The sequence below is a fragment of the Buteo buteo genome, chromosome Z (assembly GCF_964188355.1).
Source record: "Buteo buteo chromosome Z, bButBut1.hap1.1, whole genome shotgun sequence".
In the NCBI taxonomy this organism is placed as follows: Eukaryota; Metazoa; Chordata; class Aves; order Accipitriformes; family Accipitridae; genus Buteo; species Buteo buteo.
Genome location: NC_134204.1, coordinates 42,045,667 through 42,117,755, shown reverse-complemented (window position 1 = coordinate 42,117,755; position 72,089 = coordinate 42,045,667). Strand labels below are relative to the sequence as shown.

Below are 72,089 nucleotides of genomic sequence, written 5' to 3'. Positions count from 1 at the left end.
GGAGGAAGAGCTGGGACATATGTGAATTTGGGGGACTTAGTGTAGGAAGGTATTCACATGGAGATGTTGTACTAGCCAGCCACAGAATACTATTACCCAGCATCTAAGAGGTCAAACTTCCTGAGGAAGGAAGGGAAGTAAAATAAAATTTGGGAACAAGTTGTGTAAAATAGCTATGCTTGATGCTATCATCTAACCATTTCCCTCCAACAGGGCAGCTCTGATATGTGTCAAGTGGAACTTTTATACCTGCAGAAAACTAAGACCTTGGTTATGCTTGGCACAGAATTTATTCAACAAGTTACTCAGCTTCTAAATGTCAAGGAAATTTGTACATTTTACCTCACACACAGGAAGGCTGCCAGGAAGGTTGTGGATCTCGGCAATCAATTCTATATTTTGTTCCAAGCAGTCATAGCAACAGGAAAATAGATGTCTGATGAAAGAGCAATTACGAGACAGTAGGCTATTCATTTTGCTGAAAATAAAAAAATAGAATAAAACCAGAGTTGGGTGCAAATTGAGCTTGGCATTTCAGTTAGCATATCCAGCGGTTTCAAATAAATATGATTTTTATAAGCTGGTGGGTTGGCTGACAGTATCCATTAACTCCATGCAGCAAATCATTACACTTTGTTGTTATTGCAAAGTAGTTTAAAATGTTGATTTTTCAAATGAAAGACAGGAAAAGAAATGTTTTAAATAAAAGGAGGAGGGAGAACTGTAGACGTGCTGAGCCTCTTCCCACTAGAAGAAATGGTGGACATTTTATTAAGAAGCCATGCACTGAGTAGAAAAGTGGGTATGTGCGTGACATGGCACAGGGACAGAAGGAAGAAGAAGAATAAAAATTGTTGTTGTTGTTGCTGTTATTATTATTATTATCATTAATAACTGCAAATCTAAATGAGCTAGCTGTGCCACAGCTATCTCAGTGATGGATGCTAGGTCCATATGGCTAGGAGACAGTCTGTAACAATGTGAGTCACTTCCACATCTGACCCTACCTGCAGCTCAGAATGTCCTAAAAGTTCTGTGCTAAAATCAAAATAAAAATCAAAATCTTTCTGTTTTGTGTAAGAACCGCTGACAATGATCCAGGGTCAGCACAGTTGATTAAAACCTGGCAGTCTAACAGTAGGGCACTGGGCAACAACATGGTTAGTCATTTTTTACCAGGCCTAATTGTGAACATTTGTTGCAGATGGTATTGAAAGCCTCTAGTGTTGCAATGCATGTTGGCAAGTGGCAAAAGATTAATCAGGAGCAGATGTAGTAGGAGATAAGGAGAGTTTTCCCCGTTATCACCATTCTGGCTACAGCACATCTGCCCTGAACAGGAGTCCCAGAACGTTTGCAGGGTCCAGGTACAGGCCACAGGGTCCTTCATATAATGCACGTAACAGAAAAAAGCTGCATGCTGTCAGGGTGAATGTGGGACATGAAAGCCCAGGCTGAAGCACTAAGCCTCTGTGGACGCCAGCACATGTGCAAAGCATTAGCTGCTGCGGCCTGTACTGCACAGCCCAACAGGTAATTGAGGGTCTGAAAGGAGGAACGATCAGTGGCAAACAAGTTTCAGAGGGGTAAAGCTCTCTTTGTCTGTAAGCTATACGAAACATTCAATATTTTTATTTGATATGCTTCATTCTACTTTTGGTCTTTGTTTAAAGAAATAAAATGAGGCAGACATTCATTGTTGAAAAGACTTTTTATAGCCTGAACCAATTATGTCCGTAGGACCATTGTCCTCCCTCAGCTGATTACCCAGCTTTTTATTTTCTCACCAACTCCACTTTCTCCTGCCACCCACAGCTAATTGTGGTGCTGGTGTGAGCTATAAGGCCAAGCAGACCGGGTGTTTGCCTCTCCTAGTGAGGTCAGAGGCGGGAGAAGAACGGGTTGGAACAGTTACAGCTTGAAGTCACTTTCAGTGAGCAGCAGAGCACCCAGGAGCTAGCCTGGCACTGCCGTGGGGTCACCCAATAGTGGACTCACCTCCAAGAAGTACTGGAGCAAAAAGATCTGTAAGATGGTAGCTCAAGGGGGGAGGTGTGATGGGGAGGAGGGAAAGGCAGTGAGTCAGGTCCCTGAGATTGGAAACAGTCATCTGAGCCATTGGATCCAGGTGCTGCTTATTTGCCTGGCCATTGGTGAGGAGGTCTGGTTGAAGAGCTAGTGGCAGGTTGCCCTGAGACGTGGAAATCGGGATCTCTGGAAAGGGCTAGGGATAGGGATAGGGCAAGTGTCCAGCATGAAGAAGCCCTATGTCCCCCCCACCCCCTTAATTTAGCCCGAGGGAATTTCGAATTAAACACGACTCCCTGGTCTGTCCAGTCTGGGTCGTGACAGGGGGACTGCCCCCCGTCCCCTCCCCTCTGGGGGCGGCAGGGAGAGCCCCAGCCCTCCATGTCGGGCAGGGGGAAAGGGGCAGGGGGCAGGACCTGGTGCCAGCCTCAGGGCTGGGGCTCTTTGCTATGGGGTTCGTGCTGCTGAGGAGGCAGGTGTCAGATCCATTGAGCATTTAGGGTGAAAGGAGATTTCTTGACTTGACTAGACTCTCTACTTTGCATTATCTATGTATTATTTATATATTGAGGTAAAGATTAGTGGTAGCATAGTTCAAGGAGTGAAGAACTAGAATTGCAAAGACTTTTTAAAATGTCTTTTTTATTTTCCTGCAAGTTTCATCTTCTTGGGGAGAATGAACATTTTGTTCTGCTTTCCTTAGCCCTTTTCAGTGAAGGGATGCGGATATCTTGCAAAGCTTTCTGCAGTGGCAAGGTCCTATGAGTTTAGATCCTTTCTTTCTCTCACTGACACATCATCTATACTGGCTTTTTTCCCTGCTCAAAATCCATTTTCTACAGGTTGGGTTACAATACTCCAAGCAGCCTAGTCTGTCTAAATGTCCCTGGGGTTAGGGGGCAGTCCAAGGCTCTCTCAAGCCTCTAGATGTACCTAACCATACTAGCACACAAGCATTTTTAGCCTGCTTATACAAGTAACCCTCAAAGTAATATGCTGGTGAACTTTGCTCACTCTTGTGAGATGCAGAAGTTCATTGTCACAAGATTTTGAGAGACTATTCCCTTGCTTCATATCTTTCATGACTCTATTATCGAACAAATCCTTACAGAGTATCCTTCTTGGTGTCATCTGTAAGAATATAAGAAATACTCTGGGAAAGCTAGATGTTTGGTCTTAATTTTACTGAATTGAGCAGTTTTCAAGTTTTACATTCTCCAATCCCAACTGCCCTGTAAATCCTAAGGTTTTTCCCCTTTTAGAAACTAGTCATTTGGCACACTCTGAAAAAGTGTTGAATAATTGATGGTATATTGGACAGCCATATAGTTTAATCAATGTTTTTCACTTCACCTCTAAAACCTTGGCTGGAGTAAACACCCCCCTGCTTCTGATGTCTACCTGCAGTTGGACACCCTCCGTTCTGTTGTCAGTTGCTTCTAAAAGCTTCAGAAACTGTCAAGGCTGAATTCTGATTTTCCCATTGAAACTGTCTATGGACTATATATGCAATATATACAAATTCTAATTTCTCTTCTTTGCATCCAGCTACCTTACCCTGGCTAATGTTTTGTTTCATTTCTGGGTAGTTTTAAGTGCTGTAATTTAAGACCAGTTATACGTGTCAAGAAAGAAAACAAAAATATTACTGAAGTATGTGTTGAAAGGGACCTTGATCCTGATGAGAGAATTGTTGTAATATAAAAAATAAACAGCAATAAGATAAGGTTAAACTGAAAAGAGGTTAACTACTGCTGAAGAATACAGTTTCAAAAACATTTAAAGCCTTGCAAGTAAAAATAAAGATCTTTTTTAAAGTTAAATACTTCCCCCATCTCCATTTAAACTTTGCTCCTTCAGCAGCATTTGTTGCTTTCTCTAGCATTTGCCAGTCACCCCCAGAGGGGAATGTACACAAGCAATTGTGCTTCTGGTATTTGACATGAGTGACAGCCTTTACCTTTACAGTCAGATATTAATGCTTAAATGTCCCAACATGAGTACTCCTATTGCCTGCAGAAGGTGTGGAATTAGACTTTATTTAAAAGAAAAATCAACTTCTTTTGCATGTCAAAAAGTTCCCAGAATGGACAGGTGTGCTGCTAAAGATTTTCCTACAGAAACCTGTGAAGGGTATTTCTCGTAAAGTAACCAGAGAACAACAGCCTTGTGAAGTTGCCAGGAAAATCGCTCACAAAAAGGCAAAATGTTTATCCTTGGCCTTTGAACCAATGCTAAATGAAAACAGCAAATGACTGAGGTTAACCATGGAAGGATCTTCCACTTGTCAGTTAAAACTTTACTCAGGATAGCATGACAAGTTACGTTGCGTAATGCTGCAGGAGAAGTAATTAATTAATGACAAAGTTGCCTGCCTTCATGGGAAGATTGCCAGCCTGGAGGCCTCATCCCTCTGTTCTGGCCTATCATTGTTCCTTGTATCAGATCAAGTCTCAAATAAGGACAAGTAAGTTCATGGCTTGTTGTTGAACTGCTTTGTTGTATTTCTTTCTGCCCCTATGTCTACCATGCTGTACTTGAGGATTCAGTCTGTAGCTCTTCTGGTTGCAAATGAAACATGTAAATATAAAAGTCACATGTGTATGATGTTGTGTGATTCTGAAACAATTACGAAACTATGGATCAGAGAAAAGTGTAAACTAACCATGTTCTAAAAATGGGGCATTGACTCTGGAAAAAACCAATCTATTTTATTATTACCCTGTTCTGGATTTTTAAAGGCAAAAATGTATGACCTTTTCAGATCTATGGATCTGTTTTTATTATTATGTGTATGTTCTTTCTTGGTTCTGGTTGTTGGGTTTTTTTCCCAAATTAAAACACCTTCTACTTAAAACTCCTATTCAGGCCAGGCTCTGACTCAACGTCATATTGATTCTCGCTTCTTTATCAGAATGAGTAACAACTTTGACATATATCCAGTTTGGTCTCCCCTATTCCTTTCTAGAAATTGAGAAACTGATCACGCCATGCCATTTCTTGAGCTAGGGTGTACAGCAGCTCTGAAGCTGCTGTAGTGCTCTGCCCATTCAGTCTCTTCCAGCATTAAAAAAATTGAAAGTCCTTGGAAACCTTAGGTACAAAAATTGAAAGGATTTGTTATGGGGTGTCCTGGTTTCAGACAGGTGGAGACAGCAGCACCCTTCCAAAAGGTCACAGAGATCTCATTACTGCAAGGCATAGATGGTTTGTCCTGATGGCACTGTAACTGAATTTTTTTACACCTTCTTTTGCAGATATGTCTGTGTAAAACACACAAAGTAGGTGACAAGGAAACACAGATAATCTAATTTAATGCAATTCTGAACTGGAAAAATTAAGTTCCCTGTTCAAAATCCTGCCCAGACTTCTTTTGCTAATCTCATTTTGGATGTAACATAACTTAAATCAGTACCGTTTCCTCAACTATGAATTTTTCTGCACTCTGCTGGGGTATAGCATGGTCTGACCACAGATATTTGCATTTTAAATTGTAGGATTTTTTGGGATTTTTTTTTTCTATGCAGTAAAATGTCTTACAGGACCTGATTCCAATTTCATACCAGTGTGAATGTCAGCTGGTTACAATGCGATCAGTGAGTTATATGCATGCGTGGCACAGGAATGGTGGCATGATTCATATTCCCTACTATTACAGTATTTTCCTTCTTCACAGCAGATAGCACATTTGGCACCATGCAAACTGTTGTAAAAAGGGGAAAAAAATGCAGTGTTTGAGCTCTGAGTGAGTAACAGCAACAGAGGACAACAAGGTCATTCACAAACTAGCGGTCCTCCTTTAATAAAAGAACAACTCAAATATTAGAGTTCACCAGCTGCTTTAGGTGGTCATATTTTACAAATTTAGAGATGGTAATCACTTCAAGTGGGAATGAAATGCAGTTTTGGCCACAGTGAAACAGCAGCTGTTTATGAACTCATAGCAAATATTATCAAGTAGTAGTGGACAGAAAAAAATTAATGATGCCAAAGCGTATTGAAAAAGATTAGGTATATAAAGCACAATTGCCCATGAGGAATTTGGCACAGGGTCAGCACCACTGCATCCAGAAAAATGCAAAGGGACTTGTTAACAAGATCTCACTCTTCTCTTGAAAGACCAGCAGCACCCCTTGATACCATGCTACAGCACAGGCTGGGAATAGATTCACAGTGAAGGAAATCACCACCTCTTTCTGCAATAGCAGTTTCCTTTGAAGCCTCCCATCTGAATGCCAGTTCTTCGTGGCTGGGGAGATTTGTCAAGATTACAGCCGGACGTATTCTGCCTGCAGGCACTTTTGAGAGAGCCGGCATAAAAGAGTGAGTAGCAGGGAGAAAAGGAATAGCATAGTCACGTTTCTGTGTTTCTCTCTAAGTAAACATTTATGCTTTCATGTTATCGGGTGCCTACAGCAGGATTTTTTTAAGCGAGGACTGCCATGTTTGGCATCTGTGGAACCTCAGCTCTCACCCTGTTTAGCAGATTGTCTTAAAATGCTCTTCTGCTCCAGGGAGTACTGCATAGAGTGGGTATTAATCTTGTTTCGCAGACTGAACCCACTAAAACTCACACGTGCTCAGCACCACTGTAAATTTTTAAGAGTGGATACAGTCTCAGTTTGGAAAAACATAGCTTAAATCAGTAATTCAACAAATGTAGCATTATGTGCTTGCTTATTGTTTTTCCTCAGCTATGTATCTCAAAGTGCTTTACAAGGCAGATGATAGCATTATCATGCTTTTACAGATGGGAAAACTAATAATTTGCACAAGTTTAATTAATGGGCCAGTGACTGGATCAGAACTGGAATCCAGGTCTCCCAAGTCCCACCCAGGGCTCTGCCAGTTGCTAACTCTGCCCAGACAATGCAGCAAGTGTTGAACTGGTGAATATGAAATGCATGTTCTGTGAGGCTCTGTTTATTTGCCACACTCACACAGATGTTATTCTTTTGAAACATTATTAGAAATTGTCTCATCTTACTCATATGGCCCAAGAAAACATGAAATTTCAGTTCTTTTTATCTTTTTTCTTTCAGCTTCTCCTTCTGTCCTCATGCAGAATAGACTTGTCACCCTTTTCCAATGGTGCTGCAAGCTACCATTTGTGTTGACAGGGAAGTACATAAACAGAACTTTGACATAAACTCGGTCTGTGAGAAATAAAAATGTCAGCACAGCATTTTTTAGAGACTGTGACCTATAACGTCAGAAAGCTGTAATCTCAGGTTTTCTGATATGTTTCATTATTGTAGGAACTTCTAAACTGTGACTTTACTAATCTGATTTTACAGAAACATAGAAGGACCCACTGAGTTTGCTAAGGTTTTCCAAAATCTTGATATGGACTGCAAATTTAAAGGGAAGCACTGCTACTGTTTCACGGAGAGTTAAAATAGACTAATGTTCCTTCCTTTCCATTGCATCATACCTCCTCTTTAAAGGGTCACTTGTAAAAAATAAATATATTTGTAGTAAGAAGTGTGCAGGCACTTGAAAAAAATCTAAATGCAACATAAATACAGAAAAATAAAAATTCCTTTACAAAATGTAAAGGAATCTAGCTATCAATGTCTGGGAATCAAACATGTAGCTGTTACCAACTGAAAATGAAAGTCCACTCTGACAGAAAGTAGAAGTTAATTGTTATAACATCCATGGAACACCTGTATTCTGAAAGAAGAAACCCTACAGATATCAAATACCGAGCTTGTATTTTTTGTGGTGTAAAGCCAGCATTCAGTCCTTTACAAATTTTATAAGATTTTTTTACCTTTTCTGCTAGGATCAGAGGGTTATTCTTTCACTCATAAAGGAGTTTGAAATATGTACTGCTGCTTTGTGGGTTTTACCCATCAGTTTCAAGAATGAATGTTGTTCCCCCTACCAACAAGAAACATCCACTCTTGTTTAGATTATGTGCACAATATGTTGTCATAGAATTGAGCCTTAGATAGGTGAGGTAAGTAAATGACTGGATATATGAAGAGACACAACAGAGGTAAGAAAATAGTTCCTGACTACTGCAGGAGTGAACCAGAAGGATTAATAGAATTCACTAGTTGCACTTCTAAAATAAACTTGACTGCCATACTGTAGGTCAAAAAACTGTAGGAGCCAGCTTTCTATATGACTGTGGCTTTTATTTTCCTGGAAACAAAAGGTCTTCTAAAAATCCATTGTTAGCCAAAATGGCACACATTCTTACAAGAAAATACAGCCAAAACAGTAATGGCACATAGGAAATGAGGGCCACTCACAGCTAAATAGGTATCTGACATTCTTTGTTGTGTCCCCATATACACCCATGTTCTTAAGCCTCTTCAGATATTGTGTATATACATACACATGCACATGTATGTAAAAGCAGAGACACAGCCTATCTGGCCACCTACTGCATTAAGCAGAACACAATTCAGATAAAGAGGACCAGAACTAAAGAACTAAAGCTCTCATTCTAGTTAATTCCATTGATTTCCATAGCCATTATATGAGACTGTTCTCTGATTTGGATTTTTAGAATAGAAAAAACATCTAAGAAGCATAAAATCAGCTCTTCCATTTTGTCATAATTTTGAAATGAGAGGGTTTAGTTTTGTTCAAAACCATAGAAACTCAGTTGAGTTTGGCCTATATACATTCTGGAACAGGAAGGAGGCAGGATCACTGGGCACCTCTACATGCACACACTAGAATTTGTAGCATGCTTTGCCTTTCTCCAAATCATAGTGAAAATAATACTAGTTCCTTTGAGAGAGGCCCATTTATGTTCAACAGGTGATTCACACATAGCCTTCATTCCAATCAAAAAGAGGAAGAAAAAGTTTTCTGCACTATGAAAAACCTCTCCACATTTGGTGTCAGAAATATTAATGGGACAAAATAGACTTGAAAGTAAGTGGACCAAGAAGAACTGAAACAACATTCTTCTAGAATGGTCAACTACATGCATATGCCCTGTCACGCTACCTTTCTTATTTTAAACATATAGCTTTTAAGCACTTCACTTAGCATTTTAGCTAATGTTTCTTTATGTGTGTCATTTCACGTAGTAGAAACAATAGAAGTACTTACTATATTTTGTGAGGGTCATTCAGATAGTTTTAATGATGTCCAATACCCTACACATCTGGACATTCTTAAGCATTCTTAAAAATCCCCTATTGTTAAGCTCACAAAGATATATCTTTATGGCTTCAAATACCTTATTTTAAGTAAACATCTAAGTCTTAAAATTCAGAACTGATTTTAGCAAATCAGTAAGTACATCCTGACAGCTTTGTGAGTTTATTCAGCTACCTGAAGTGTAACGTACCTTGTAGTTTACCGACTCATGAATTAATAATTAAAAAGTAATGTTATGGCAGTCCAAAACACATTTCATAGCAGAACTCTTATAATTCATTTTTAGATGTCAGAAAGTAGTTATTAACTAGATTTGTCACTTCCAATGCAATACTGTTCGTTTCTGACATGCCGTTCAATCAGGTATCAGGAGAGTAAGTGTTACTTTTGCCTTAGCAATAAGTAATTTCCAACACTTACTAGTATCCAGCTCTCTAACAAATATGTTTTAATCTATGTTTAGTATTCATACATAAACAGTGGTACTTTTGTCTGTATATAGTAGATCTCTTTCAAAATGGCTCTCAAGGCTGAAATTTTCAGTAAGCACAAGAGCAATTTTATATTCCTCTCCTACAACCAGGAAATAGAGGTACCCACTCCTGTGAGTCTCATATGAAAGTCCTTCCTTTGATCTCCATTTGTTTTGAAGTGTTCATACCAAAAGCAGTGGATGAAACTGAACTGTGTAGTGGGAATTAAAAGCAGCAGAATGTCTGTAGCCCCCAAAATTATTCTTCTTAAGAGCTCAGTTTGTAAGTGGACAAACGTGAGGTCTGCACACTTTGCCCACACTCACAGGAGCACAACGTAACCTACCAGGGTAGTGAAGCAAGGATGTTTTTGTTTCTGTATAATGGGATTTTCTAGTTACATAAACACTGATAAAAGCCACTGTTTTCCTTGTGGGTGGGATAAACAGTACAAAGCAAAGAAAAACAACATGGAGATAAATCCTTTGGCCCTGTATCACTGTAAGAGTCACTGGCACTGTGAACACCGTAGAATAACCCTGGGCTGCTCTAATTAGAACTCCTGTCTCATAAAACCAGATCTGGCACCCAAGAAAACAGCTGCCTGTATATGGATTTATTGTAACTTCTTTCAAACATGCCACATAGAGTTTAATACATTTTTTTTTGTCTTTTACCTTGAAGACTGCACCTATTAAAGATTTTAGTTTGTTTAAAGCACTGACTCTTGGTAACCTGTCAGACGGTGCAGGAGTCTGAACAATGGACACCTGCTGTGATCTAGCTCAGGAAATATATAAGAGAATTCACATGCTGCTCAGGACTGGAGTCCTTGGGAGAGGAGGACACCCACCAAACTCAGACCAAAGGAAAACACTGTATGTTGGTTTGGAGCAGTTACCACTCAGGCATCTCCCCCGCATTCACACACAGACAGAATCCTACTGACAGGGACTCGCAGGGACTCAGGAAACCCATGGAGGTTCCTGGCCAAGAAGCAACTGCAGAGCCCAGGCCCCCAGCAGGGCTGCTGATCCCAGGGTGAAGGTGTACCCATAGACCGAGTAAAGGTTAACGCAAACCCCAGGCCCCTCTCTCCTCCTTGGGTGACTGTCTGAGGTGGCCACAGCCCAGCTGCTCAGGACCTCACCAGCAGCCCAGGACACTCCCCATTTCTTCCTTATTCTTGTCTTGTCTTCCTTGCCACCTGTCTTGCTACCTGGGACGCCTGTGTAAAAGGATGGCAGCCCAGCCAGCCCAATGTTGGGCCTTGTCACCATGGATTTTTGGCTGGCAACAAGTGGGACAGAGGACGGTGCAGAGGTGGGAAATCTTTGCCCTGTGGTGGACAGAGCAGCACTCCCATGGGCTGCCCTGAGCTCTTGGCTCCTGCCGGGAGGGCTCAGCTGGCTCAGAGCCCCCAGTCACTGGCCAGTCCCAGCTGCTCCACCGGTGCAGCACTGACCTGTCCCCCTCCCCAGTCGGCCACACTCTTCTCCCATTTTCAGCTGTTTCTCTAATGAAGCAGGTGTCTTGCTATGCTTGATGCTGCTGAGGCCAGCAAGGCAGCTGAGGACAGCTGGGCTCCTGTGGTATATGCTTTGGGGCATCTGGGAAAGGTTGGATGGCTTTTTTGGTGTTGTTGCATTTACCTCTTGTCTGATTTCTATATGCCTCATAGAGCTGGAACAGAAAATTGTTGAGAAAGTGGCAAGAGACAAAAAAGCACTGATGAGCCTCACTGTCCCTGCCCAACACCCCAGGGCTTACCCCTTGCCCCTGCTGCTGCAGGATCCCATTTCTGCCTCCGAGGCCATCAATCTCTGCCCCAGTGATGCTGCAGCAGGGCTGGTCTCCAGCTCTCCACAGCCCCACAGGGCAAAAGTTTATAAAGGTGAGATATGATAAGCCATACTGGGATATCGAATGGGTAGAGGAAAGCTATATTAACCTTATGGCAATCTGGTCTAGTGTGAGAGGTGGAAAGATGAGGTCAAGATTACACTGGTTACTCAGAAGTTGCCTGTGGACAGCAGTAGACAGGTTAAGAGACAAGCAAGGTAAAATCTCCAGCTGAGGAAGAAAACTTACCCAAGGCAATGTAACCTATAATACCAGAAATAGTCAACTGCAAGCACAAAGTAAGTACTTAGAATGTAAATTACAACCCTGTAACATTGCCAAAGCTCTGCAGGGATGGCAACAACTGTATCAAACTGACAAAATAGGCCCAGTCAAGTTTATGACTGCTATGTCTGGAATTTTTTCAGATAAATACATGGTGTGATCCAGACCTCAGCCCCCCAGCCTCTGAACAACCTGTGATACCCGAGCACCCATCCCCTGAGCACCCCGTGATACACTCCTTGACTCAGAGGGTGACAAGGTTCAGGGAGTAGCGCCAAATAAATACAACAGAAGAGCCTGATGCACTGCCAGGACAGCACCTACCCCCGCTACCATTACTGCATGTGGTTTCACTTCTCAGGAATTAACCGATTTATGGAGTCGATTTCCCATGAAATCTGGGGAAACCTATGTCCGTGAGAAAAGTCTATTGAACAGTGCAGCAGGACGGGCTCGTACCTCACCCACTAGTGACAGAGGAGGTAAAGATGGGTGGCTCTGGGAGAAGGCTAGCAAATTAGAGAAGGCAACGCTAAAGCGTGCCTTAGAAGAAGAATAATACAGGAAGAAGAAGAGGAATACAGGTCAGCGGTGGGCGAACGGCCCCGAACGGCAGCCCCAGACCCCCGTCCCCGAACAACAGCCCCGCAGCCCAGGCCCGTCCCCGCCGGCCGCGCTGCCCTGGCAGGACGGTCCGAAAGCGCCACCTAAAGCCCGAGCACCACCCACCCGGGAGGGGTCCGACACCGGGCCCAGCCCGCAGCCCCCGCAGGAAAGCCGTGGGACGGCCAGGAAGAGCAAACACCTCCTGAGCGCCGTCAGCCGGGCGGGGAGCCGGGAAAGGCTGAGAGAAAAGCGTCAAAGCGGCCGCAGCTGCGGAGTCTTTCCACAGCTACCCTTAAACAGTTAGCAGGAGAAAACGTGCCGGTGCCAAAAAACAGGCGGGGGCCCCAACCCGCAGCTGCCTCAGCCCTGCTCCCCCAGGGCCCCACCCCAGGGCTGGCGGCCGTCCCGGCGGCCCACCGCTGTCCGGGCCTGGAGATGCTGGTCAGTGACAAGCTCTCCGCCGCCTTCCTAGTAGGTGCTGGAGCTCAAACCTCCGCGATTCTTAAGGACAGCTAAGGAGGGAGAGCCCGCCCTTAAACGAAGCGAAGACTCGGTAGCAGGCGCAAACGGCAAAACAGTCACACAGCCTCCAGTGAGGACTAAGTTATTTCTGCCAAATGTCAGAGCGGTGAAACCTCAGGTCCTGATAGGTGCCACGATCATCCTCAGGACGGACATCCTCAGGGGTCAGACACGGACAGACAGCTAGGGAAAATCAGAAACTGGGTCACCACCTGAGCATCTTAATAGGAACCGAAAGGAAGCTCACACCTGTTCGCTCTAACTTGTCCCACCTCTGTTTGAAAGTACGTATCCCGCAATACAGGTTACCAGTAGTACTTGTCTTGTGTCTGAACTGATCCGACAACTAGAACGATGGGGAATAACAGAAAAGAGATATTCACCATACGATAGGCTGGTGTGTGACCAGTCAAGAAACCTGATGGTACTTGGCAATTGCCTACTGATTGCTGAGCAAGACCTTAACCATTAACAATTAGTACAACAGGGCACAGATGTAATTATCAAACACCTCTCAACTCTAGAGACAGAAGTCCCAGACAAAAAAAGGACACGGTTCTAGTCAAGAAGTAGTGTTTCTAAGAGCTAGGCATGTAGGAGAAAGAAAAATGTAATTCCTTGACCAGTTTTGAATGAGATTCAGGACCTGGCTCCACCTAACAGTAAAACAGAATTAGGAGCAGCTGTAGGTACTCTGGGTTTCTGATGCTTTCATATTCCAGGATTTAGTATATTAGCCAGATCCTCACATGTCTTTTAAAGGAAAATACCTTTTGACAGTGGCTTCCAAAACATCAGGAAGCCCTAAACATGTAAAATGATCAGTCTCTAGGACCTATACACCCTCCCCCCTCATGCCGTTCTACTTGGGTGTTCAGAGCAAAGCTGCGCTGTGTTTCTCTAAGTGTTTGTTTAATTGTTTCTTTATTTCTCAATACCAGAATCTGTAATTAAAAGTTTCTTAATTGGCCATAAATTAAATTAAGTAAAATTCCCTGACTCAGAACTGCAGCACCAATCATTTCACGAAAATTAATACAGTCCAAAAAGCTTGTGAGGAGTGGTTAGGAAGGTGGCCACACAAATGGTTAGGACTTAAGGCATGTTCAAATCTGGTTTAACACACAGGCAAAAAGTCATGGCCTATAACACATATGCTAGCTATACAAATAGTAAGTATACTCTTGCCAATTTTGCTAAACTGTGGCTTGATGCATAGCCCATGGCCAAAATATCCTAACCTGAGGAAAGGGAAAGTATTGCACAAACTTGGCAAATAGATTACACAAGCCCTTTGCGGAGAACTACCAAGGGATGGTAGCACATCCTGATGGGTAATTAGTGGCTTGGAACATATACATCCAGCCCCAGGTGCTACAGCACCACCCCCAGTAATAGGATTAAATTAGCAGTTTGCTACACTTCCATTGCCTCAAGAAATACAACCTGATAATGGATTCCATTTAAAAAATAAAAAAATACATGAGTAGTATTTATCAAGATGTGTATGATAGACTCTCCATCTACTATATCAAGCACAGAATAAAGTTTTGTAGAAAGACAGAATGACCTGTTAATTAAGTAAAACAAATCACAATTGAAATCTCCCAAGTGGGGAGAATTCTTGTGGACAATTTCATGGCATTTGAACAATCACCAAACACCCTTAACTGAGCTTTTGAATTGTCAATAAGCTACCCAACCCCGTGACAACAATGCCAATCTACCTGGAGGTCAGGAGGTGAAATAGTAGATGTCCAACCTGCACTAGGAACCCACTGGGTTACCTTATTCTGCAACCAGGGAGAGGGAGCATGGGAAGCTTGGAATGAATGTAAGGGGAAAGGATTAATAAGAGCTGAGGCTTGGATAGACTCCAAGACTGAGATTTGTTTTCTGTCATTACAGGAATCAATATGAAATGGCAGACACAGAAAAAAATCAAAACGGGAAAGGGAATGCCAATATTCCAGACTAGCAGACACCCTCACAACATACCCACCACCTCCTCCTCCTCCTGTATTCGTTTTGAGTTTTCTAGAACTTCTTCATTTATTAATAGGGAAAGTCACATCTACACCTTAACCTGGTGTTCCACCTATTACTCAGACCCAAGACCAACAGGCAATTGGACCCCAACCTTATGCCCTGAATATACCCAACAGTAATATCGAGAGGTGACTTCTATACTCATAACCCAAATTCATCTGATAGAAAAATCAAGACAGTATCAGACATTCCTATGGTGTTCTCTGGTGCATCTGCATTAATAGAAGTGATTGGCCTGGAGCCTCTCCATGGGAAAGACAATACCACAGTAACCACGTACCTCAGGAAACATTGTCTTCTACTACCAAATCTCTGCCTGACTTGGAACCAGTTAGTGGCTAATTGTAGAAGATGAGAAATGTTACAGAATTTTTAACAAATCCATCCAAATCGTTTTCATCTGGGACATAAATTCATAATATAAAGGAGGGACTACAAAGAGCTTTCACTCTACTTTTACATGGTATAACTGGAAGCACAATTGTGGAACAGGTCACCACCCCTTACCCTATGCTATCTGGAATCTTCTGAGTGTTTTCTCTAAGGATCTTGATAAAATTCCTATTCTGATGTTAAGTCAAGGCCAGAGATTAGGGTACAGAAATGGAAGACGCTTGTACTTCTGGATTTCTGCAAATCCCACAGCTAGTGAAACCCCTCCTTCAGGAATGGGAAAACCATCCCCCAAATCTTTTGTACTCTTTCCCTCAATTTAGAGTGATATGTAACCACTGTATGGGAAACAAACATAACTAAAGTATACCCATGGTGCAAATTCAATTTTACTGGCTTGGGAAAATTCAGTCTCATTGCTACCTTGAGGGCAGGTCAGGGAACTGCTGGAACTCTTTAGGGATCAGTATGAACAGTGGGAGCAACTCTGAATGCTACAGAATTTGAAGTTGTCTGGAATAAGTCAACCAGGCTATGACAATTCAGCAGCCAAGCCATATAAAGACAAGTGATCACTGAAGTTGCTTATCATGAAAATCATGTTGAAGCTCCCAAAGTAACTATCCAGCCTTAGCAGAAAATTAAAAATATCCCAGCAGCTGTAACAAACAGCACTGCCTCTGCCACTGCATGTACTGTAATGCAATTTTTTTTCTGTTTCACAATATGAGTGATCAGTATTATTGGTTAAAACTGGAAGCTCTGCAGTTCCATCAAACTCCTATTCTGAATGGCATCATGAATGTGAACCCCTGTTTACAAAAATTATTTTTATATTACTTCTCTCAGTTGTGGGGACATCTGCACATGCTCTGTACCCCAAGATGCACCAGTATACCCTCTTTATGAGTGTGTACCAGTCCCCTGAGTCTTGAGAAACTGCTTTTGGTCTCCTCATAGTTTAGCTCATTGGCCAATCAAAGGACGTTTGTCCTGGATCCTTGACAGTGCCAACAGTGGAGACAAAAATGAATGGATGGGCCCCCTATGAAACATCTTTGTAGATTCCTGGCAGTTACACCCAGACATTGCAGGCAAGTATATATGGAATACTTTTGTTGCTGGATGTATGTATGTAGCTGCCACCACAGGACCAAAATAGGGCTAGCCCAAAGTAACATCCCTGAAACACTTCAAGTAGCACCAGGTCTCCAAGATCAGCTGTTTCTCTAGATCTGTTCCTGTTGGAGCACATTACTAGCTATTGTAGACATCAGAAAGGACCTTCATTTTCAGCTGATGTTACTATGAATCAGGAAACCAGGGGCAAGATATCTCCTTCCACAATCCTCTAAATTAAATTTGCAACCAAGTCAACTAATTGCTTTTTAGAATTTTCTTTTGAAATCATCAGTTTCAAATCATCAGATCATAATCTTCAATTGTCTTTGAAGAGAATAAGTTACTTTACTGCAATACATTTAACTTTACCTTGAAGTTTTATAAACAACCACAGTGATTTCCAGGCGATTTCTAGACCAGCACCTATATAATCTAAGATGAGCTATATCTTGATCTCCTCAGTTACTGCAACGTATACTTCCTAAAAGAAAGTAAAATAATGTTTTTCATGTCTTGAGATGCAGCCTAAACATTATAGAATTACATTTTACAGCAGCTATAATTCATCAGAGTACACACCTGAAACTACTGCAAAACTATTGGGTGGGATAAAGTGCCATAGGTTTGTCTATTAGGAAATAAACCAATCTTTTACCAAAAGTAACAACCATATAGGGCAGAACTTAGCTCCAACTGACCAAGACTGTTCCATCCTTTTTATTAAACAGTTTTGTGGAACATGGGAATACTTTACACACTAAGATTTCTAAAAAATAAATCAACACTACGTGCTGTGATGTCTCTTAACTTGGCATGTGAGCCTTCTAAGACAGCCTAAACATACCACTTGCATGACGAGTCCCTGAGATCCAGCTGGTAATCAGAAGTTAAGTGTTTGCAGGTGGCTGTGGGGTTTTACCAGCTTTTTTAGTGTTCTAATGATGAGATGAGTGTTATGCTGAACATGTCAAACTGAAATATGGCAACTTAGGTTTGGGGCTTTCCTGTAATAGTGTCATATCAGATGAACTACTAAATTTTCTTTTTAATATTAAAAATCTACACCCCTCTTTTTAAGTGATACACAAGAAGCTCAAGAAAATTTTAAAATTAAGTTTTTGTTTTGTCTGCAAAATAATATATCCAGTTACAAAAATAGAATCCAATTTTAAAAAGCTTTCCACTGTCTTGAAATGGAAGTGGAGCTCTGCTTTTCCTTACGTGTTTTTATATCTTTGAGAGAGCAGAGGCCTCTGAAGTCCACTGCTATAGTGAGTTTAGATTATTTATCATTTGTTAATCTGTCTTGCTACCCCAGGTAAATGAGTTCTGTGATAAGGAGCCCTAGAAAGACTTGGAATCTTAACCTGGATGCTGCTAATGCCACAGTTTAAAGACACATCTTCCCTATGCTGCTCTTCTCACTGCCACCTCTGCTTTCTACTAGGTGCTTATGGCATATGATGTGAGAAAGCGTGTGTGCGTGTGTGTGTGTGTGTAGAACAAAGCAGCATCTTGAATTTAAACTTTAGTATCCCTTTCATCCAGTGACAGCCAATGTAAGAGGAGGAGGAGGATCACACCCTGCCAGCATACCTCCAAAATTATCTCAATCTCTAGTGGAGATGACACAGCTGGAGAACCATCTTTCAGATCAGAACAAGACTTTTCATAAAAAAGAATTATTATTTTCTGAAGGCACAAAAAATCAAACCACAAACAAAATGGTGCTGAAACATGCCTGAAGTAAAGATGTGTGATTATAGACTTACAGCAAAAAAATCCTAACTTGATTGAGGAAAAATCCCTGCATCCACACAGTTTATATTTCTGCTTTTTCATGAGAATTATCTCAGGAGTCAACACAACCTTCTACAGGTAGTAGTTGCAGATAAGCAATGCCAGAGTGCACAAATATGCAAATGTTATGTCACATAGAAAAGAGGAGCATTTAAGAAAGTTAATGATCCAGCAATGCAATAACCTGACTAGTAGCAAGGTGGAGATAGAGTGAAGCAGTATGGAAAAACAAAGTCAAGTTCTCTGAAGTCACAGGTTTCATATCTTGAAGAATTTACTGTGTTCCAGTTCATCACCTGATCTTTCTCATCCCTTTAATTTTGTTAAACTTCTGATATTTTAGAGCAACTGGTGAACTAAAAATATCTATGAAAATGAGAAATCAAGATACATACTCTAAAAGGGCTTTGATTTTCTAATTTAGTCTTTGGCTACAGGAAAGGATGGTAAGTATGAACAGCAATTAAATAGCTCGTGAAAGAATGTTGTACTCTGATGCCCATAATAGCATTTACCTGTTGTGGTTTAACCCTAGTCAGCAGCTAAGCACCACACAGCCACTTGCTCACTCCTCCACCCTCCCAGTGGGATGGGGGAGAGAATTGAAAAAAAAAGTAAAATTGTGGGTGAGATAAGAATGGTTTAATAACTAGAGTAAAATAAAAGATAATAATAACAAAAATAAAAAATATAATAATAGTAACAACAACAATAATAATAATAGTAATGAAAGGAATATTTTAAAAAAAAAAGTAAAGAAAAAAGAAAAGAGAGAGGAACCCCCCAAAAGGCAAGTGACACACAATACAATTGCTCACCATCCGCTGACAGATGCCCAAGCAGCGATCCGCCCCTCCCAGCAAACTCTCCCCAGCTTATATACTGAGCATGACATTCTATGGTATGAAATATCCCTTTGCCTAGTTCAGTTTAGATCTCGTGGCCATGCTCCCTCACAGCTTCTTGTGCACCTTCTGGCTGGCAGAGCATGGGAAACAGAAAAATCTTTAATTTAGGATGAGTGATACTTAGCAACAACTAAAACATCAGTGTGTTATAAGCGTTATTCTCACATTAAATCCAAAACACACTGTATCAGCTACTGAGAAGAAAACTAACTCTATCCCAGCTGAAACCAGGACAATATCCACCCCTTATTCTATACCATTTATGTCATGCCCAGATCCCACACGTTCCGATACATGTTCAGTTAATCACCACCACTTTTGCTATCTTTTGATACATATACACAGAGACATCATTCCTGCAGTCTATGGGCCATCTCTATAAAATGTCTGTTGAGTTCATTCAGCCCATGACTTTGGGCTCCATTTGTCATACCAGTCTGTCTGGGCAGGAGGGATGGTGCGAAGCCTGCTCAGTTGGCAGAGCAGGATCGGGCTTTGGTGGGGAGCTGCGGGCGGGTGAGATTGGGCACAGCAGGAGGATGGTGTGTAGTGTTGGCTTGTTGCATGCTGAAGTCAGTCCTGGTTCCATCACTACTACACTTCACTTGGTTTTATCAAAGTTCATCCTTCATTAATCTAAGTGAGTCTTACTGTAATAACATTGATATAGCATATAACAATAATTGTGTCTTTTTTCCAATTGCCTTGTCAACACCCCCTTCCCTAGACATCGATCCCAACTGCTTGGCTTCCCTACCCTCTAATTCCAAGCTACTGGCCCCATTATCCCAGCATTGGAGCAGCCAGGTAACAATGTGCTCACCTGGATGATGGCTGAAATCTTTTCACATATCTTGCAGCTCACTCAGGGATAGGGATCAGGTTACAATTACAATGCCTGTAATTTTGTTGTCAGATCCAGAGACCTTCTCTTCCCCTTGAGGGTACTCAATAGTGTTGAACAGGGCTCAATAGACATGGGGCAGGCCACAGCACATTGCAGTGATTTGTGTCTCTCTGGAACTGTTGGTGTGACAGCATACTTTTCCAAATCTTTTACTAGTTTTTCAGGATTCCGCACTTGTTCAAGGGTGAAGTTCCAAAACACTGCCCTAGGCGTTTGCCCACTTCCATACACCTTGCCACTCATAACTCTCCAGCTTAGGGGCAGATATCTAGGTGATACACTTAGGTTTTGAGACCTGAACCACATTCAGGAACATGCTAGCTGCTAGCAATAGGACCATGTTAGTTTCAACATTCCAAGGATATTCAAAGTTTTCACAATTCTCAAACGCTATTGTAATTAGCCCGGAAGAGAAGGGAGAGAAGATGAAGGGAATTGTCTCCCCCACAGCTTGGCTCTCCGAGAAAAGGTAAAGGGTGTAATTACTAACAGTTTCCGACAGATGGCTCCCGAAGCACGGAGATAACGGCAATGCTGCGTACAAACACCGGATCAGTCCCACGACCGGTAATTTTATCGTACCGCAAAACAGCGTTACCTAGTACAGCAAAGCGAAAACCTTAATCCACCTCACTTTATGGGTGATAGGCAGCAGCACAGGGACTATATACGGCAAGCAAGGTGATACATCACTCTAAGAACGAGTGCCACAACTCTAAGAGCCAATAAATCAGCATTGTGACCAGCATAATGAATGCTTGTAACGACTTCGCTTTAACACGCTCTGGTCAGACCTGTTGTTATCTCAACCCTCGGAGCCCGAATTTGGGTGCCAAAGAGGACTGTCGTGGTTTAACCCCAGCCGGCAGCTAGGCACCACGCAGCCGCTCGCTCACTCCTCGCTGCCCCAGTGAGATGGGGAGGAGAATTGAGGAAAATAAGTAAAACTCGTGGGTTGAGCTAAGAACAGTTTAATAACTAAAGTAAAATAAAATATAATAATAACAACAATAAAAATAAAATATAATAGTAACAACAACACAAAAATATAATAATAGTAATAATAATTGTAATAAAAGGATTTTTTTTAAAAGAGAGAGAGAGACATAAAATGCAAGAAAAGATAAGTGATGCACAATGCAATTGCTTGCCACCTGCTGACAGCTGCCCGAACAGCGACCCGCCCCTCCCGGCCAACTCTCCCCAGTTTAGACACTGAGCATGACGTTCTCTGGTATGGAATATCCTTTTGCCTAGTTCGGGTTAGATCTCCTGGCCATGCTCCCTCTCAGCTTCTTGTGCACCTGCTCACTGGCAGAGCATGGGAAACAGAAAAATCCTTAATTTAGGATGAGTGCCACTTAGCAACAACTAAAACATCAGTGTGTTACAAGCACTATTCTCACACTACATTCAAAACACACTGTACCAGCTACTAAGAGAAAAATAATCCCAGCTGAAACCAGGACAATATCCACAATAGTTGTAAAGATGCTATTGCTTTTCCTGAGATGAGCACAATTGGGTTGATAGACCAACAAGATCTTACTGGAAAGCTTCTGCACTAAACTCCATTCCCAGAAATTAAACAGGACTGAAATCTCTGGTAAAATTCCAGCCTATGTGTTTGTCCTGGAAAACAAATAAAGCAAATTTAATGCTGCTTAAGGACATGCAATTCTATTGTTTCTTTATGGCAGCAGTGAACGTATGCATGTCAAACAGCACAAGAAAAATAGGATGGGGAGCTGCCTTAGGCTCACAGGGAAAAAAATTTGACTCCATTGAAGATAAATCACAAATGATAACTGTTAGCTAGTACAAAACCCAATAAAACAGGACAGTAAAAGAGATCTATTTTTGTCCTCAGCCTTTTATGGAAAGCCACATGTTGGGGTCATTCCAAGACCAAAGTCTAGTCTATATATGCTAGCAGAAATTTCCCTGGGGACTCAAAGATAGTCAAAGGAGGATATATTGGCATCACCGCATAAATTCCCCATACCCTTTAGGATACCAATGAAATAGAGCCTTCCAGCATACCAAGGCCATGGCCTCTGCTCACCATGAACATAAGATGGTGGTTGTTACTTTGTGGGGACAACACCATGTCCCAGTTTTGGAATAGGAAATCTAGAAGGAAGTCTGCCGCCCTGATGAACCATGAACTGAGAACTGAAGAGACAGGATGAAGCTAAGCAGGTCACACAAAATCTCTTAGGGCACTAATCAAATAAGCTTCCTTAACAGTGTTGAAGTTACAGATGGATGTTATGCCTTCCTGTTTGCATCCTTTTTCCTTCTTTCTTTATCCTGCTTAAAAAGAGTAGTATTTAAAAAAGGATGCAGTATGATTGTGGCATTGTAGAATCATTGTGGCAGGACCTGGACATTTGGATAAAGTTGCTACAAATTTCTCCTGGGTGATACTTTTGCAAAGCCATTGCAGCTCAAAAATAATGCTGGCGACCCTTCATGACCCCAGAATTCCGGATGAGCTTTTCTACTCCCTTTTGGCCTGTTTTATTACCTGATTATGAGATTTTGCTCACCCAGGCACAGCTGATGAATCCACTGATGAATTCTTGCATCCTGTTTTATAAACGTAGCAGAAGCAGGAAGTGATGGAGTATGCCTGGTGTCTGTGTATTTGTTGGGGATATTTTGGCAACTGATACAGAAATGGCCCTATCAACTTGCTGCATCGCATATATTATGCCTGCAAGGTGGGGTATCTGCGTAGATAAGCAGCCAGCAGCCGTGAGTAGCAGATCCCAGTGATAGTAACTTCAGTAAACCTGGAATACTGTGTACTGCAGAAACCAAAATTAGTTGAGATACACAGTTTGGAAAGAACAGTAGGAATCTGAAGATGGACATGAGATGGACATGAACTTGTGCTCTTGATGGTAATTTCTTATGAATTATAGAAATTCATTAATAACCATTTTGATGATAAAACAGAGATAAGATAAGAAACATCCAATTTGTGCACAGAAATTGTAACTATCCCATCTAAGGAAGAGACATTTATTTGCATTTATGGTCTATTATTATGTTTATTGTGGTTCATGAAAGATTGATTTTGACATGCAGAAGCTAACTGAGGAAGGACTACCAAAAAAATCAGATTTCATGAGAAACCATCAGTTAGGGGAATCAGAATTGATCCAATAGCCCAAGAGAGGTGAGGCTGCAGCAGTTCCATGTCCCCAAGTCCAGCTGCTAGTGAGGCTGAGCATGTGTTCCCAGCAGACATGCGCACACAGAGCCTGTGTATACAGCACACATATATGCATATTTACACATGGCCAGCTGCACAGATAACGCTGACAAACACACAGAGCATTCATGTAAACACTAACAGTGCCAACAGCCGCATCCTGCTTCTCAGAACAAGAACAGTAATATGTTATTCATAATAGGGACAGTGGAAATGAGAGATGCTTAGTTGTTCCACATGAGGAACCAGAAGAAATGGCCAAAAATACATGGTGAAACTTGTTACAGGGTGTCGCAACTTGGCCAAGTGTGACACATTTATGTAATGTGGAGGCCATGGTGGCCTGTAGAAGCAGATCATAGCCCTGCAGGCTGTGTCAGCATCTGCTGCACCCGGAGCCATCCTGGCCCCAGCTCCCCAAAGCCTGCCATGGGAACTGAGCAAGGATATGAGGCTTCGTGAGTCATGTGTGGCTAACATTAATTTACATACCCAGGGGAAGAATGAGCCACTCAGCTGTGACCATCTCCAGGCTCTCAAGAGTGGACCCAGACTGGGTTTCCCTTGTATGGAGCGCAATAACTTTCTCTTCAGGAGTGGTTTTTTGAGTGACCATCATCACTGTTGAGCTCTGTTAATGATTTGGGGATGTAATTTACTTTCTAAGTTTTACTATTTAGTTTGTGCTTCCAGTTGACTGTTTCTGGTTTTATAGGTTATACTGCTTTGGGTAAGGCTTTCTTTCTCACCTCCTGGCAAAGAGATTTTACCTTGTTCATCTCTTAACCTGTCTATCAAGTAACCAATGTAATCCTGACTTGCCCTTCCCTTTCTTCAATTTATTCTGATTTTTGCACCTTTTGAACCTGACCAAATTGCTATAGGGACAATTCGGTGTTCCTCTACACATTCAGTAACCCTAGCGTAGGTTATCATATCCCTCCTTTGGAAACTTTTGCCCTAAATCCTTCCATATACCACATACTCTGCATATTTACCTCATGGCAATGATTCCAGTAATACTGGTCTTATCGCTTGCTAGTATTATTTCACCTCATGAACCATGCTAAACACTCTTGCTCGTGAGCTACAATGGTCTGCCAGAGGGATCCTACTGACTAATTTCATGTCATGGTTCTTTATAATCCTCCCATCAAGCATACATGTTACAACACAACTCTGCTTAGGTAAATCAGGTACTTATTAAGTGTCTAATTAGTAAATAAATAATAATAATTATAATAATTATAATATAAAATGCTACTAGTAATACTAATAGTACTGATACTACTAATAAAATAATATTAGTAAACTTAACAATCTTACACTATCTCATGTTATTTTACAGCCTTAACAAGTCACTCACCACTCTCCAAGTATTCTCTATTCATCCCCAACACAATGTGGGGGGTCGTCTCCCACAGGGGAACCTGCATATAGGTCTTCCAGCTGTATGGGATATGAGTTCTCCAAATGCTTACTAATATGTTTGGGGTTTTGTTTTGGGGTGTTTTTTTTTGTTTGGTTTTGTTTTTTGTTTTTTTTTGAGGCTGGATGTGAGTGGCTCTGACCGTAATACCTACCAGCTTCCTTTCTGTTCATGTCAACAGTACACACAGTTTTATGCTGACTTTTTCTTCTTCATCTGGCCTCCCCAAGAGTCCTTCCCCTTTGTTCAGGAGCACCAGGACTCCTGTATCAATCTGCACCAGGCAGCTGGGGAACTGAGACTCTTCTGTCCCTGCTGAGCAGATGGGCACAGACTACAGGACAGCAGATAGCCACACCAAAGCCTGGAGCATCCAGGCTCTGTCTAGATAGAAAAACAGGAGTACAGAAGTTGAGCTGACTTGTGAATGTTCAAAAAAACTGGGAAACAGAAGCTAGACAGCTGATTTCAAGTATCTCTTCTGAGTGGCTTGAAAATGCCTATATGCTGTATATAATGCAACTTTGTTTCTGCTTCTAGAGGAATACTGATTGAGGTTATGGTCTCTTTTAAGATGTCCCAAGTTTATGACTGAGTTGAAGACAGACAGGACTTTGAAGAACGTATTGAAATTTTCTACTACATGTGTACAAATATGTCACTGGAGAGATTGGTCTTGCTTTAGAAATATTTATTTTGTATGATTTTAATTGATATTGAGGGGAATTTAATTGTTGTCAATGGATTGTGTACAGTATTATTATTTAATCTTTTTTAAAAGTTCTCTTGTATCCAATTTTTCAGGCAAACCTTTATCCTTTTTATGTCTCTGTGAAAAAGATTTCATAGGTTGTCCAGTTTCCCAAAGTTTCAAAGAGCCAAAACTGACATGACATGACATAATAAAACCATCTCAAGGCTGTGTCACAAATACCTTTGACTTTATATGCATTGTTAGTTTTATGTGCTATATCAAAAGCATGTGAATGACATCTTGTCATTGTAACCTTTTTTCCTGTGTACTCTGGCTACCAGTCATTTATAAGGGTCACTGCCATTTTCTGGATTGCATTGTAAACTCATTGGGACAGAATCCTATCTTTGCATTTCTGAAGTGCAAGATTTACTTAGGATGCTGACTAGATAAATAGTTAATACTATCCATCCAGTTTGACATCCAGTCAACCTCACATCAGCAGGACAGCTCGAACTTCCTCACATAGGGGAAAAAATACTTTGATGCCAGGAAGCAAGATGGTTCCCTCTCTGTCCTGGGGCAAATAAGGGCAAGTTCTGTAAGTCCTCTGATCAATGTAAACACTTGTCTCCAAGTCCTCGATGGCTATAAAGAAGTTTTAGATCTTATCCTCAGAGATTCCATAAATGTCTGTTTGGTTTGCTGCTTTGTTGACAGGATCTTTGCTAAATTTGTCATAGGTGTGCTGATTTGAGGGTGTCTAGTCTGGGTGGCTAATAAATACGGGTTTATTTTGAAAGCATTACATTGCTTAGCTGTTACCAACTGCTGAGTTGTTTTGCTTCCTTCCCCACCCACTCAAAAAAAAGAGGGGTGGGAAGAGAGAAAGAGTTTCATGGGTTTTTTTGTAGAGGCATGAATTCCAGAAGGGTTTTCTGTGTCAAAAGATGAGAAAAGTAAGATATACAAGGTGCCCTGTGACAATGGCTTCAAGAGATGTTTAAGACAGGCAGCAAAGGCCAAGGTCCTGACAAAATCTTCTGCAGAAAACTCTTAGCAACTAAAATCCTGTCTCGCAACCACACATGTTGTAAATGCCATTACTAGCATGCAGCTGACGCAGCATGAAAAACAACTGCTAAGGTGTTCAGAAGGATGTTTTTGTGTTTAAAGACAAAGTCATACTCCTGATTTTGCCACTTGTTGGTTTTGAGTTTTCATACTTCCACAGTTCTGAAAGTTTGGGTCTCTTGTCCTGAATGTGGTCCTGCAAAATACGTAGTGCTCTGTCTTCATAGTTTTTTTTCTGAAGCAGGATACAGCTTTCCTGGTCTAATAATATAATACCTTTATGTTTACTGTCACTACTTGGCCATGCAATCCTCAGCAGAGACCCAGCAAAGCCACAATGATGAAAACAGGATCTAACACTAGTAACTTGAAAAGTTGCTAATTTGTTCCCCCTATTAAAGTTATTTAAAATACTTAAATATTTCAAACAGATTTGGAAGATCTTCAGAGCAGATTCTTGAAGGGTAGGCATGCAGAACTGTTTAAAATCTAACATAAGATCTTTATTTGTGGCTATTAACTTTCTTTTTGCTACTTCAGTATGTCTATACAGGATGGCATCTCAGCTTTTGGTAATTGTTAAAGGGATTGCTTTTTAAGACTACCAGTCATATAAAATAATTGGTTATCTCTATAATCACAGTTTCAGTGAACTGTGTTCTAATGTGGCATGCTCATGGATAGCTGGGTCCATGATAGGTTGTAAAAAAAAGCTTACTGTTCTTTTTCTCCTTGTCTATTCAGACACTTAAAAGTATAAAATTGCATTAACTAAAAAGTATTTTGTAACTTTGTTTGACTGTGGTTATTTTTGAAAAATAAATGGGGTCTTAAAGCCAGTGCATTGAGTAAACGAAGAAGCAACAACTGTGGGGCACATTATGATTTTGTAAAGGTCAATATTATCTGTATATGAATAAAGTAGACAAATTCCTGCTCAGAGGCAGTGTTTAGAGAAAAAAACCAAAAATAATCATAGAAAATTCTCTTACAGCTCTAAGCTTTTTTTCCACAGTAGCTTTTTATTTAATGAAATTCATAATTTTTAGATAGTATGAAGATGAAATCTTCACTGAATTTGAACATGTGTGTTTCCATACGTTTAAGGAGAAATAAGCACCACTGTCATAGACTCTCACTGTTGAAAGTAGAAAAGCTGATTCAAAATTTTATGTTAGACATACTTTCATATCTTAGGGTTAATGACACAAATAGCAGCAGCTGACAAGTGAGTCTATTGACTACGAATGCATAGAATTACTAACAGTGATTGCATTAGAAATACTACTTCCCTCTTAGAGTAAATCATCAATCTTTTAAAAAACTAAACCAGGATAAACCAGAGTAATGAATAACATTAAGGAGACAAGTTATGTCAGGAACCAACAGAAATCCGTAGAGAGTGCTAAAGTGTTAGAGAAGAACAGGTCAGTATAAATCTTAAATGACTTTGCCTTATGATAAAAGTAGGAATGAAAAAAGGATAGTGCTTTCACGAATTAGAAATGCAGGACAAACAGGGGATCAGGCCCAGTCAGCATGGGTTCATGAAAGGCAGGTCCTTCTTGACCAAACTGATCTCCTTCTATGACCAGGTGACCTGCCTGGTGGATGAGGAGAAGGCTGTGGATGTTGTCTACCTGGACTTCAGCAAGGCCTTTGACACTGTCTCTCATGGCATACTCCTGAGAAACTGGTGGGTCATGGCTTGGACAAGTGTGCTCTTCACTGGGTGAAAAAACTGGCTGGATGGACGAGCCCAGAGCGTTGCGGTGAATGAAGTTAAACCCAGTTGGTGACCAGTCACAAGTGGTGTTCCACAGGGCTCATTACTGGGTCCAATTCTGTTTAATATCTTTATCAATGATCTGGACAAGGGGATTGAGTGCACCCTCAATAAGTTTGTGGATGACACCAAACTGGGAGGGAGTGTTGATCTACTCGAGGGTAGGAAGGCTTTACAGAGGGATCTGGACAGGCTGGATTGATGGGCTGAGGCCAATTGTATGAGGTTCAACAAGGCCAAGTGTCCTGCACTTCAGTCACAACAACCCCATGCAGTGCTACAGGCTTGGAGAAGAGTGGCTGGAAAACTGCCTGGCAGGAAAAGACCTGGGGGTGTTGGTCAACAGCCGGCTGAATATGAGCCAGCAGTGTGCCCAGGTGGCCAAGAAGGCCAATGGCACCCTGGCTTGTATCAGAAATAGTGTGGCCAGCAGGACGAGGGAAGTGATTGTCCCACTGTACTCAGCACTGATGAGGCTGCACCTCGAGCACTGTGTTCAGTTTTGGGCCCCTCACTACAGGAAAGACATTGAGGTGCTGGAGCGTGTCCAGAGAAGGGCAACGAAGCTGGTGAGGGGCCTGGAGCACAAGTCTTATGAGGAGCGGCTGAGGGAGCTGGGGTTGTTCCGTCTGGAGAAGAGGAGGCTGAGGGGAGACCTCATTGCTCTCTACAACTACCTGAAAGGGGGTTGTAGTGAGGTGGGTGCTGGTCTCTTCTGTCAGGTGGCTGGAGGTAGGATGAGAGGAAATGGCCTCAAGTTGCAGCAGGGGAGGTTTAGGTTGGATATTAGGAAAAATTTCTTTACTGAAAGGTTTGTCAGGTATTGGAACAGGCTGCCCAGGGACGTGGTTGAGTCACCATCCCTGGAGGTATTCAAAAAGGGTGTAAACAAGGCGCTTCAGAACATGGTTTAGTGGGCATGGTTGATGGTTGGACTAGATGATGTTGAAGATCTTTTCCAACCTAAATGATTCTATGATTCTAAATCCCACCAGTTCACTTGGAGCAACTGTATGAGCAGCAATATCTTTTTTCCCATCAAGACAAATCAGTTTATTTTTTGCAACTTTATTTTTTCTTAGGTGTATATATTTTCAAGCATAAGTATGAAATTTTCCCACCTCTCATATGTTTTGTTTCCATTTATTTGCAACTGTCATAGCTGTTTATACGTGAGTATGTATGTAATGAGTTGGGTGTTAAATCTAATGCTCAAATATCTTGGATAATTTGAGGGGTGGGATGTACTTATATTTACACAGGTGATAATCATATGCAAAGTATTTTACAAACATTTCTGCTGGCTTCTAAGCAGATATATGACAGCATCTCCTTATAGACTTCAAGGAACCTAATACTCTGTATAAGAGAGAAAAGTAACTACAATCACCATTGCACAGATTGGGAAGCTACCTAAGAAGGGTGCAGTTGCTTACACAAAAACCAGAAGGGGACTTGGAAGCTGATGAATCCCACCATTTTGTTGGTTCCTGTGACGCTGCTGTTGAGCGATGCAATTCTCAGAACTGTATATCTGACAAGTTACAAGGAGTAAAAATATAACCTCTACAAGAAAGTGGACAAGTAGGCAGGCCTTTTAAATTTTCTTCAGAAATAGTCGGCCCCAAAAGTAGCTTTGTTAGAGGTGTCCTGGTAGAAAAGTTTCTTGCTTTAAATTAAACAAAAGAAACAATGTTAGCACATAAGGTCTAATATCTTTGGCCTTTCAGATATTTGTTCCTAGTTATAAGAAGTGCTACTGATATTTAATCACTAATGATAAGAGTTTAGGAGGTGCTAGAGCAGATCAGATCTGATGCCATGGAGTCTGCTTTTTATCAGCAAAGACTGTCAAATCCTTGTATGGGTGTATAAAAAACTTCATGGTGCATGTGTAAAGGATAGTTTGCTATCTTCCTCCTAATTGCTCCTAAATGTGCATAACTGGAAACAGGCTTAGACACTAAAGAATGAAATTTTCTCTCTTCCAAACTATTTAGCACAAATACTGATTAAAATCTCACCTGCTTATATGGCTTGAAGGCTAAAATAGTAGAAATGTTTAAATGGAAGGTAAGAATTTCAGTTTGGGAAACATGTAGGAAGTTCCTCCAGTGCTCTTCTACATGGTGAGAGCCTCACCAAGGAGACAGAGAGGGACAACCAATTGGAACCCCAGGTGTCAAGAATGCTGAGATTTCAGTCAATAAGCATCTTGAGATGAAAGCAAAGGTATAGAGAAGCCAAAGGGAAGGAAAACTTAATCTTTAACAGTTACAAAGTAGGGGAAGGAAATGCTTTTCCACACACTCAATCAGTTTCCATTGTCAGCCAGGTGGTGTTTTAGCTTGTGTCAACACTGGGAATGATTCTACATAGGTCCCATGTTGTGACTAGTTATACAGCTATACTCTCACTTCTTTGGCTGATATTTTTTCCAGCATACACATGAACGAGGTAACAAAATGGTAAACAGAAGCTGTGTAACTTCATGTATTTTTTTTTTCCTATAAGTTGCTCAAAGCTAGAAGCAATAAGCCAGGGTATTCTAGATCTGGGTTATAAAGGTAGTCTCCATGCCAAGGGATGCAGCTTCAGTTCAGTGCTCATGAGATCATAGGACAGTTCAGGCTGGCAGGGACTCCAGGAGGTCTCCAGTTCAACCTCCTGCCCAGAACAGGCCCACCTCTGGGCTCAGACCAGGTTGCTCAGGGCTTTATCCAATCAGGGCTTGAAAATGTCCAAGGATGGAGGGGACACAGACTTTCTGGGCCCCATTTCCACAGCTGGGCTACCCCCACATGGAAAGAGCTTCTCCTTATACCCTGTCTGCATCTCTCTGGTTTTAACTTATGCCTGTTGCCTCTCATGCTCCCACCACACACCACTATGAGGACCCTGGCTCTATCTCCTCAGTCCATTCCCTGTGCTTGCTGAGGGACTGCACATATAGGTCTCGGTAAACCTGTCTCTTCTCCACACAAGCCCCTCCTTGCAGATCCTGTGCTCCAGCCCACAACTATCATGATTCCTCTCTACTGAACTCACTCCAGTTTATCAGCATCTTTCCTGGACTGGGGGAGTGGTGGGGGTCAAACTAGATGCAGAATCTAGATGTTGTCTAATGAGTGCTAAGAAGAAGTGACAACAATGCTCTGCTCACACCACCCCAGGCACCGCTGGCCCTTGTTGCCACCCAGGCACACGTCTGGCCCTGGCTTAGCTTGCTGTCCACCAGATCCAGAGCCATCCCTCAGAGCTGGTCCCCAGCCCCACCAGCCTCAGCCTCTCTCACTGCAAGACTCTGCCTTTCCAGTGCAGGACTCCATATTTGCCCTTGCTGAATTTCTTCAGGTTCCTGTTGGTCCATTCTTCCCACCCGTTCAGGTACCTCTGAATGGCAGCCCTGCCTTCCACCATATCAACCACTTGCTCCCAATTTGTTGTCATCTCCAAAATTGATGAAAGTGCCTTCCATCTACTCTTCTGAGATGTTGAACAGGACAGATCCCATGATAGACCACTGCAGAACCACTCTTGGTACAGACTTCCAGGTAGGGTATGATACACTGACCATGACCTTCTGAGCCAGACCATTTTTTCCACTGGTTTTCTACCCATGGAGCTGTCCTCCCATGCAGACTGTGAAGTCCTAACCTTGATACAAGAATACTGTGGGAGACAGTGTTAAAAGCCTTGTTGAAGTAGAGGTAAATGACATCCACTGCACTTCCTTCATCTACAAATCCCATCATTTTACCATAGAAAATGATCAGGTTGGTCAGGCATGATTTATCTTTAATAAATCCATGCTGACTGTTTCCAGTCACTGCCTTCTCCATGTGCCCAGACAAAGAACGTGCCTGGCCCCATGATACTCTCAGGGACCAAAGTGATGCTAACTGGCCTGTAGTTCCTCAGGTTAGTTTTTACCCATTTCTGAAGATGGGTGTGACATTTGCCTTCCTCCAGTCATTGGGAGCCTATCCCAGTATCCACAGTCTCTCAGAGCTGAGGGAGAGTGGCTTTGTAAGGACACCAGCCATCTCCCTCAGCACCTCCAGGTGCAGCCTATCAGATCTCAGAGACTTGTGTGGATCAAGTATTTGAAATCAGTCCCTGCCTCGTTCTTCATCCTGTACTGGTAGCTCATGTCCCCTTGAGCTCCACCAACAGGTGCAGAGGCCTGACAGACCTTGCTGACAATGACAAAGGCAGCAGTGAGTACCATTGCCTTATCTGTCTCCCCTGCCTCTATATCACCTGCCCCATTCAGAAACAGGCTCAAGTTGTCCCTCATCAGCTTTTTACAGCTAAAAGTAGTAGAAACTGTTCTTGTTTCCTGTAACATCTTCTGCAAACCTCCATCTTCTGCTCATCTCCAGCTGAGCACTAGCCTCTTTGACACTACCCCTGCATGCCCAGGCAGTGTTTCTCAACTCCTTCCATGTGGTCTGTCTCTGAATCCCTGTCTTGTAGGAAGTTCTTTTTGCCTGGGCATCTGCCTTCATGTATGCCCCCTTGGTTTATTGAGTATTGGGATGGGCCATCTGTACTGCATGGAGGATGCCCTCCTTTAAAGTCTGACCAGATTTCCTGGGCTCCTTTGCCCTTCAGAGCTCACTCCCATGAAATCTCATTTGCCGGTTCCCTGAATAAGCCAAAGTCTGCTCTCCAAAAGCCCAGAGTCTGTGCTCTGCCACTTTCCTGCCACCCTCCCTTGCCTCAGGAACTTGGCCCATACTACATCAGAATCAGCCACTGATTACCCCAGCCCTCATCAGTTCTTCCTTGTCAGTGAACATTAGATCCGGCTGTGCATCACCTGCTGTGAATCAGCCCCAGTTGGCCCATCCAATACCTGTATAACAAGAAATTACCCTTGACATCCTTCAGAATATCTCCTGGATGGCTTGCATCCAGCCATGCTGCTCTTCCAGAAGATGTCTTGGATATCCCTCTCCTGAGTGAGAGTTTCTATGGCACTAAGACATCTCTTAATTTTTCAAAGATTTCATCCTTTTCCTCACTGTGATGAGTACTAACACATCCCCACCACAGTGTCACAGTTAGTGGTCTCTCTTCTGACCCTCATCTGCAAATTTTCACCTGTCCTGTAGAGGACTCTCATACAGCTGAGCCGCTCCTTCAGACGGAGGGCAGGCCCTGTTCTTGCCTTCTCTGTCTGTCTCTCCTGAAGGGCTTGTATCCATCTGTTACAGCACTTAGTCAGGCAAGCTGTCCCACCACAGCTCAGCAATAAGCCCAGATATTCTTGGTTTGGGTTACAAATGCAGCTGCCATGCAAAAATATCTCCATTTCAGGTCAATCCTCCTCTTCTATGGATATCATCTATCTGGACTTCTGTAAGGCCTTTGACATGATCCCCCACAACATCCTTCTCTTTGAATTGGAGAGATAGATTTGATGGATAGACTGTTTGGTGGATAAGGAATTGGCTGGATGGTCACATCCAGAGGGTTAGTGGTCAACAGCTCAATGTCCAGATGGAGATCACTGATGAGTGGTGTCCCTCGGGGGTCCATATTGGGACCAGGAATGTTTAATATCTTCTTCAATGACATACTGGGATCAAGTGCACCCTCAGCAAGTTTGCAAACGACACCAAGCTGAGTGGTGCGGTTGACACACCTGAGGGACAGGATGCCATCCAGAGGGACCTGGAAAAGCTCGAGAAGTGGGCCCATGTGAACCTCATGAGGCCAAGTGCAAGGTCCTGCACCTGGGTCAGGGCAACCCCTGGTATCAATACAGGCTGCAGGATGAAGGAATTGACAGCAGCCCTGTGGAGAAGGACTTGTGGGTACTGGTGGATGAAAAGCTGGACGTGAGCTGGCAAGGTGCACTCACAGCCCAGAAAGCTAACCGCATCCTGGGCTGCATCAAAAGAAGCGTGGCCAGCAGGTTGAGGGAGGTGATTCTGCCCCTCTACTCCACTCTCATTGAGACCCCACCTGGAGTACTGTGTTCAGCTCTGGACTCCTCAGCACAAGAAAGACATCGACCTGCTGGAGCAGGTCCAGAGGAGGGCCACAAAAATGATCAGAGGGCTGGAACACCTCTCCTATGAGGAAAGGCTGAGAGAGTTGGCGTTGCTCAGCCTGGAGAAGAGAAGCCTCTGGGGAGACCTTATTATGGCCTTTCAATACTTAAAGGGGCTTACAAGAAAGATGGGGACAGACTTTTAGTAGGGCCTGTTACAATAGGACAGGGGATAATGGTTTTAAACTAAAAGACGGTAGATTTAGACTAGATATAAAGAAGAAATTTTTTATCATGATGGTGGTGGAACACTGGAACAGGTTGCCCAGAGAGGTGGTAGATGCCCCATCCCAGGAATTGTTCAAGGTCAGGTTAGACAGGGCTCTGAGCAACCTGATCCAATTGAAGACGTCCCTGCTCATTGCAGGGGGGTTGGACTAGATGACCTTTAAAGGTCCCAGTCATGATTCTATGACTCTTTGGAGTTTCAGGTACTTGGAGTGACGTGGAGCATGTGATGAAAAAGGATCTAGATATTTTTTCTGTTTCCCAGTTTAAGACAAGACAGTAAAAGGCTACAGAGAACATTGAGCTCATGATTTAGTACATTGTAGTTTGCATTTTTGAGACATGAAGTAACAACTTGTTGCTTTAGACTGAACATAACTTTTTGTTGTGATGTGCTTTTTTTCAGCTTGTATTTTTGAAAGTTAAAAAGAAGAGTATGTTCAAAGAAACTGGAAATAAATGTCAAGATTTACAAGATCCCATTCACTAGATGAAGTGCCGATACCCTGTTTTTACTTGTTACGAGTAAGCTGCTAGTTGCTGCTAGGGCTGAAATCTGCCCTTTGGCAGAGGACCTTTTACCTTTGGCTGCGTTTTTGTGGATTTGGCAAGCTAAGATCGGAGCATCTACTCTGAAGCCCTGAAATACACGGACATAGTGTTTTCCAGTGGCTTGGTATTAGTAAGCTTTCAGCATATTTACAGTATCTGCAGTTCTATTTTCATTTAACAGAATAAAAGGCAAAATCATAGATAGTGTCATGTAAGTTAGTATGTGTACGGTAGTCTTCAGTCTCACATATGGTTGAAGTTACTTGTTTACTATGAATGGCTGAGTTAAAGACTGGGAAGGGCATACAGTGATATACCAGGGCAGTAGCACTTGGGCAGCCCTCTTATGCAGTCTCAGCTGTTAAAATCTATTGCTCCAAACCCTGCTCCATAAACCCTGGCATGAAGATTAATTTGTGAGGGCTTGATTGCAAGATGGTGGTCCAGGGTGGCAGGTGATTTTCTTCTTGGTAAGGCATGCTTTAAGTCCTGAATCTTCAGGTAGAAAATCAACAGAGATGCACAAGGGATGTAACTCCAAAAGCATAATCTCTGATGATGAATCTTCTCCTTTCTCTGTGTAAGACCTGATGTGCTATTGTAACACAGTTTCAAAGTCCTTTCCCGAGTGGTGGCTCTGCACCTTTCCCTGCAGAGGAGCGAGCGTTGTCATCTGTGCCAAAGACACTTTTAACACAGCTTATCTTCCTATAGTACCAAAAGCTCTATGTTTCATATCTGAGATTCTCTATTTTTTAAAGTCACATCCAGACAAGCCCAACAGGTGTAAAATTGCTTTGGCTGAGCTGGAGGGAGCAGCACGCATGGCCGAAGTAAGTTCCCAGGCCTCCTTCCTTGGAGCGCGTCAAGTGGAAGAGAAGGACAGACCATGGTCACGGCGAGCTTTTCCCAGGGAAAACGTCAGGGAGGAAAAAAGGTAGCAAACGGAACTCCGCCAGGTAAAGAGATTTCTCTGCCCTTCTCTTTGCCCGGACAACACGGGATCGTGCGTGCACGCCGGCACAGACGCACGTCCACGCACAGGATCGTCCTGTCTGCCCAACCACCTCCTCTTGTCGGGAAGGGAGCCGACCGCTCGAAACGAAAACCAGCGTCTTCCCCCACCTTCCCCCCGGGAAGAGTTATTTTAGAGCTTCAAGCTTACTGCTCGGTAACGACAGCGGCCAAAGGGAAAGGGGCAAGGGAGTTGCGGCGGGGACACGTTAGCACGGGGAGCGGAAAACCCCGCCGGGACGAGTACAAAACGGTCCCACGCAGCAGCAGCGGGGAATACCCGTGCCGGAACGGAACGGCCCGGGGCGGGGCGGGGCGGGGCGGGGCGGGGCGGGAGGGGTGGCTCTGCGGCGGGGCGGGAGTCGGCGGTCAGGCCGGGCGCCTTGCGGCGGGCTGGATGCTGGCGGCGGAGGTCGCGCAGGCACCGCCTGGCAGGGTGGCGGGCGGGCAGGCCAGCACGTCCGCCGGACCCGAGGCGCGGCGGGGCGGCCGGTCCGCCGCTTGCCCCGAGGCGGAGCGGGAGGCTACGGCCAGGGACGGCGCGACGGCGTCCCCGCCGGCGGAGAGGGAAGGCGAGGCGGGGGCAGCGCCGCGGCGGTTCGGCGCCCGGGAGAGGAGCCGGCACAGGGGCGGCGACGGGCCGTCCCCGCCCGGCCCGACCCGCCCGGCCCCGGCGCCCGCCCGCCGAGAGCCGCTGCCCCTGCCGCCGCCGCCGCCGCCGCCCCCCGTTCCCCCTCCCACGTTCCCGCCGGCGGGGCAGCCGGGCCCCCGCCGCCCCGCCACGGATTCCGCCCCGCTACCCTGGCCGGCGTCGCCCTCCGCCGCCCCCTCGCCGCTGCCGCCCCTCCGCTCTCTCCCCTCGCCCCGCGACCGGCCGCAACAGCGCTGCCGGTGCCGCGACGTGCTGACCCTGGGCGCCGAGCTGGTGCCGGTCCGGCGGCTGGTCTTGCTGGGGCTGCTGCAGGTCATCCTGGGCGGCTGCCTGGTGGTGCTGAACTTCGGGGCGCTGTGGCTGACCACCGCCTCGCAGGTGAAGAACGCCTGCTCCATCTGGGTCGGCTTCTGGGTAAGTCACTGCCGGCCACCCGCAACCCGGGCGCCGGCCGACCCGCCGCCCGTCCGGCCCGGCACGGAGCCCGTGCGGGGAAAGCCGCCGGCCGGGCGGGCAGCGCTCGCGTTGGGCGCGGGGTACGCGGACCTCCGAGGCAGAGCCAACGCTTGCTGCCGCTTCTGTGGGAGCAGAGAGCGAGCTTCCCCTCGCTTGGGAATAACAAGCGGTTGCGCGTTTGCTAACGGCTTTAGCCGGGGGGCAGCGCGGACGCCGGCAGGGTAACAAACAAACCTAGAGACGGCTGGATCGGGGGGGGGTTTCCTGGTGCGCGTTTCAGCCTGAAAAAAACGGGCTCGATTATCGCACGCAGCCAGAAACGGGATTTTCTACAAGCCGTGGTGCGTGTGGATCGTGTGCGTTGCTTTTGTGCATCGCGTGCCGTTACTCTAGTGAGAGAGAGAGGGAAAACGGCATCGTTCCTGGGAAAAAAAGTGGATGGGCTTATGACAGTTTTCTCAAGCGCAGCAAGAGAAGTTGTTCCATCTCCTGTTGGGCCCTGCTTTTAACTGCACCTTTATAAATACAGAACGTGTGGTCGTTCGTATTGCATAATCTAGGCAGAAGTTACTACGAGTAGGAGAGATATATCGTCGGGTAGATTGTGCCCAGTTTGTGGGCCCTCGAGCAATGAGCGAGTCATCTTCTGTGGTTGGCATGCTCTCTCCCTGCCGCTGATGCGAACAGCGTCAGCCTGTCCCAAATGTTTCACTGGAAACATTTAAATTATGTTTCCAGTGTTGTTCACAACCTGTGGAAATGTGCTCTGTGATCCGTGGTTTGGGGATCAAGTAGTTCCTATTCATGTATATAATGCAATGCTCATCCCTGAAAGTATAGCCAGCCTTGGGGGGGGGGGGGGGGGCAGGAAGGGAACCCAGACCGTTCAAATGTGTATGTTTGGTATCTTTCTTGTGATCTTTCATCTTTTTTTTTTTTTTTGCTTACCCTAGATTAAAACAAGTTTAAATGTATGTAAGCTACAGACTTTCTATGAACCCTGCACACAGAACCATGCTTATGCTTTTAAAATGTTCTACAATTGCACGTGTAAAATCAAAGTATTCAATCTCTTTAATAATGAAGAAGGTCATTTATGGTTTTAATGCTAGCTCTGAAATAATAATATATTCAGTTGGAGAAGTTACCAAAAATGCTTTTCAGATACAACTGCATGAGTGAAAATTTTAGCCCCAAAGCAACCTAGAAAGGTAGAGGCAATTAAAAGCTGGAATTGTGGATGTGTCTGTTTTTTTTTTTTTTTTCATTTTTAGGTGCAACGTGCTAATTATGATGCACTGCTTAAGTGCAGATCAGGAAGACTCTGAGAAAGACTTTATTTTCATATATCTTAAAGCTCTAACAAACATAATGAAATAAGTCTTGTTGTCCTTAAGGCAAAACAGCAATTCACCTAAGTATTGGTGTGCTTTGTTATAAAATCATATGACTATTTTGCACTTAAGAGAATTCAAAAGATAATTTGTTATGAAACTGCAGAGTTATGTATGTGGTTTTGCAACACCAGTGATGATATCAGTAGGTGTTTTGGCCAAGTCATATATGCACATTATGCTAGGTCAGATTGATCATGTCAAGTGAATGAAGTTACAGAAAGGATTTATAAAAAATGCTAGTGGGCAACTTCCTGGTTTTGTTGTCTTGTTTCTTTTTAGGGTAGGAGTTTGGTCTGAACTGTCTGAGTCACCAAGTCCCAGCAATTAAAAGTATACCTGCTTATTTGTGGGACCTGCTAAAAAAAGATTCGCCTTTCTTTTTAGGCTTCCCATCCTTACTGTGAGAGAGTATTTGGGTATGCTGTTTGCTTCAGTTCTACAGCAATGCTTTCTCCTTCCTGAATTGTTTTGCCCTCTAAGGTAAAGACTTATAGGGTTCAGTTCTGTGATTATTCAGCAAGTTTGGTCGAATGAGTACTTTTACCTTCTCTTCTTTCCTCCTGCTGATACTGGCATTCAGGCGACTAAATGGCAAGTTAGCTCAGGAAGGTAGTTTTGGTGCTCCTCAGTATTTCTGGTAGCGTTCATGCACTGGGAGTTAGTTCCCCGAAACGGTCAGAAGAGGGCCAGAGCCAGCACGTGGGAAGAAGCAGGCACTTAATGAAGTGAAGGAGCGGTGAAGAAAGGTGGAGAAGAAATAGCCAGTTTTTAGATTTGCTTACCCATGTTGCTAGAAAACTAGTCCTCAGTTGACTGAAAATAATTTTTTAGGCAGTTGTTGAGGTCGGAGTTGCTGGCATAACTTCTTGTCCCCATACACATTTTCTGGGAGGAAAAAATAAGAAAACAGCAGATTAAAATTTGGTTGTGTTATTTCGCAGGATGCTGTTAGGAGTGAATAACAACATCAGCACAGGCTCTTAGTCTCTACTTTAAAGTGCATCTTCCTATCTTCCCAGCATTGTTGTAGTGTTGCAAGTACCTTTCACCAGAGCAGTGCTAAATACCATGTAAATGGCATTTTGTGAACAGTTATTAACTTCCTGGTGATGCTATGTTTTTTTGATGTTTTAGGTAATTGTATCTGGAATCCTAGGCTTACTGACATGGAAGAAGCCCATAGTGCTTTTGGTAAGTATGGATTAAAACTTGTAAGGAAAATATCAGAAGATTATCCTGATTTAATAGTCATTGGTAAAAAAACAACCAACCAAACAAAACCCAAAAAACCTACCCACAAAACCCAAACACTTCTTTCTTCTTGAAAAGATAGAATATATTGTTGAATCTCCTTTTTAAACTGTAGAATCATAATTATTGAAAGAGGCCTCAAAGCCTGTGAAAGGCTGTATTCTTTCCTGCGTGGATAGAGTCCTTATTAAGGGCAAGAGTGGACCATGTTTGGAGGAACTGTTGATGTTGTTTACAGAACGCTTTTTGTGTTTGTGTAGGTATAAGAAAGTGCTGGTTTAGTACAAATAATTTAGCTCTCTGAGGCACTGCTGCTTAAGCTTAAACAGGGGAGTTGGTTTTAAAGCTTAGCTGGGTTGTCCTGTTTCAGTGTCTGATGGCATGTTTGATAGCTAACCTAAGTATTGCTGTCTTACCCTAAGTATCCAGTGCTGCTGTTTCAAATACAGTTGAGATTACATTGCTCTGAGAGAAGTAAATTGATGTGTGGGGTGTGTATGCTGTTTCTGTTTGTAAGTGAAATCTGAGGCTGTGTGGCTCTCAATGTCTCAGAGTTTGGATTTGAAAAAGAGGTTTCAAAGTGGGTTTTTGTTTGGGTTGTTTGGGGGGTTTTTTTGTTGGGTTTTTTTTTGCCTTACTGTCACTTCTGAAGACCTTTTCTGGGCCAAAGCAGTTGTTTTATTTTCATGCAGCACTTCTTTGGGATCCACATGGTCATCAATGAGGAGTGATCAGATGTATGAGCTGGGGATGAATTGCTGTTTCTCAGTTGTTCATTGGTTAGCACAGGCAGAGCAAAGCAAGTTTTTTACCAGTTCTGTGGGTAGAAAGAGGAGCTTAGTGTCTGAGGCTCCCAATCTGGAAGGACTCTATTTTCATGAAAATAAATGTAAATGCCATCTGTCTCAAAATGCCTGAGACTTGCGCAGTCCTCCCTGTTTCAATATTGCCTGTGTTCTGTGCTGTTTCTATAGCATGTTGTTGCTGTAGTTTCCTTTTGTCCGTTGTTGCTCTTTCACTCTTTCATATTCCCCTTTGCATAAACTTTATGGCCCCTTCCTAGTTTTATTTAAATAATAAAGCACCAAACTCTTCCTAATCTTCTTTCATTTATATCAAATTGTCTTTAGGACAGTCAAGTGTTGGAGCAGATTGTCCAGGGATGTTGGGCACCGGAGGGGGAAGTTTTTGAGATAAGACCGATTAAAGCCCTGAGCAGCCTGCTATGATCTCATAGCTGACCCTGCTTTGAGCAGGAGGATGCACTAGATTCTTCCTGAGCTCCCTTGCAGCCACAGTTATTCTATGACTATGTGATTCTATGAACCTGTATTTTTTTTTTCTTATTTGCATGTGTATTTTAAAGAGATCTGATTTTTGAAAGCCAGATTAGATCAAACTTGACATAGGGAAACATTTCTTTACTGAGAGGGTGGTCAAACACTGGAGCAGGCTTCCTAGAGAGGTGGTCAGTGCTCATGGCTGTCAGTGTTTAAGAGGCATTTGGACAATGCTTTTAATAATATACTTTAGCTTTTGGTCAGCCCTGAAGTGTTCAGGCAGTTGGACTAGATGGCCGTTGTAGGTCCCTTCCAACTGAAATATTCTGTTCTGTTCCCTGTGCAAAAAAGGAAATTAGCATTAAACATTTTGTGAGGCTAAGGATATAATGCATTGAACTAGCTATAGGCTGTCAAGGACAGATTGTTAGTTTCTGTGAGCATATTAATTTTGGACTATATTTCTAATATATTTATGCTCTAGTAATATTTTCTCTTGGGAGTTATGAGGACTTGTATGAGTTTTAAAAGCAAGTTTCCTAAATACCTAAGCAATGAGACTCCTTAGATGGCCATGGCTTAAGAGTTATGACATTCACAACTGAAACTATAAAATGCATGTGGCGCTAAAACATATCCCTTTTCCAGCTGTGACTGCCCTCCACTTTTTACTCCTTATGCAAGACCCATTGCACTTATTTCTTGTAAATACATTTCTAATGGATTCCTCTCTACTGACTTTTGGACTGAATTCCTTTTCCCCTTGCCTGGCCAGAGCCACCTCCCTGCTGTGAAGGAAGCAGAGATGCACAGCTGTCTCCCTGACAGCCCTTAACTCAAGCAGGTGCTAGGTCTAGAAATGCCTTTATGCAGCAGGTGAGCTTTGTGGAAGGGATTGATTGCACATGAAGGTGGCTTTCTAAGATTGCTATTGAACCCAGATAGTTAGCATGTTAGGTACCTGTGTGAGAGCCACGCCAGACATCTGAGGAGTGGTATCAATTACCATGTTTTATGTTGCAGCAACTTATGTCAGCATTTAGTTATCTTTATGCAGAGACTTTGGACTGTGCTCAACAGTTAAATTTTGTGGGATTAAGTGATCGTTATTCTTTTTCATATTTAGTTATGTCTCAATCTAGAAGTGCTGTCTTGTTCATAAGGAAGGGCCTCTTCTCATCTTTCTTTTTAAGCAGAGCTCTTTTCTGTCACTCAGTTCAGTTTCATAATTTCTTCACATTGTGCAAATACCACCAGAATTCTTTATATGCATCTAACCTCCCCCAAATTGCTTTGTTTTCAGGCCAAGTTGGATAATTCTATCTGGGTTTTAATTTATCATGGTGTGTACTGAAAGCTCTCAGATGTAGTACCCTGTAGTTAAGGGTAGATGGTTGAGCCCCATCATTTAGCCCTCTCTCCTTCCCAGAGCTGGGTCTTGAACAGAATTACAGTGATGGGTGAGTGCCACAGAATTTGTCCATTTGTCCATGAACAGGTGCTGGTCCTCAGAGCCGTTTGTGGTAGGGTTTATGCTTAAGGACATGGTAATGCTGTTTCTTGTGAGTTGCTGTATTATCTTATTTTTGATTGTCAGTTTGTAGTACTTAAGGAATTTTACAATGCAATTCACATTTATCTTTGCCCCCTTTAAAAATACTAGTTCTTTCTAAAAGAAACCTGTTTGCTACTCTGATTCAGGATTTCAGGGTTCAGGATTTTCTCCCTGAAACTTGCTGCAGTACTCCTGTTTGCCTGCAGCTCCTTCGCATGGCAGCAGTCTAGCCCTTACAGTAAAAGGGTGGTAAAATGTTTCTTTCCATCTTCCCCCTTTAGGTGATGATTTCTTACTGCCTGGGTTTATTTCTTCAAGAATGGTCAGCCTGCCCTATGGCTGCCACTTCAGTCCGAGGCTTGGGTCATGAGGAGAAACAACCCAACTGTTTTTTTTCCCCCTGTGACAGCAAGGCTCTGGTGCTGCTGGCACTTGGATAAAGTGCAGTGCTGTGTTGTGAGAAAAGAGCTGGGGATGGGCTGGAGTGCTGAAGGCAGAGAGGGCTGCTCATGTTTTTCCCCCAGAGGGGAGAAAGGAAGGGAAACGCATTAGTTACAGCTGTAGGGGACCTTTACTTGCACCACCTGTGAGAGGAAACCAGTCTTGAAGAGGGGTGGCTGTGAAAGTTTTATTTGCTAACAGGTCTTGAGAGCCACATTTGTTGGTTTTTGCCGCCCTGGCTGTTTTACAGCATGGGAGGATACTAGGTAAATAACAGGTCCCAGAGACAGGGTCTTGCAAGGCAAAATCAAATTATATCTTTTGAAGGACATTCTTGCAGGGGAGGCTTGGCCTTCATCAGTACAGCTGCTGAGAAGCCTTGGCTCAGGAATCAGGCTTTGAGATGTCCAAGACTTGATCTGTTCAACGGGGTATCAGTTGTCAGTCAGCTTTGGAAGTCAGCTTGTAACACTTACGCTCAGAAGCTGATGTTTCTTCCAGAGAAGAAGCTCCTGTGCGTGCCTCTCCAAATGTATTTAATGGGGAAACGGAAACTTGCCCCCCCCCGCCCCATATTTTTTGGGTATTGAGTCTCAACCATTCTGGGCTCAATATTACTCTCTACTTGTATAGCAGCTGGTTCCTTCCCCCTCTGCTCCTAAACTCCTTCTTTTCATAGGGCTTTAAATCTTATTGTTAACTAAGGGAACCTAACTTCTTTCAGAAGGTATATCAATTCTGCATTGTTCATTTGATTGCATGTGCACTGAATGCAATTTGCATCTTTGATAGGCCATGCTTGCTATATTAGCCTCTGTCCTTACTGGTATACTGGTTTGGACTACCCTACGCACTGTGAGTTTATGTTGTATTCCCAGGTGTTGCCTGGAGCCATACGTGCTTTGCTGAATGCAGAAGCGTGCTGCCAGTGAAGCATCCTTTCCTTTCCAGTAATGCACAAATTAGTTGCAATCCTGTGGAGTGTGCTTTTTAGGAGGCTTTCTGGTTGTGGGTTGTTTTTTTTGTTTTCCCACCAATTGTAACAAAGACTTCAAGCTAAGCATATCTCTGGTGCTTGGTGCTTGGGTTCTGCTGCTAAAGAGAAGATTTAGCTGTGATTGCACGAAACATGACAGGAGTGCAAGCGTGCAGGAAGACACCAGGCTGTTATGCTGGGTAAGAGTGTAACTGAGGCAAGTGCAAGTGCTGGGGAGCGGTTTGGTACATGCAGATGCATGGGATCAAGAAAATAACAGAGCAGGTGCTGACTGGGTGAATGCGATTCTGGCTTTATGGTTCCACTGTTAGCTAGTGTGCCAGCTTTTGTCTTCATACATGTCGTCAGTTTTCATGTAAAGGTTTGTGGGGTTTGACTCAGAAAAGTGCGAGTCACATGTTCAGCATGAGTCGATTCAGTCTGGATATTTCTTATGTTTTACAGGGTGGTGACACAAGGATTTGAAACTTTTGTTAGAAACATTTTTTTTTTAAATTCAGAAGTGTTAATATTTTGGGGGTTATGACAAAGATTTACAGATCTTCATTGGAAAACAGAAAAGGTTACGGAATTCAAGTATTTATTTAAAACCTTCAAAATTTTTGAAGAGTAAATATGTAGTAAACCTTTTATTTAATTGAAAAATTTTATCAGAAGAAAAATATGTCCCAGAAGCTTTAAAATAAAGATTTTTAGGGCTAGCTACTGCCTTCTTGATATCTGCACGTTGACTAATTTGTATAGATTTAACCAAAATATAAAGTTTAGACCAAAATACTTAGTTCTGGTGCTAGTGAAGTGACGTCCTTAAATTTTAGCCCTGCTAGTAGCAATATAAAGCACTGTGAAGAGAAGCAGCGTATCATGACCCTATCCCCACCCCCGCCCAGCCCCAAAATCTCTCCCTAGCCATGTGCTTCAAATTAAGCAAAGTCATTTGACTTTGGTGAGAATTACTGTAGTACTGCCTGTTTAGTACTGTAGTACTGTCTGGATTTTAGAGGTAAAATAGCTTGATGTTAACATCTTGGCTCACATGGAGGTCTCCACCATTAAGTTAATAAATGGTATTCGTACAAAGGTTTTACAGTCAGTCTAAACAAATAAAAAGAAATATGCTTTTATTTGTAGGACTCTGAAAAGCCTTTAGAAAGGCTTTTAGCCTGTGTTATCAGGTCAAAGTCAGGTCTCTTCTGATTTTTTTTAATAACCTATTTTTATGCTGAGAAAGCTTTTCTCTCATTCATATGGGGTGTTTTAATGCTGCATTTGAAGCATGTGACTTTTTTATTAAATTAATTAGTCTGTATTTTACTTCTCTGTGGCTTTTTTTATTGACAGGTGTGTTGCAGGTCTCCATATGGTACAATAAATAGCTCTCACAACTGACAGAAAATTAGTAAGGTCCCATAATTATTTCTTAATTATTGCTATTGCTGCTGTGTATATGGAAAATTAATATGTTGACTTGCCTTTTCCTAGAAGGATATTCATAAAGTGTATATGTAGGATGCAAACGGATATAAGAGTTGATGTTTGTGGTACAAATGTTTTTCTTTCATTATTTTTTAAGTGCCTGATTGGACATCAGTCCTGTGTGTGCATATTGAAGTGAAAGCAATTTCTCTCCGGCATTAGATGTTAGCCTCAGTGGCAACAGCAGCAGGACAACAAGCAGTCTACCCATGCAGAATGAATAACAGGGTCAGGACCTTATCATGCAAGTTTATGCTGCTGTGGAGTCCTCAAAGTGCACGATGATTTTTTACCTGGAAGAGATCATCCATGCAAGACATTAGCAAATACTGTGTCTAACATTAGAATACACTTTGCTTTCCTATAGTTTAATTCATGTAAATGTTCAAGACTTTCTGCATCTGTTCACAGTCCATGTGTAGCTAATGCTTGGAAGATGAGGGCTGTGAGCCAAACTGAAGCCATAATTTGAGTTGTTTTCATTTTTGTCACTGCAGTTAAGACTAGTTACCTCTGGTTTGGCTTTTAAAATAGCATGTTTGCCTTTGCCTGTTTATTCTAAGTTGAGGAGTACTTTTCTCCTGGTTTACCTGTGGGTGGGATCTTCTTTCACTGGCATAAACTAGGACACCTGTTTTTACTTGTAGGTGAGTAGTGATGGAGAAGGTGTTTAAATTTGCATCTGCAGGAGAATATAGCTTATAAAATAAGCGGACAGAGTACATGTTAGATAGGTGGACCGTGAGGTGGATTGAAAACTGGCTGAAAAATCAGTGGCACAAAGCCCAGCCAGAGGCCAGCCAGCAGTGTTGTGGCCTGGGTGTGGATAGTGGGGCCAATACTGCTTAATATCCTAAAGAATGATCTGTACAATGGGACCGAGTGCACTCTCAACAAGTTCACAGGTGATATAAAACTGGGAGGAATGGCCAATCCACCAAATGTTGCTATTTGGAGGGACCTGGACAGGCTGGAGAAATGGGCTGAGAGAAATCTCATGAAGTTCAATATGGGGAAATGCAAAGTCCTGCCCGTGCAGGGAAATGACCCCAGGCACGAGTACACACTGGGAACAACTAGCTGGAAAGCAGCTCTGCAGAGAACCTGGGGATCCTGGTGAAGAGCAAGCTGATCATGAGGCAGCAAAGTGCTTGTGTGGCCAAGAAGGCTGATGGTGTCCTGGGCTGCATTAGGCAGAGACTTGCGAGCAGGTGGAGGGAGGAGATCCTTCCCTTCTCCTTGCACTGGTGAGGCCAGACCTGGAGTGCTGGGTCCAGTTCTGGGCTCCCCAGTGCAAGAGAAATCTGGACACACTGGAGCAAGTCTAGTGAAGGGCCACAGAGATGATGAAAGGACTGGAACATCTCTCCTCTGAGGAGAGGTTGAGAAAGCTGTGACTGTTCAGCCTGGAGAAGAGAAGACTCAGGGGGGATCTTCTCCACCTCCATAAATAGCTGATGGGAGGGAATGAAGAAGAGGGAGCTAGACCTTTCTTAGTAGTGCCTGCTGACAGGACAAGAGGTTATGGGCACAACTGAAAAAAATAGGAAATTCCATCTGAACACAAAAGACAACTTTTTTACTGTAAGGATGGTCAAAAACTGGTGTAGGTTACCCACAGAAGTAGTGATCAAAACCACCTGGACATGGTCTTCAGCAGCCTGCTGTAGATGACCCTGCTTGAGCAGGGTATTGGACTAGATGGTCTCAAGAGGTCCCTTTCAACCTCAATGATGCTGTGAAAATGCTGACCAGTGATGGAGCAGAAAGACAAAGGATTTTTTTTCTTTCAACACTAAAGTACAATATATTCTCTTGTACACTATGGCATATGTAGTAGCAAATGTCAAGGTTATGTTTCAGATCATAGTAGTGTTTTAGATTGTATGTGGAAGAATTATTTTTATCTTTTACCTCTTCAGTGGGATTGGCTGAATATTACATTATGCAGTCAAAAATAGACTATACGTATAATAAAAAACAGATCAAGATTACATTTTGTATGGTAGAATTTATTAGAACATAAATGTAGAAATTATCATCCTTATTTTGCATATTTATAATAATGTTGCTTTTCTTCCTTTTTCTTCTTTGATTTTAACAGGTTTCTTTAGAAAAAATCCGTGTGATTTTTATTCAAGATTTTGTAGACTATTACATTAGGAGTCTGGATTTTATATGTAACTGTTTATGTAACTGTATTAGCTATATACTGGATTGTTTCTATTGCAGGTTCTGTACCAAGCAAGAAAACTTATACGTGAATTTGTCATCCTGTCCCCAGCCCCCCCTTCCCCCCCTTTTTTTTTTAAATCTTTCTTGTCATTTCTTTGGCCAAGTAACTTCTTTGTTCAGGACCTCCATTTTTTCATCATTTGAAAAAGGACAAATGTACTTCTTGTTTTCCTCAGTATCATTTCTTGAGATTTGTACTATAAAGGTGTTTTATGTTGAAACATCTTCTATTTCACTTACAAAACCGACTAATTTCTAGTTGACAGTGCCCTGTGTTGAACACAGATGAGAAAAGCTTTCTTTGTATGGAATAACTGTATCTACCAATTTTCTTTTTCTCAAAGTAGTTCTAATCAAAAGGGTATCTGACATAATCTAGATAAAAGCATAAGAAATGGTATTGGTTCATTTGCGTGCTGAACAAGGAGTTAGTTTTAAAAAAATGGTTAAATTCTGTGTTTGTACAGAAAAACTACTGCACTCAAAGTGCATAGTAACATTAAAGACCTCTTATCTGTGGTTTTATGATATTTATAAAACTAGGAGAAAATACTATTTCTCTTAATATTGATTGTTCTCAGTACATCGAGCACAAAATAGTCCCAATCCTCTTCAGAGAAGTACTAATAGCTACTTTAATTAGTAAGTTTTTAAAACCTACCTTCTGTGATAATGTTACGGTCAAGCTTCTGTAAAGCCTACTAGTAATGAGATGTTGTAATTTAAGGAATGAGCTTGCCCAGTAGTGCTCTTTGGCTCTTGTCCATTCAGGGGTGATTTTTTTTTTCCCTGAACCTCAGTAAACAGGATCATAATTTGTGCAACAGCTCTGGTTTAATTTTGGTCCAGTTTCCTAGGTAGGTAACCATAGTACGTCAGCTAAATTGATTTGGAAAGCGATTGCTGTCTTTGTGCATGTTTAGGAAGTCCTTGTTGCTGGATCTGCTGCAAAGCTATCTGGAGGAGAACTGATCCTGTGTCCCTGATGATTTCCTTCTCTTCCTCAGGTTTTTGTCGTCTCCTGCATTTTTAATTTAGGCCATTTTGATACAAAAGAATCTGAGTGAGCAGATGATTCTTAACAAGGATTCTTTTGGACATTAAAGACCTGATACTTGGTTTGTAGGATTGAGCGCTTAAAATTTAAACATGTCAGGAGAGGACTCTGTTATGTGTCTCTGAAGTAGTAGTCTTACCCATAGTACTATCTCCTGAAGTACAGAAAAATTTTGCATGTATGAATTGGGACAGGAAAAGTTCTTACACGTGTTTAAAATTCATATCCCAAGTCTCATGTAAGCACAGATTGCAGATTGTAGGGACATATGTGAAAGTAGGACTTCATTTTATCCACTGCTTCTTCTTGTCCTTTTTGAAGTACTCTATTACTCCTGCCATTGCTGGTCTTACAGATGGTTTATAAAACTGAAGATATTGTCCAGTTTGTGAGTGGAGGTGTGCTGGTTTTAGTAGCCAGGAGGAAATAAAATCTTATAACCAAAGTCCCTTAAGTGTCTCTGTCCTCACTGTACTGGGACAAATATTTTTCATAAATAGCTTTGGAAATTCTATGCAGAATGAATGTAGTCTTAACATGTTTCCTCTACAGGTTTCTTACTGATCTAAATGTATTGAGAGGTGAACTCTGTGGAAGGATATGACGTTTAGTGGAAGTCGGACAGCTTGCAAACCATACTTTGAGCTCCAGAAAAACCTTTAGCTGCCTGTACTTTTCAATAGTTGCATGTATTTTATTACTGCACAACTAGTGCAGAATAAAGAGAGAGAGAAGATAAAGGTGTTTGGAGGAACCATCTGGGTTAAGATAAGACCCTGGGGCACTGAAGTCACAGGGAGTTTTAAAAATAAGGGGAGTGTCATTCCCAGCTTCAGTTTGGGAGTGGGATTTGCAGTGCTATAGGTTGCTTGAGTCAGGTTCATGATCCTGTTCTCACTGCTGTTAACTTTGTTTTACTGTTCCAGGCTAACCTATTTAGTCTGCTGTCTATCATCTCTGTTCTGCTGAACCTGGCTGGATTTGTATTAAGCTGTCAAGGCATTCAGTTTGTGTCCAGTGTACCCAAATGTGATTTGGTAAGCAGACATACTATTTTACATGTATTTCTTCATGGTGTGCCACATAAGCTTGCTCTGCTGGGATCACAGAATGTGCTAATGTAGAGATGCAAGTAATGCAGCTACAGCATGGTGGGGGAACGAAGAAAACTCTCTGTTTCAGGCCTTGATTTAGTTCAAATTGTGAAGACACTCACTGAAATACACAACAGTATTTTTATTGTCTGTGTTCCTAAACACTAAACCTAAACTTGGTTCATTTGAGTTGGAGTCTTCATAAGGTGCTCAGTTCCTAAAGCTGAAGACCCCAAAATGGATATGTTTTGAAAGGTTTTACTCTTCATTAGAAGAGCCTACTTAGTCCAGAAGTGGTTTTGGTTTACTACATTGAGAGCTGGCCTCTGTCTTCAGGGTCTGAACACACAGTTGATTTGGTACAAGGCTTTCTAGACAATTTTGTGGGGCCATGTAGGAGGGAATCCCAAATATATCTTTAGAAAATCCTTCTTGCCAGCATTATACACTGATTTCAACATCATAGTCATTTAAGAACTAGCATAAAGGATTTTTATAGTAATGTGACAAAGATAAACTGTTGAAAAGGACCTCTGTGGGTACCCGTGAGCTACCTACAAAAAGTTCAGTCAGTATAATCTGTGGGTGGGATTATTTTTCCTGGTTTGTCTCACCTCGTGAGGACAATTTGTGTTGATACCTCACAGGCAAGAGCTGTGAGGAAAAAATCAAGGTAAATCAAGTCATACTAGCTTTTCAGAACACTTCTACTTGAGGAAAAAGCAATCTGCACAAGAAAGGACAAAACACAAAAGATTTTTCTCAAGTGGCTGTCATAAGAAGTAGAAGAATATCTATTTATGAACTAGAAACTGTGGAATAATTGAAATTGAAGGATACAGGGTCACTTGGTGATAAAGATGATTGTGCGTAAAGGCTTGAAGGAGTTTAAGGGTTAATGTCTTGAGCTTATCAGTAATACTTCCTTTCAAATAGGAAGTATGCATAATATAGCTTTATAATGTATGAATCATTGGCATAGCAAACTGTACAAATTTCATCTTATGAGCCTGTATTTCCAGTCTGCTTTGTGGTCAGAGGTATAGTTTAACATATAGGCTCTATATTATACAGGTAAAAATGTTGCATAAAGCAGCCAATAAATTAAAAAGTGGAGTTTTGTGCTTTTAAAGGTGGATGTCGGTGAAAAGAGGGTTTGTTACTGCTGTGAAGATTTCAATGTCACTGAATGTATAGAAGATACTGCACTGAAGCTATACCATCTGAGGCCATGCAGTGCCGCTCACTTTTATCTCAAGGTACGCTGTGCATGCTGCTTAACATGACTGCTTTGATAATGTCCACACTTGTGCGACAGTGCAGTACTGAGGTGACTGCTGTGTTTACTGTGAAAAATTCTGTTATTTTTCTGGTCTTCCACACTGGTCAGAAGCTCTTTATGGTTCTGTAACAGGGTTTTTTTATTACCTCTGGGTTTTGACCAGTGCATTGTTGATTCAATATACAGTTCTTGTCCTTCTGGTGTTTTATGCAACCAAAACTACTGCTGAATTCAGACAAGATTGCGTGGTGTAATATCGTGTAAATTTTACTTAATGTTCTGATGCCTTCACTGGTCTTTTGATCTTCTCAGCCTTTCTTGGCTTACAAACTGCTAAAATACAACCTCTAAACAGCATCATCTTCAAATATAAAAGTGCTTTAACATTCCTTTAATGGTGATTATCTTACATCTAGTTTTCCCACAGAAAAGTTAAGAGGAAGGTTAGTGAGGTGGACTATAAATCACATCTGAGCAGTATTAAATTCTTCTGGATCTCTCTGTCAGGACACACAATAGGGCAAAACAATTACTCCAGTCTTGGAGATTACCTGTCCTGAAGACTTCATCACATATGTTTCTAAGAAGTAATTGTCATGGTCATCCTTGTGTTTTCTGTGTTTGTTTGTGTTTTACTTTTTTATTATTATTATTGTTTTGACATTTACAAATGCCTTTATTTAATTTTATTTCAATAATTTTCATGTTTTTCAGAAAGTTCTCATTGCTCTTTGTGCCTTGAATGCTGTCACCACCACAGTTTGCTTGATAGCAGCTGCCCTGTGTTACTTACTCGTTTTTGCAACAGGAAGATCCTGCCCTGTAAGTGAGTGCAAGGCATTGCCTGCTATAAACAGTGATACTAACAGTATTACTAAATTACACAGTTCAGCAATTTTTTATATCTCAGAAGGTTTTTAACAGAAGTTTCATTTGATTAGGATGAATCTCATGTTGAAGACCAAGGTCACGTTTTGGATCCTGATGATCCACCGCCCTATTTTGCAACTTTTTATCCTTGCACTCCACGAACGACTTGCAGGTAAACCTCTACACTCTATTGCTTTCTTTTAGTGACTTTGGAAACACTGCATAATCTCAATTTTTTTTTTTTAAGACCATTTTCTCTGTTATTAACTGAAAAAGATTGGTGACTTTAGGGGGGAAAAAAAAAAAAAGGAAAAAAACCTGTTGAGTTAGGAGGCAGAGTAAATACAGTGTGGTCAAGGTGTCTAAGTTTGTGGTTTTCACTTTAGATTCTGCAGGAACTGTTGCTGGGTAAGAGAAATACCACAACTTGACGTGGCTGAAAACTTGTACCGTGCTGTCAGGAGCAGGTCAGGGCAGTGACAGAAAGCCAGGAGCAACCTCTTGGCAAGGCTTGTGCGAGAGACCCCCGAACGGTGGCCTGGACCCCACCACAGACCTTCCTGCTGGAGTGATCCCCTTCTCCCCCTTTGGCAATTAGTGCTGACTGAAGGGTATGTTTTGATTGTACTGCCAGGCCAGGTGATCACTACCCTTATCTCAGTGCTCGGGCGTGAGTGGTCAGGCAGGGTTTGCACCTGGTGTTATTGCTGGGCTTCTCTGCAGTGGTAGCTGCAGGATGGAGGAGTTGTGAGAGTGAAAGTGGGAGGATGAGCTCACGTATCAGAAAGAAAAGGAGGATAGTCACAAGTCACTGTAATCTCTTCCCCCCCCCCCCCCCCCCCGCCTTTATTTTTAATTTATTTCTACAAAGATGAGGGAAGAAGGATCTGGAGATGGAAAAAATAATAGCTGTATGAATTTTCTTGTGAGTAAGAAAAAGCATGCAGAAAATCTTTCTGTAGCAGAAAGCTGCCTTCTTTGGTACAATTGGTATTATGAAACATTAAAATGTAAGTTTGGGGCAGGGGGTTATGTTGTTTTGAAGAATAGGGGAAAAATTGTCTAGCTTGTCCATTAAGCATCAATTCTGTTATTTTGCTGTACTGGGATTTACTAGTATCTATATTTCTTGCAATTCAGTGGTGACTTGTGGGTTTTGTTATCCTTCATTCTACAGGTGGTTATACACTCTTCACCAGTAACTTGCAGGTTAGCTTTGTTTATTAGTGTCCTGGTTTCAGCTGGGATAGAGTTAGCTGTCTTCCTAGTAGCTGGTACAGTGCTATGTTTTGAGTTCAGTATGAGAAGAATGTTGATAACACACTGACGTTTTCAGTTGTTGCTCAGTAGTGTTTAGACTAAAGTCAAGGATTTTTCAGCTTCTCATGCCCAGCCAGCGAGAAAGCTGGAGGGGCACAAGAAGTTGGCACAGGACACAGCCAGGGCAGCTGACCCAAACTGGCCAACAAGGTATTCCATACCATGGGACGTCACATCCAGTATAGGAACTGGGGGGAGTGGGGGCAGGGAATCGCCGCTGGGGGACTGACTGGGTGTCGGTCGGTGGGTGTTGAGCAATTGCCCTGCGCATCATTTGAACATTCCAATCCTTTCATTATTGCTGTTGTCATTTTATTAGTGTTATCATTTTCATTGTTATTTTCTTCTTTTCTGTTCTATTAAACTGTTCTTATCTCAACTGATGATTTTTACTTCTTTTCCCTATTTTCTCCCCCATCCCACTGGGTGGTGGGGGAGTGAGTGAGTAGCTATGTGGTGCTTAGTTGCTGGCTGGGGTTTCCTGTGTGAGCCCAATGTGTGATCAGTGCAATCCACTTACTCCACGTGGCATCAGTCGCATGATGTGTAGAGGAGACCCTCCCTTTGAACATCCAACCCAAGACTGGCAGTCGGGGTGCTAAGAGGAGTATGTAAACATTAACGACATTAGTTTATGATTCAGGAGGGGCTGCATTATTCTGCTGTGAACATATAACGTTTAAATATAAAATATCATGATGCTCAGGCAGACTGTATCACTCTACTCTTGTTTATAACTCCTGCTTTTTGCAGTGTGCAGGACTGTTTAGTTTATTTCACTGTTTCATCAGGAATAGCGTGCATGACTTTCAAGACTCTGTGGTCCTTGCAGAGGTAATTACAGATCCTGGGATTACCTAGAAAATGGTAACACAGCACAGGAATAGATTTTAGAATGAAAAAGTGATCTAAAACATCCAAGGACTAGGGCTGAATTCCAAACATTACTAAAATCCTCCTATGTGAGTCTTGGTTCAAGCTAGTTATGAGAACAGAATGGTGTGCACAATGATCTCTTTGGAAGATAAGGTATTTATTGAACTACGCGTGTCACAGTTCCCCTGCTTTAAAATGGGGCTGTCATTCTTTGTCTGATGTGCTGTTCTAGATGGCTATCCCCAGAAGCAGTATTTCTCTTTGTCTATTTTCAGCACAGTAAGGGCCGCTGAACAATATTTAAGGCTTCTGTGGTCTCATACTGGGTAGCTACCTTGCCTGTGACTGCATTAAAACTTGTTGATAATAACATATAAGTGATGGTGACATCCTTTTGAAGTCAGACTACTTGTTTCAAGGTGGTCGGGGTAGTTATGCAGCAGTGCAGAAGTTAAAGCAACAGGCAGACTTGATTTCCATTCTTGGCAAATGAGGAAATATGACTCACCCTGGGGTGTCCAGCAGAGACGGGACCTGGCCTTTTCTCAATCAGCCTCCTCACACTTCTCCCTCCCCTCCCTGCCTGGTCTGTACACTGAACACCATGCTGTCTCTGTGACTTTGCCTTCTGTGCCGAGCTCCCACAGACCCCGCATCCAAAACCTTTGTGTGAAAGGTGGGGGTGACAGGAACTGCATCCAAGGCAGTGAGCCACCATCTGCAAGGTGCACCTGGGGCGACTCCAAAACAGATACATCCCTTTGAGAAAGGAAACACTGTGGTGATCAAAACATGTGCCAAGGACATGTTTGGAATGGGTAGCTGCTCTCCTCCACATTTTAAATTGCAGAGCCAGAGGCACTGCTAGCAAAGCCAATTAATTGCTTTGTTCATTTGTTCATGGGAAAACTCTTATATTTGTCTTATTTAGTGGTAGACAAAACAAACTAGCACTACAAATATCTGGTCAACTCCTAACTCTAATCTTGATATTTCAAAAATAAGGGAATAGCAGTTGACTTACTTTTCAGGATTGGCACAACAACATTAACAATAACAGCTGAGTTCCCATGTGAAGAATAAAATATGTGTATTTAAGGGAGTAGGCGATCTATGTGGAGCAGCAAATCCGTCTTCTGGGGTCTGGAAATCTACCCTAGTCCAGTTTAAAATACCATTTGGGGACTAGAGGCATTTGCCAAAGTGCGAATCTGCTTATCCAAGTCATGTATTCTCAAATTTAGTATGTGTCTCAAACTGGACCCATATGCTGCTGACATTTGTTTCTTAACCACTGAACATGTTCCTGCTATTGAACACTGAAGTTTCTGGGAGGCCAAAGCCCTGATGCTGTTGTTCAGTTGAGGTATGAGTGCAGAAGGTGGGTGAGAGGTGGCCAAGGATGAACCTTCCCCTTTCAGTGTCCTGCTTACCAGCAGTGGTACAAAGCCTCCCCATGGTCTGGAGTGGTCTCTCGGCAGTGGGGTTCCCTGAAACATCTTTGACTCTTACTGCCTACCTTCTTGTATTATCACTTCAAGAAGCCGCTGGCTTTTTGACTAACACAAGAATTCACCTTGCTTACATAAAAAGAGAGAGTGGAAATTAAGAAATAAAGAACAGATTGACAAATGTGCACATCCTGGAAATGACTTTTATATTAAGGGACTTAAGGGAATGCTTTTCTAGTTGCATGTTCTGCAGTAAGTTTTAACATGATATTATTCTTGGATGCAACATCAATTTTCAAGGTGTGACTGAGCTGGGTAGGCCAGATCAGGCATGTTTAAAACCAAAACTAAGGTTCAAGAATGTCATGGTTTAACTCCAGCCAGCAACTAAGCACCACGCAGCTGCTTACTCGCTTCCCTGCCTCCACCTGCCCCAGTGGGATGGGGGAGACAATCGGGAAAAGAAGTAAAACTTGTGGCTTGAGATAAGAACAGTTTAATAGAACAAGAAAAGAAGAAAATAATAATGATAATAACAAAATGACAATAGTAATAATAAAAGGATTGGAATATACAAGTGATGCACAATGCAATTGCTCACCACCCACTGACCGATGGCCAGTTAGTTCCTGAGCGGTGATCCCCCCCACGCCCACTCCCCCCAGTTCCTATACTGGATGTGACGTCCCATGGTATGGAATACCTTGTTGGCCAGTTTGGGTCAGCTGCCCTGGCTGTGTCCTGTGCCAACTTCTTGTGCCCCTCCAGCTTTCTCACTGGCTGGGCATGAGAAGCTGAAAAATCCTTGACTTTAGTCTAAACACTACTGAGCAACAACTGAAAACATCAGTGTGTTATCAACATTATTCTCATACCTAACTCAAAAACATAGCACTGTACCAGCTACTAGGAAGACAATTAACTCTATCCCAGCTGAAACCAGGACAAAGAAGTGTATAATTTTGTGACCTACATTGAATGTAAGCTCATCATAAATGTACTGGAAAAATGTGAAGAAGTAATGTCAATGGAGCATCAGTCTCCATCATACTCCAAAATTATTCTGAAGCTTTTAGGGGCAGATGAAATAGGCTGAAATTAAAAACTATTTTAACATGTTTTGTTTCCCTCATTTTTAAGATGAAAAAGCAATGACCAGTTATCAAAACCTTTTCTTTCTTTTCCTCAAATTTCTCCATGCATTACCTCCATTACCTTGACAGGAGCCTTTCACAAAAATGGTCCCCAGTTCTCTTTTTGGAAGTTTTATTCTTTTCCTCTCTAAGCAGCCTTCCATAGGCATTTCCATTCACTCTGCCCTTTCCTTTCAGCTTGCAAGAAAATAATTGTCACAGTCATCTTTGTTCCCTCCAGCCAGTGTGCAGAGAAGCCCTAAACTCTGGGAGGAAGGACTTGCTCCTGTGTAACATTTCTTCATAGCTAGATTGCATCCACTAGTGATATCTCTAAGCCTGATATGGGTCCAGGGAGCAAAACACGTGGACTCATGTGTATTGCTTGAGGTTCCTGCTCAGTACCAAATCAGCAATTTAAAATGTAATAAAAAGCAGAGAAAAATTGAGACACTTTGGGTCACAGACTTCTCTGAAGATTCTGTGGGGAAGGTCCCCTTGGCAGCGCTGCTGTCAACTACTGCACTTTGTTCCAGTGTTAATGGGGTAATGTAAACTTATGTTATAAAAATCAGCATTTGCCAAAAAGAGTTTCTCCAGGCACTGTTCTGATTTCTTCCTTCCTTCTACCTCCTAAGAGGAAGATGATACAGCAAAAAGTCTTTGGGATTTCTGCTGTCTTTAAGGTTTCAAAGAGCTCTCTGAAAACTGAGAAGTAAGATTAACCATGAGGTATGTTTGCCTCATACAAGCCTTCGTGAACTTATCAACTATAATGTTCTTAGTCAAGCATCATCACAAAAATAGCCTTCAGTTTGAGTCTGCCTTTTTCTGTGCAGCTGTATGTGAACATAAAACATGAGATCAGAAGTATCTTGAATTTCAGTTATAATTAAGAATTTAGTAGTTCACAAAAATTAGAGCTAGGCTGTTGCATTTTGAGTGACCACCTGTATTTGAATCTCTTGAAACAAAACAGCCCCTGTGAAGTAAAACTAAAATGGGTTCCTAGGCACAGTACTGCCCAAAGATGTTTGAAGCTCTGGTGAACACATTGGAGAGGCACCTCCTAAGGAGCAATTTGCTGCCATCTTCTGGGGTAATCTTTTGCAGGTCTTGGCGAGTTCATTAGCTGTGGTTGAGATCCAGAAATCTGAGTGGGCACAGGAAAGCCAGTGGAGTTTGGTAGAGGTGATGTTTTTCTGCAGATGGAAAGCTGTACCGAGAGAGTCACTCAGTGTTGTTTGTTGCAGGATGCTTGCCTCTAATGTGATTCTGTTGCCCCATATTTACAGGTCGCGAATCAAAGGCACCGAGGAGTTCTGCCCTCAGGACCCACCTCCTCCTTATGAAGCTGTGCAGAGGCAGAACAGCTCTGAGCAGGTATGGCCCACAGGAGTTTAAAGTGTAACTTGTTTTTCCACTATAAAGTAAGGTTGCATTGAGGCACAGTAAATGTAAGTCAGGTATCTTTTCATTTCAGAATAGCAGGAGACTATGTTTGGTTACAAATGTGGCTTGCTGTAAATTTCCCTGAAGATTTTAGCTAATCACTTACCTTTAGAGTTGAAAAGTTTTCCCTAGTTGGAAAACCCCATCTGGGCATGGGAGAAGAAGCAAAATACACTGTGGAGCACCCCTGTTGAGGTTATTCCAGAGGACGCCTGTGCTGCTTCCTTGCTTTACCTCCCTTCCACACCTGTACTCCCCCTCCGTGGGACTAGGTCAGGGTTTTGCCATGCTCACTGATCCCTTTTCACTGGTGTTTTCAGAAGACAGGTGTTTTTTCCCAGAAAATATTTGGCAGGATAAAGCTGGCTGACCTGGATAAAGAACATTAATTTTAGACATTCACTAGTCTTGGTTTTGCAGTGGAATTAAACACATATCACATATTCACTGTGCAGTTAAGCAAAAGTGTTCACTTTCCAAGGTGGATGTTGCAGTTCTTAGAAAGTACCAGAAAAAACATGGTGGCTTGTGATTTTTCAACTTTTCTATTTTATTCCAGGAAGGTGTGCTACGAGTAAGTGTCATGGAAGTTGTTGATTCAGGGGAAGTGAGTCACAGGCAAGCCTCTCGAGGTAAGAAGTACATTTTAAAATTTGTTCTAGAACCATTCTACACAAACCAGATTACTTAATGTAGCAGTAGCATTATTATTTCTTTGAAAGACAGCCACCGTATTGCAAGCCAGACATACAGAATTGTGATTGGCTTGGGCAGTAGGAAAAGGGATTAATGTTTAAAGTATATAAAAAGTTGTTTGCTCTTAAGATACAAAAAGAAAGACATATTTCCTTCTTAGTAATTTACAAGTTAGCTGTTGACTCTGTGTCCATACGTTTTAAGAAATTATGTCCAGCTCCAGCACTTCCATTTGTTTTGTGTATGTGATGGTGCTTGTTGACATTTTGTTGCTGATGAAGATAGGAAAGGGATAAAATAATACTGCACTGTGTTGAGCTAAATGTGGGAATTACTTTATTATTCAGCCTGCACTGGAAAAATTACTAAATAGTTTCTGCATACTGGTACAGGACATAACTAGACTACGTGTACCTTATACTCTGGCAGGCTACCTGAAACCTCTGAAAACAAGCACTTGGGTGCTTCTGATATCTCATCAGTTGTGACAACCAGAAAGAAATTCAGAAGAGGTGCAGCAAAAAGTTTAGTTCTCCAGGACTTCTGTGGTGGGTTGACCCTGGCTGGACGCCAGGTGCCCACCAAAGCCGTTCTATCACTCTCCGCTGCCTCAGCTGGACAGGGGAGAGAAAATATAACAAAGGGCTTGTGGGTCGAGATAAGGACAGGAGAGATCACTCACTAATTACTGTCACGGGCAAAACAGACTCAACTTGGGGAAAATTAACTTAATTTATTGCCAGTCAAGCAGAGTAGGGTAATGAGAAATAAAACCAAATCTCAAAACATGTTCCCTCCACCCCTCCCTTCTTCCTGGGCACAACTTCACTCCTGGATTCCCCGGCGGCGGGGGTTGGGATTAGTTCATCACACCTTGTCTCTGCCGCTTCATCCTCTTCAGGGGCAGGACTCATCACACTCTTCCCCTGCTCCAGCGTGGGGTCCCTCCCACAGGAGACAGTCCTCCACGAACTTCTCCAATGTGGGTCCTTCCCACGGGCTGCAGTTCTTCACGAACTGCTGCAGCATGGGTCCCTTCCACAGGGTGCAGTCCTTCAGGCACAGACTGCTCCAGCGTGGGTCCCCTGCGGGGTCACAACCTGCTCCAGCATGGGCTCCTCTCCACAGATCTGCAGGTCCTGCCAGGACCCTGCTCCAGCGTGGGCTTCCCATGGGGTCACAGCCCCCTTCGGGCACCCACCTGCCCCAGTGTGGGGTCCTCCCCGGGCTGCAGGTGGATATCTGCCCCACCGTGGACCTCCCTGGGCTGCAGGGGACAGCCTGCCTCACCATGGTCTTCACCACGGGCTGCAGGGGAATCTCTGCTCCCGCACCTGGAGCATCTCCTCCCTCTCCTTCTCCATTGACCTTGGTGTCTGCAGGGCTGTTTCTCTTACATGTTCTCACTCCTCTCTCCGGCTGCAGTTTCTGTGTGCCCCACAAGTTTTTCCCTTCTTAAATATGTTATCACAGAGGTGCTACCACTATTGCTGATGGGGTTGGCCTTGGCCAGCGGCAGGTCCATCTTAGAGCTGGCTGGTATTGGCTCTGTCAGACATGGGGGAAGCTTCCAGCATCTTCTCACAAAAGCCACCCCTGTAACCCACCCTCCCCCCCAAAACCTTGCCACACAAACCCAGGACAACTTCTTATTGATAAAACTGCTGTTGCTTTCTCTGGGCACTTTGAGCACAAATGAAAATAGGCTATCAAACATAAGTCTGCATGGTGACTGCTTAAAGTTGTGAGAATGGATAACAGGAAAAGAATACTGTAGAAAATGCAACTGTTGTGAAGGAGTGTCAGGAATGTGTTTTGTTTTTTTTTTTTAAAAAAGCTGTGATGAAGCATTGTTTGAGGTACTGTTTGTATTTAAAAACTTCCTTTGCAAGCAGGCACAGCCAAGCACATGTGATAAATTGTACCCTCCTCCCCATCTTTTTAACTGGTTTGTCCATCTTTTTTTTTCCCTCTGTTTTTGGGGTTTGGGGTTTTGGGTTTTGTTTGTTTGTTTGTTTTTAAATAAAAAGGCCTGTAAAGAGACATTTAAATCTCAGCCTGGCTGTTAAACTCCGATAAAGAAGAAAGTGAGCATTTTAATAAAGAAAATTAGCGCTGCTGCTTCTAGATGCCAAGGCTTCCTAGGGGCAATGAATTTAAGAAAAGGAAATATGCTGAACAGTATCTCTTCCTTTGTTTTTTGGGGGGAGGTGTACTGGGTCTAGCAGGGATGGAGTTAATTTTCTTCATAGCAGCCCATATAGTGCTGTTTTGGATTTGTGATGAAAACAGTGTTCGTAACATACCAGTGTTTTAGCTCTTGCTAATCAGTGCTTGTGCAGCATTGAGGCTTGCTCCATCTCTTACTCTACCCACCTCCACAGCATGTAGGCTGGGCATGGGCAAGAGTCTGGGAGGGGACGCAGCTGGGACAGCTGACCCAAACTGGACAAAGAGATATCCCATGCCATATAACGTCATGCTCAACAATAAAGACTTGGGGGGAGTTTTCCAGGGTTGCATTGCTGGGCATCAGTCAGCTGGTGATGAGCGATTGTTTTTGCATCACTTGTTTTTCTTTGGTTTGTTTTGTTGTTCTCCCTTGCCCCCTGCCATTAAACAGTCTTTATCGCAACCCGTGAGTTCTCTCACTTTTGCCCTTCCAGTTCTCCTCCCCATCCCCCTGTAGGAGAGTGAGTGAGCAGCTGTGTGGGGCTGAGCTGCCTTATGGGCTTAAACCACAGCAGGAGGGTAATACAAAATGAAGGGGTGTGTTGGAATTGTGGCAGAGTAACTCCATGGGCTGTCTCAGCTGATGTAGAAGAACAGTCTATAAATAAAAGCTGAACTTTCAGTTTATGCTGGTAGTCTGTCATGCCAGGGCATTTGTGTATGATGCTGTGATTCCCTTGGCATCATCAGGACTGATCAACCAAGTGCGGCTCCTGACAGAAGTTAAAACTATGCGCTACTCTGCCAGCAGAACCTGGGGGGGTCCTGGCTGCCAGCTGCAGGAGGAACTGTAAGCTTCTCTGTGTCAGCTAAAATGGTTTTACTGACTTCAGAAGAACTCCTGTCAAGCAAAATGGGACTTTCCCTGCTGTCTGTGGTAGGAAGACATAGAACTGTTTACTGATGGCTGGGGATGCTTGGCAGCTGGTCTATATCATCACATAGTAGATATATGACTTTCCAGTACACACCAGCTTAAGCCAATTATCTCTCTGACATCTGTAACATTAATATTATGAAGAATTATCATAAGATCATGAAATTGGTTCATTCATCTGTTTAGTAATTAAAAAAACCAACAACTTCTCCAACATACCAGCAGCACTGTACCTCAAGGACTGACTGCTAGCACAACTCCACTGGTATTAAAAAGTTTATATCGGTGATAGATTCTCTAATTCTGCCTCATTCTTGGTCCACCGTGCTTTGTTGCTGGGTCCTACCTCCTGACTTCAAATGGTATCTGCTTTATATAGGTTGTGTCACTGTTTCTTCTCTTTAGAGATTCCAGGTTGCATTTGTGTAGGAGATAAGGTGCTATGCTCAACAAGTACATACCATCCAAGCCTTAATTTTCTTGAATGCTCCAGTCACTGACACATTTCTGTTAGAGTGGCAGCACAAACATTTGCCAAGTTCTGGATAAAAGACTGTTTACGTTAATTTGGGTTTTTGCTCTTGCATGAGCAAGAACATTATTTTCTGTAATATGCCAGGTGCCATCAGATGGAGATACAGAACCAGGCTTGGTGAGAAACACGTAGCGTCATCCTGTCCTGTTCACTAAGAGGCAATTGTGGGAATCACAGAATATAATTTCACCCTAAGGAAAAGGAGAAATGTTGATTAATTGGAAAGAATCAACATATCACAAGAATTCAGGAAAAAATCTTTATTTTTAATAAAGAACCTCATGAAACAAGATTTTTAATTCCCTTATAGGAACTGATGACTGATTTACAAGCTACCTGATTGCAAACAGTGACTGACCTCTGTGACCATATGCTGTCATATCTTGGTACACCTGCTTATATGCAGGAGGATTTCAGGATCTGTGAAATATAGTTTTCTCTCCAAGAAAGCTGTAGTACCTTTCCCTCTGATCAGGTAGTTTAAGGTGAGGTTTATGCTAGGCACAGCTGGGGGGCTTTGGGTGTTGGTTGTTTTTTTTTTTTTGCTGCTCCAGTTGCATAAGGCTGAACAGGTTTCTGCAAATGTTTAAGCAGGCTTTAGACCAGTATTACTGGTGAGTGTGGGTATATGCACACATACATGCACCTCTAGGCTTTTGTGTCCAATCATTACAGATTTGTGGGGGCAGCACAAAAAAAAAAAAAACAAACAGAAAAAAAAAGGTAATAATCTCTAATACTGGCTTGTACAGATCTGCTTTATTCTGACTCCTACTTCACCTTTACTATTCCTGATTACTCAGGTGAAGAAATTCCTCAATCTGCCAGCAGAGTGAGCCTTTCACCTTCAAATGCAAGCCTGGTGCCTGCAGGAGTGAGCAGAAGAGCCTTCAATCAGTTGTGGAAATGGTCCGAAAGTGACTCTGAGCTATGCTACTGGTTTCTTCAAGGTGACTTGATTTTCTCTCTCAGTGCTTACGTAATGAGTCCTTTAAAGAACATTTGTCAGAAGCTTAGTACCTCGAACCTAGTACCTGCAGAAATCAGCTACTGTCTACCAAAAGAATACCTACTTACATTACAGCAGTTTTCTGCTTTGCCAAATCTTCTCCACCCAACACCTTAGTCTTGCTGCTCTTTAGGCTTTCACATTTAAGAACAGGGTCTGTAGCAGTCATTGTTAGCTTGGGGAGGAGGGATGGGTGGTGGAAGATGATGAGGAGGGAGCACATACGATTTCTCAGTGTATTTGTAAAATGGCATCTAAAAGCTTGCAAGGGCAGTTGTCAATGTGAGCAATTTAAAGCAAAGTTAGCTTGGGTATTTGGTATTAGCCTATAAATTTGCACCCCTTTTCTCACTTCTCTTAGCATCAAAAAACCCCCAAACTCAACACCATAAACCCACAGCGGAGAGCCAATGAAGTCTGTTACAGCTGCTTTGGTGTCAGTGATCCAGTTCAGTTGCTGTGGGAAAACTGCTAGTGTGACTGCAGAGTCCTTGATTCTGGTGACTATCTTAATCTACTAGTCAAGAATCTTGCAGTTTTTATTAGAGGATATTGGAATCCCCATAGTAGCTGCTGATACATACTAGCACTCACAAAATGTAAGCAGGGAGGGGGTATGTTAGTAACAACCATTTCTTTCGAATATTGGGAGTGTGCCTATCTAGATTACACTTAGTATTTTGTGGAATGTTTTTACGTCTCTGCTACGTCATGTGTTTTGTTTTTCCTCCTATCAACTTCCACCACAGCACTCGAGAGAATCTGCTGCTGAAGCAATAGTTGCATGACACAGAGCCTGTTCATAGCTGTGAAAGCAGAGCGGAGCGTTTCTGCTGTAGAGAGACTCCATCAGTCAGAAGCATTTGGGTGCTTTAGGCTCAGTGTAACTGAGGTTAGGTCTGTTCAGCACTGGACCTGAGAGTTAAATACACAAGTGCTGCAGGAAGGGAACTGAGCTACAACAGAACAACTGAAGTTTCTTCAAGTTAGTTAGTGCTCTTCTTACTGGGAAGTTTTGCATCTCCTCCTGGTATTGTTGTGTTTGGCATAAAGCCAACATTAAAGTTCTTCTGGAACAACCTGTAGGTGCTCTTATTTATTTTTTTTAACAGGGCCAAAAATTTGTGATTGTTATTTAGACCAAAGGCAGTGGAATTGATTCCCTCCTGGCCCTTGCTTAGTCCTTGCAAGGTAATTTTGAATGTTGAGGTTTCGGTTGGTTTTTTTTCCCCTTGTATTTCCACTTTGTAGTATTACTAGCTTCCAGCTTGACAAGCAATTATTTTCAGATATTTTGTAACTAGCCCTCTTGACTGATAATAACTGAAAGTTACAAAGAGTGTAGGAGAGCTCATAGAAGCCTTCAAGCTTTGCTTAACCTGCTTTATATAACTGTATGTTAACATTAACACTCAATGCTCATTTCAGGTCTGTTCAGAAAAGAAGAAAAAGAGAAAGGAACCAATGTACACAAAATGGCAAATAGCTTTCCCAGAAATGTCCCTCCACACCCTTTGACATGTGATATGTGCTAAAACACAGTCATGTATGACTCTATCTTATAGGCATTTTCTCTAGTGTAAATCCAGTACAGAGTGAGCCTTGTGTGCCACCCTGACCATGCCAGACTGTTAAGTTTTACATGGTTAAACTCTGCACTGCATCATCACTGAGTCAGGATTGAAATCTCAGGGGATACTTGTTGTACAACAGTACTGTGAACCAAGTGGATTGTTTGCTTTGTTTGATCTTTTTCTTCAGGGGCAGTGCTCAGCTGTGAAGCTGCAATGCAGGCTAAATTAAAGCTAGAACTCTGCACTGTCATCTTGCAGAAGAGTTTGAGACCAAGAGCTTTGGCTGTGACAGGCTTTGAAATCCAGTGTTTGATAGACAACAAGATTTACGCATACGTTAAACAGCTTGTGGCACAGAACCTAAAGCAGTCATCGAGCAGCATGAACCTTGACATACGTGAATTGGTGGAAAATACCAAGTCTCTTTTAAAATCAGATGAGAAACATATGGCAGAGGCTATCACCAGTGCCACCTTCTTTGAGCAGGTAGTTTTATTACTTGTCTTTGTCAGGTGATGTGGAAACCCGCTGGCCTTGGTTTGGGAGTATAGATTTACATTTGCCACCGGGCTTTGTGTGTTGAAGTTTCTGAACCCATTTAGCTTCCTTTGGTACTTTAGTTTTATTTAGGGAGTGTGCAAGAGGCTGTGCAGCTATAATGTCTCTTTCTCTATCAGCCATGCAGCCAGGAAGGTTTTCAGAAAACTGAATATGTGTGTATTTAAAAGCTGAAGGAGATGGTCTTCTGTGGTAGAATCACAAACTGTAAATAACATGACAGTGTTTATACTGAGCATGGCAGGGGAGAGGGAAGAGATGTTATAAAGTATTTAGTATTATAAACTGGAAGGAATGGAGGCTGACAAGGACATTTTTATGCAAACCCACTAGAAGCAACTTTTTTTGATTGGCTCCCAGGATAAAAATAAGGCCTAGTACTAAATGAAAAGAAGTAGAAAGTAGAAAATATGTGCTTATATTAATGGAATGAATATTCAGAAGTTTCAGACATTACAGACTTCATCAAACAAATGTTTTGGTGGCTTACAGACCATTTGGATAGATGAGTTGATTCATGCACGGTACAAGTGATTTGCTGTGACAACTGGTTTTGGTTTGAGTTCTCATGCAAAATACATCAAAGATTGTAATTTAGGCTCTCCAGATAAAGTGAGATTTCCCACTGCAGCCTACAGGCAACAAAAGCCTCAACAAATTTGACAGAAACAGCTGGAAAAAAATTCCGTGTGAGAATTTAATTTATGACACTGGCCTGAAGGCTATTACAGTCCAGTGGCTTCTGCAGGAAGCAACATTTAAACTCTTATTAAGCAATACCTGACATGCCATGGTTTGAGGCGAGCTAATTTTTGTGCAGCTTTTTTTTTTTTAAAAAAAAAAAGACAACAGTCACTCAATTTCCCAAATGGGTTTGCTTTTCCCATGCCTCCTTGACAGATAGCAATTTTAGTCTCAGCTTTTTTTATTATTCTTTAAAAATAACAGACAACACTACAACTAGCTTCTTTCTAATTGGGTAAGAAACTATTATAATGGAACAAAAGCGTGAAAACAAATCTGATTTACATTTTTGTTTTTCCTTTTAAAGGTGACAGCATCTGCTGAGCAAGCCATGTCGTTGTGTACCCGTGTGTTACCTTTCAGACAGCACCCTGGATTGCTGTATCTGGAGAGCTGTGGTGACCTGAATACTTTCACCGCAGATGAAGATTAGCTAGCAGAGGAGGATGCAGACAGGAGAGCATGAACGGCTACGAAGTCTTGCTGGTGTTGTCAGGGAAACTGTATTTTGAGCTGGTTTCTGTCTTTCTGTCTTTGAGCTGGTTTCTGCTTATTCCTCAGTAGAGTATTTCTATCATACATACATGCTGCACAGGAAAATAATCTCTGACAAGTGGGTGGAAGAGTGTGTTGACAATCCATTTTTTTTATACCCTCATGCTCAGACTCCTAAGGGGAAGCTGGTTCCACAAAGCCTGTTAATGAGATTGCAAGCTGGCCTTTATTTGGCTCTCAGGTGCAACTAGTCTGTTTGTGATAGGGTACTGTCCTATTGCATCTCTCCAGTTTATCACCACTCAGAATGGATTTGCTTTTTTAACTCAGCTTACAAGAAAGATGGCAGAATGGCTCCATGCCTTGGTTTACTGGGGTGAGGCAAGGCACATGTGCACTTTATATTGCATTGGAGAACAGGGCCAGTGTCAACGCCTGTGTTCATCTGGTCTATGTTACTGTAGGTCCACTGATCTTCTATTTTATTTTTTTTTCTGGCATATAGCAGTTTGCTTCCTAGTAGAGGTGCTTGCAATGTACCAGTTGCCATCTGTGCTGGAATCACCTATGCAGCCTTCTCACATCCTCTGCAGACATGCAGGTGACCACCCAGCATTGTTTTGGCAGTCTTAACCACTAGGCCACAGTGACCCAGGAGCTGACACCCTCTGGCTAACGAATGAATGTATACACCAGTTGGCTCAAGCTGTTGACTGCAGATAGTTTGCTAAGCTGTGTTCTAGATATATGCTGCTAACGCGGAATACCCTAAGTATTTCCAGAGGCTGGGATCAGGTACACAAATTTTATTTGCAAGGCTAGTTGTATCCTTCTGTGTCTCATCAGGATGGCTAAATATTCCTGCTGCTATTTTAACAGTAAAGTTTCATTTAAAAATTATTAAACGGCTTTCCACTGAAAACCAAGAATCTTCAAACTGAGTTTTAATTAAGCTTGTTCAGAAGTTGAAACTGTGCAGTATGGCTTGACTGACTAAAGATGATAACTTTAATAAAAGAAAATGCTTATCTCTTTACCCGAATGGATGTTTTATTTTTCCTGTCTAGTAGAGGAAATACATAGGGGTATTGAGTTTGCTGGAGCATTGGCATATTGGTACATTTTGCTTTCGGAAGTAAGAGCATAGCAAGTAAAAATTGAGGGGTTTTGTCTTGGAGAAGAAAACACCACAAGAACACACTGCTTCATTATGCTGGCTTTTATCTCAGCTATGTTACATGTTTTGCAATTCTGTCACGTTTAAAACTCCAACTCTTCTTACATGCATCATCATAAGTGGGAGTTCTTTCAGATCTTCTGAGTTAGCTTCCTTTTCCCAGTTAACCATTGCCCTTCCAGAACTGTGGAAGAGGAAAATTATGCATATCCCATCATTGCAAACTGTACTTCCAGTAGCTTTTGACAGCTCTTACCTTGCTGTCACACTCTCTATATAAACTCCCTGCAACCCTACTAGAAGAAAAGTCTGCAAAGGTCCCTGGGCTCCAAGTCAGGATGCAATATAAGCTTATGCTTTGGGAGACTTGATCACAATCCAGTTAATTGCTTGTTATCCCAGTGGAACAGGACTAAGCTGAGCTAAACTTATCAGCCAGTGGACAGTGCTTCATACAACAGGAGAGAAAAAAAATCTGATCTCAGTAAATTATCTGCTTACCATAGCACTGAATTGCTAAGTGACCAGGTAGTTACTCCAGGACGAGTGCCAGAATTATTTATAAAACCTATCAATCAAGTTATTAGCCAGCTAAGCTGTTTCCTTAGCGACTGGCACAAAAAGAGATGCATTTTTTAGCAGGTCATGCTTTAACAGACACTAAGAGAAACAATGTGGCAACAACCACTGTTCCACGAGAGGAAAAGTTACAGAAAAATACATATTCAGTCATCAACTTTTCTGTATAATACTCACCTTCATGTTACCACAGGCTTCTCTGCAGACAACAAGGAACAGGTAGGGCAAGTGGCTGAGGCCATCTGGAATCTGTTAGTCAAGAACGGGCTAGACATTCCATCTTCTAAATGTCAAGGTTGGGGACAAGAAGTCAAATTCCTGGGGGCATGGTGGATAGCTGGAGCAGTTGTGGTACCTGACGATACTCTATCAGCTATTGAAAAGGGACAGACTCCAGGCAATAAAACTGAATTACAACAGCTGTTAGGTACTTTGGGCTACTGGAGAAAACATATACCAGGGTTTTCAGTGATTGCCCACCCTCTCTATGACTTGCTCCGAAATAATAGGAAATGGGATTGGACTTTGCAACATACAGAAGCCCTTAACACTCTGAAAAATGACATTAAGGCTTATCAGAGACTGGGTTCATTGCACCCACAAGATCCATTAAGGGTGGAATAGGGATTTGCTGAACATGCCTCATACTGTGGCGTGTTTCAAAAGGGGCCACAGGGACCAGCTAGACCATTATTATTCTCTTCCACTGCATTCAAAGAGACTGAGTGATGATACTCAGGTTGGGAGAAGGGGATTCTTTCCCTCACTAGAGCAGTTAGAGGCTGAAAAGCTGCATACCTCACAGAATGTTATAGTACAGGGTTCTTTCCCTGTCTTAAATTCAATCCTCAATGGGTCACCTCCACCCAAAAGGCCACAGTTAGGAACTGGTATGCATACCTAGAAGGAATAAGCCAATTGCTCCCGCTAAAGGAGGGTTTGACTAAGGTTTCCAAACTACAGCAACCTGCAAACCCTGACCCAACCTTGCTGGGTCAACTGTATAAACCTTCTCCAGTTGAGGAGGCACCTAAATTCGTGGCAGGCTCAGATGTGCAGAGAGTGTGATTCACTGATGCATCTGCCCATCAAGTGGGATCAAAATGGCAATATAAAGCAGTAGCATTGGAAATTGGTACTGGGAAGAAAATTGAGGAAGAGGTAGTGCACAAGTAGGAGAACTATGAGCTTTATTACTGGCCATAGAGAATGGTGCTACCATCATCTATACTGACTCTTACACAACCTTGAAGGGTGCTACAGAGTGGGTATGTCAGTGGGAATCTAGTAAGTGGGAAGTAGGTCATGCGAAAGTGTGGAGGACAAAGGACTGGAAACATCTCCTGGCAATAGGGAGATCCCGACCTTTAAAGGTGGGATGGGTGAAGGGACATGCTTGGGATGGAACCCCAGCTGTGAAATGGAATCACAGGTGGACCACCTGGCCCAAAGCAGGACAGTCACCAGTGAGAAGGAAGATTGGGATAGACTAGCAGAATGGTTGCATATCAAATGAGGCCACTCAGGGAAAGCAGATCTCTGTTATGAATGCCGATCTTGGGGTTGGCCAGCATCAATGAAAACCTGTGAAGCAATTCTTACAGCTTGCCCGCAATGCTGAATAAGGCTTAAGCCTAATCACGCAAACCAAGCTCTGGCCCAGCATATCAGACAAGACAAGGCTCTTTGCAGCACGTGGCAGGTTGATTACATTGGTCCTCTGAGACCATCTCATGGGAGTGGAAAGACTCACCACATCAGTGCCCGGTGGATAATCCCAGACTTCTAACCCTGTGACCCGGTTTTAAGACAGAGGCCTAGTTTGTGCTTTCTTTTAGGGCAATGAAGAAACAAGCCATTCCAGTGCTTCTACTGGCAGTGATGATGGTGGCAGGCATGGATGGTGAAGAATGGATGATAATGTCATGGCAAAAATGATGGACATCAGTATCATGAGCCCTTGAGCAATGCAATGATTACAGCCGGAGTTTCAGATTTTATGGGGGAGGAGGTAATACTCATGTTGTTTGTAGTTGGTCACCAGGTGTGACTATACACTCCAACTAGCTCATGAGATCACGGAGTGGAGTTGGAACAGTACTACATCATGCCCTGAAATTCCATAGGGGTGACTATGTATGATACCCAAGAAAATACCGACAGCACTCTAGAACTGAGTTTACAGCTATCCACCTTAGCCAACGCTACGTCTAACAATTTGGGGACTCTCAGACAATCAGTTACAACATATTGGTAAAATGACTATCAAAAGTGGGCTGTATTGGATTAGATGCCAAAGAAAGAGAAGGGTATATGTAAAGTTTTGAACATATCAATGGACAACTGCTGTGCTCACTCCAAATGTGTCAATGTGGCTTCAAGACTAAATCAACGAGAGAATATGGCAAGAGACTCGGAGGCAGTTGCTTCTGCACCAGGGGCCAACTGGTTGGGAAAATTTTGATATGTTCGGGTTTTCTTTCTTGGGGTGGCCGACCAGCCTTCTCTAATAATGCTTGTGGTTATGATTACTGTAATCTATATTGCAATAAGTTCTATCAAACACTTGGTAGTGAAGCCTGTATTAACGATTAAGTATACACCCTTAAAACCTGTCCATGCACTGGATATTCCACTTTTTAGTTCTAAGCCAGAAGGGAATGATGGCCCACAATGAGAGTCAAATTCATCAGACTGCACCCCCTTCTAACTTTGGAGGCAAGAGGTGACTGCACTCCCACTCCAAGGAAACCAGTCGAATCATGACTGTGGTCACAGGGTGGATTGTGTGGCAGTACACTCCCCCCTCCCCACCGTCCCGCCAGCAGGAAACAAAACTTCTCCAGGCAGGGGGAAGGGGAAGGGAAAAAAACCAACCTAAACCCTGGAGGCCACAGGTTGAAATTTGAACTGGCCAATTGAGAAGCACCAGGTACACTGAGGTGACCTTCCTGGACAATAGGGATTAAATGACCACAGGTCAGATTTGACAGGGGTATAAATAGGGTCCTGCCGGAGGACATGTTGGAATCACTGCAGTCAGGGACTCCCCCTCGGGTCAGGCCACCACTCGAGCTAACTCCTTGAGGGAGAGAGCCCTCAGCTTTTAGGGGAGTGATATGCACCTTTTGAGCCATCACTTTAAATCTTCGGGATTCTTAAGTCGGCCATGTAGTACTAATTCTCTTTACACCATTGAGTCTGTGGTTTT

The 72,089-nt window shown here is 42.6% G+C and overlaps 1 protein-coding gene across 1 annotated transcript; it reads left to right on the top strand.

The window, feature by feature from the left end:
* Nucleotides 1-36,002: 36,002 nt before the first annotated feature.
* ENTREP1 (endosomal transmembrane epsin interactor 1) lies at nt 36,003-68,147 on the top strand. The gene is made up of 11 exons (XM_075020819.1): nt 36,003-37,193; nt 39,767-39,823; nt 49,851-49,961; nt 51,152-51,277; nt 52,015-52,122; nt 52,242-52,342; nt 58,204-58,333; nt 58,962-59,034; nt 63,546-63,692; nt 65,513-65,811; nt 66,935-68,147. The coding sequence occupies exons 1-11, from the start codon at nt 36,003-36,005 to the stop codon at nt 67,058-67,060; spliced, it is 2,469 nt and encodes an 822-aa protein (XP_074876920.1). The 3' UTR covers nt 67,061-68,147.
* The last annotated feature ends 3,942 nt before the right edge of the window (nt 68,148-72,089 follow it).

Excerpts from the sequence above, each read along its gene's own strand:
- ENTREP1 (XM_075020819.1), top strand. The coding sequence starts at position 36,003 with ATGGTCACGGCGAGCTTTTCCCAGGGAAAACGTCAGGGAGGAAAAAAG. Across the intron at positions 37,194-39,766 it reads CCATCTGGGTCGGCTTCTGG|GTAATTGTATCTGGAATCCT; the intron begins GTAAGTCACTGC and ends TTGATGTTTTAG. Across the intron at positions 58,334-58,961 it reads GGCAGAACAGCTCTGAGCAG|GAAGGTGTGCTACGAGTAAG; the intron begins GTATGGCCCACA and ends ATTTTATTCCAG.